Below are 72,089 nucleotides of genomic sequence, written 5' to 3'. Positions count from 1 at the left end.
TCATGGACTCTTCTCTGTTCTTCCTTATTAAATAATAGTAAAATGACTCTGCAGTTTTGATTCAAAATGCACCAGGTCTGCTCAGTCTGAATCACACCGTTAGAGCCAGACCAAATGATTGGAGCACCAATGTTAGCACTCAAAGAGTCTAAGCAGTACCACTACCGGCTTTGGCCAGTGCAGGAGTGAACATGTAGATCCATGTTCTACTGAGCAGACACTGAGCAGAGGCAACATGCAGCAAATGAATGAGTGGTCTCCACATGTTTGCACCCAAAGTTTCCCTGCTTTTGTGAGCTGAGCTGTTTTAATATTTTCCATGTATTAGATGATACTGTCCAATGCTTCCAGGACTGTGAAGATGGAAAAAATGATGTTGCAGTCGTTGCTGAAGTGTTGGTACCATTTGAAGGAAGTCATTAAAGCGCCAGAGCGAGCAGACAAGGCAAGCACTCAAAGAATGTGGAAGGCAGTCGGGGAAAGTTGCCATGGACGGACTTGATTCCTCCCAGCCCCAAACAGCTTTTATACTGTGGACAAAAATACATGAAAGTGTGTGTGTGTACCTGTTTAGATGTCTCTGTGGGGACCAAGAATTGGAATGTTACTATACTTGTGGGGACCAACAGTCATTTATGAGGACAAAAGTGCCTCACGAGTTTGAGACTCACAATGTGGTTCTAGTGTCAGGGTTACAGTTAGGTTATGGTTAGGTTTAGGTTGAGCGTTAACCATCCATTATTGATGGTTACAGTGAGCGGCTAGGAAAAGGATCATGTCAACTAGGTGTCCTCACTAAGATATCAAAACTAGAATGTGTGTGTGTGTGTTAGTGAAAGGAACTGTAACTGGTCCCAGTAGCAGCAGGATACAAACGCCATAATGACACAGCTGCCTCTCGTCTGCCTTCCTCCCCTGAGTGAAATAAGACATTTGGGACCTTTGAATAGTTTTTTGAAAATATTTTTTTGTTTAAAGAAAGGAAAGAGAAGTTTAATCCTTTAACTATTTAACTGTTAGGTGTCAATCCCTGGGAGGGTTTCCCCCTTTTATTTGGCGTGGAGTCAGAATTATGGCTTCTCCACACTGTGGAAGTAGCTCTTTGACACAGTCGAGCAGTCATTGGTCATAACAGGATCATTTAAGACTCGATGATGAATAAGACTGTTGAAGTGCATGAGAAGGATCTCATATAAAACAGTCTGTGTCTGCTCCTCAATTCAATTTAATTCAGAAGACCCCTATGAGTGCAAGATCAAGGAAACAGTTCACCCTGCCTGGGATAGTGTTACCAGGGCCCTGCCCTGGAGCCAGGCCCGGGGAGGGTGCCAGAAGCTGTACATCTGGTGGCCGGGCACTGGTCCATGGGGCCTGGCTGGGCACAACCCGAAAAAGGGACATGGGCCCATTCTTATGCAGGCCCACCACCTGCAGTGGGCGCCATAGGGGTCGCATGCAATGTGTGCCACGTGGCAGCCAGGATCAGAGGCCATGGCGGACGGATCCCCGGCTACCAAGACCAAGACTAGACTTAGTGTCTCATAGTCATTGAAGAACTCTGACTTGCTTCCTGTTCTAGTTGTTCTCTGGAAAAAAAATCTGCAGGTCAAACAGGTGCACATACAAAGAGCACATTATTGATTAAAGCCTGGAAAACAACTGAGGCATTTGTCAGCCCGGCACGCTTGAAATGTCCAAGTGTTGAAAACAGTTTTCCATTCGTCACCTCCCCAATGTCCACCAGATGGAACGTGTTTCTAAGATCAAGCTTAGTGAAGATTATTGCTCTATGTAGTGGCTAAAAGCTCCAGCTGAAGCTGTTCTACAGTGGCTGGATGCAAAGCCCATTCACCATATAACACAACGCCTCGCAGATTCATTCCCCATTCTGACTCTGGGATGTGTTGCACTCAGAGAGAGGAAATGTTTGCTGCTATTAGCGTGAATGCATCCCTCCCCGATGGCTAATATAAGCCCCCATGGTGGTATTGTCAATCCTCACAAGAACAGTAGGAAGCGCCTGAAGAAACCACCCAGCGCTGAAACCCTCTTAAACAGCCAAGCCAGACCACCAGGATGGCTGAGCCATCATACCCAGTAGCCGAAGGTATAATCTAAAGGGGACTGTTTTGTGCAGGCGAAAAAGAGTCAGGAATGCTGTGAGCAGGGCTGTGGAAGCTCTGCCATAGCCACCACCAAACAACTGAGTTATTTTTACACATCGTCCAGCATCTAGCCAATCCACCACCTTTCATTGCTCATGCCGTTACAAAACAAACAAACAAAACAAAACCCATCAACCCATAAATACGAAGAATCACTGTCGGCCCACCAGGCAAATGCCCAGTATGCCCGATTGAAGGCACTCACAGCTATGGCCTCTGACAGAGTGATGTAAAAGAGATGGAGTCCAGAGATAAACCCAGAATTGTTATATGTTGTACTAGAGACAACACACTCGTTTTGCAGGATCCACCTGTGTTATCGCACAGGGAGAATTGATGTGGCCATTCTTCAGTCCTTCTAGATCACTCCTCCTGAGTAAGTCTGCTCAGCTGCACTGACTTCTCACGATGTTCTTGATGAGGAAGCTGATCGTGACTTGTAGTTTCTTTCAGTATTCAGTTATGGCAGTGGTGTCCAAACCCAGGCCACGAGTGTCCTGCAGGTGTTAGACGTGTCCAGCTGATTTAAATGGCTCAACATGCCTTGAAGTTCTCCAGACACCTGGTAATGAACTAATCATTTGATTCAGGTGTGTAGACCCAGGGTGAGATCTAAAACCTGCAGGACACCGGCCCTCGAGGCCTGGAGCTGGCCAAGTTATGAAGCTAACTATTCTCAAGGCTAATGTAACAAGTTCTTCAAATGATTTCGTTTGCAGTACGTATTTTTCAGACCATAAGCTGCAGGGGATTATAAGGCACATTAAGCGAAACAAAGCAGTCAGATAAATCAAACTTTATTAAACTCATTCTTCTTGCTTCCTCCACTTCTCTACCATTGATTCATTAATGTTGAATTCTCTGGCAGCGGCTCTATTCCCATGTTGTTGCAGTATATTAATGACTAACCTCGTATTGTGGATGGATTATCTCAGTTGTTCTCCTGACTGAAGTTTGGTCCGTTTACAGCAGTGGTGTCAAACTCAAATACACAGTGGGCCAAAATTCAAAACTGGAACAAAGTCGCGGGCTAACGTTAATATTTATTTATTCCTCCAGATATAAGAATGAATCTTTTCTTATGGACTCAAACACGTTTTGCTGAAAAACTGAATATGGAACAAGCAAAGCTTAATACTAAACAATATATATATTAGCTGTATAATACCAGTAGGCCAGCTCTGATAGTAATTTGGTATGGCTTCGCGGGCCAAATGTAATTAGGTTGCGGGCCAAATTTGGCCCACGGGCCAGAGTAAGACACCTATGGTTTACAGCAGGGGTGTCAAACTCCAGGCCTCGAGGGCCGGTGTCCTGCAGGTTTTAGAGCTCACACTGGGTCAACACACCTGAATCAAATGATCAGTTGATTACCAGGCCTCTGGAGAACTTCAAGAGATGTTGAGGAGGTCATTTAGCCATTTGAATCAGCTGTGTTGGATCAAGGACACATTTAAAACCTGCAGGACACCGGCCCTCGAGGTCTGGAGTTCGACACCTGTGGTTTACAGCATCCTGCCATGCGATTGCATTTGTCTCTAACCATCAGGAACCCTCACGTTAACTTTTATCGAGTGGAAAAGTGTTAGTGTTCGTCCTCCAGCTTCACTGTGTTTATGCTAACATAGCTGTGTCGCTAGCGATCACGTAGCACATCATTATATAGCAGCTAGCCCAACTTCAGTAACCCTACAAACGTCACTGCTGTTTAGTTTTCTGTCTTCATTTATGTTGGAAGTGACAGCAGAGCTGTACGTTTTAATTTGTTCAGAAATCTCTCAGTCAGAACATGCTATATCATGCTTAGGCACTAGCAAAACCAGTGAGCTACCTTCCGCTAACTTCCTGCTAACTTCCTGTTAACTTCTAAGTCCGTTAAATGTAATAACTTTTGTTTTCATGGATGCCTGGATGTTAAACTTCATAGTTACACCTGGTAAAGCAGCAACACTGATCGTTTTATTAAAGATGAAAGAATTTAGACCGTTTTTAACTCTCAGTGATGTCGCAGTGTTCGTTTGACTTTGGGTCCTGAAGGACGGAGTTTAGGACCCAGATTACTCCCAGATTTAAGAGCACCTTAGTCCGAAAAATATGGCAATAACGACGGCCGCTTGCATGTTCTACAAAAAAATGGTGCTTTGTTGTGTATCTGACGGACAAACACCAAACCAGTTCCACACCACTGAAGTTGCAGCATTTTTACAAACCAATTCTGGTTCATGTGTTTCACTCAACGATCCGCTTTCCCCCTTCTCATTCTCTATCGCCACCATGTGGGTATGAAAACAAAGGCACTGCGCATGCGCACTTTACCCATATTCTATCGCGATATTTTATTTTTTTATCGTTGCCCAACATTAAACCAGTATTACCGTGAACAGTATAATGTGGCACAGCCATAGGTGGGCTGGTAGGAATGCTGCGGAGGGAGGAGAGAATGGGTTAGCCAGAGTCTAGAGTGAGATGTACACTTACAGAGAGAGTCGAAACCATCCTACCGGGCGATGTGGTGACAAGAAGCAGGTAGTAAGCGACGTAACAGGCGTGTCTTTTCCTCTGTAGAGCTAACACTCCTGCTGTTTTACTTCTGTACTCCTGTGCATACGTCAAGGATGTCACAATCACATTTTACAGCATCCATGTTATATTAGAGATACTTTAGTCCCAGCAAAGTAGTGTACTGTTGTTGTTTGCTCCATTGCAACAAAACATGCAATGATATTATACTGAATTGCACCAGTTTTTAGGACGTCTATCTTTTACTTTCTGTGGGTTTTTCACTGCTTCTCTGCGATCAGATGAATTGTGCACACTATTTGCTCTTCCACAGCTTTATTTTTTAGTCTTTGAATGTTCCCATCACTTCTGTGATGACAAAAGTCATGATTATGCCATAGTCAGTCTATTTATATAGACCAAAGGCTCATCAGCAGATCCAAACCGACAGAAAGAAACAGGAAAGTACCGCCGTGTAATCCATTTATTTCAACAAAGTAACTGTATTCTAAATACCACCTGTTTAAACGGTAACTGTAACAGAATACAGTTACTCGTACGTGTATTCTGTTACTCCCCAACACTGGATATTTGTCATATAATTGAAATATCATTAAACTCACTACTCGTACTCATAAATATGGTCCGTGCACAAACCATCGTCATCTCTTTCTAACCATCCCTGCTCCAACAAACACGAGGTTGTTTCCATCGCTGCTGCTGTTCCATGTTGTTCAGCTCTTATTGTTACTGTAAGTCTCGTAGTTCTTATTTGTGTGAGGCTTTGCTCCTGCCCGTCACTCTGCTGCTGTTCCATGTTGTTCAGCTCTTATTGTTACTGTAAGTCTCGTAGTTCTTATTTGTGTGAGGCTTTGCTCCTGCCCGTCACTCTGCTGCTGTTCCATGTTGTTCAGCTCTTATTGTTACTGTAAGTCTCGTAGTTCTTATTTGTGTGAGGCTTTGCTCCTGCCCGTCACTCTGCTGCTGGAGCACCGGGATTTCCCCAATCAGGACAATAACGGATGTTTCTGTTCGTTTCTGTTGTGTACATGTTTTATATCAGAGCATCTCCCAGAATCTGAACTGATCAAAAAGTGCCGACATGTCCGGAGGGATTTTGGCCCACTCCTCTTTACAGCTGCTTCCACAGATTTAGTAAAGGAGGCTCTGGAGGCTGGCTAGCCCACTTCTTCTTCAGCCCCTGCTTTGTTTGCACCCATCCACGGCCACCACTGTGTGTTTGACTGTGGGGATGTTGGTGTGTCACACTCAGCATTTCTCAGCCTTCAGCCAATCATCCAGACGGTCAAACCTCAGACGGGCTTGTACATGCTAAACCGCGTGGGTGCTGCAGTAGTTCAATCCTCTACCAGTGTTACCAGTATGTGGTGACTGTCATCCACCTGCCTTCTCACCATTAACCAGCTCCTCCTGTGTGAGTTTGGGCCCACCCAGCACCTTTCCTATGATCATCCTCCGCCCATGAGGCTGACTGATCACATCATGGTCAGAACTGCTGCACCCACAGTCACCGAGCTTCATGCTGACGCCCTTTGCATCTATATGCTGAGAGTCCCACAGCCAGTCTGTGGGATCCAGGGTTGTAGAGGATCACACACTTCATTCAGGGACATGCAGATCTGTTCATAACTGATATGTTTTTTGTTCGATGTTTCTAAACTCAGGTAAAAATCAGAGACTGTTCATTTCTCTGTAAGTGAGCAAACTTATAAATTCAGCAGGGAGGATAATTGTTTCCCCGTCGTAGTTCAGTGTAGCTAGTCTCTTAACCCCCAACCAACCCGCTGCACCTCCTCCCTCCCCTCCCTCTCATAAAATATTGAGAGAGCCTGGCACTAGGCCAGACGCCCCCCTCCCTCTCTGCCAGGCAGACTGACGGAGCATGTGGCTGTGGGAGGGGCACGAAGGGCGGCTCGGCTGAGGAGATACAGTAACCATGAACATATTCGTTCTCTAAATGAACGCCACGAGTTGTTCCCACATCGAGCTGCTCTACTCTGAACTCATTCACACGAGCACTTTCTGCTCGAGTGCTTCCTCTGTTCACAGCCACACTCACGGATGCGCTGGAGAACAGCTCGGGTAAGAAGTGTGAACAACATGCTGGCATTTCATTCTACCTGCAGTGGTCAAATCAAGGCAGTGGTCAAATCTAGCTTCTTTCAGCTCAGGCAGCTGCAAAAACAAAGCCAATTCTTTCACGGCAGCACTTTGAGACAGTGATCCAGGCCTTTGTCAGCACTCGGCTGCATTACTGTGATGACCTTCATGTTGGGGTCAGCGCATCATATATTAGTCAAAATGCTGCAGCTCGTCTTTTAACTGGCACTCGAAAGTTTGAGCACATTTCCCCTGTTTTAGCTTCACGTCACTGGCTGCCCATTTCTTTTAGGATTCATTTTAAAATTCTTTTATTTACTTTTAAAGCTCTCCATGGCCTCGCCCCATCTCATCTCTCTGAGCTGCGACAGCCTCATACAGGCCAGCTGATCAGCTGCTCCTGCATGTACCCAGGACTGGGCGTAAACTTAGAGGAGATCCTGCTTTTGCTGTAGCAGCTGCAAACTGTGGAGCGAGCTTCCTTTGGAGATCAGACAGGCCTCTTCTTTACCTGTTTTTAAGTCTTGAAAACCCGCCTCTTTACCCTGAGCTTTGACACCACGTGAGATGTTGGTTTTTATTTCAGTTGTTTTTAGGTGATTCGATGCTGTTTTATCTTGTTTTGTTTTCATTTGATGTTTTATGTGTTTTATTTATTTATTTTGCTGTTTTCTGTTGTTCTATTGTTTTAACTTATTTTCCGTGCAGCACTTTGTTCCTGTGCTGGCTATTTTAAAGTGCTTTATAAATAAGATTGGATTGGATTGGACTGCCACCAACAGCTCTGTAACACACTGTGCACACAATGCTATCATTGTCTTTTCTTTTTAGCTGCTTTTACATTTTAGTTGCTGACTTCTGATAAACTGAATAAAACAGGAGAACACACAACCTGGAAATCTTCAACCACACACAAAATACATACGTTTCCCTGGTAAAGTACACAACCTCTGCAGTACCGCTGAGTTTTCTACAAGCGCACAAAGCTGCTACCAGCTCTGCTGCTGTGACCTGTGTTACCTGTGTTAGGCTCTTACATCCATACGATGGTTGAAGGACCGGCCGTGTCCCGTCTTCCTTCTGTGCATAATCATGGCCCCTGCTGGAAGCTGACCCCGTTCTCCCACAGTGTTGCTGAAATGGTGAAACTGGAGCACGAATCGATCTGGGAGCTTTGATGAGAGATCAGCTGAAGTTTGACTGCAGCCTGATTCACTTTAGGACAACCAGTTTGCTTTTAATGTTTTTCTGCCTGATTCATTCTGATACACAAACACAGGCTGAACGGTGTCTGTGCTCCCACATCCTCAGTGTCTCAGCACCTCTGCATCCTTCACTCACTTCTTAGCATGCAGGACGTGTGTGTGTGTGTGTGTGTGTGTGTGTGTGTGTGTGTGTGTGTGTGTGTGTGTGTGTGTGTGTGTGTGTGTGTCTGTGTGTGTCTGTGTGGGGTCAGTGTTAACAACATGGTGCAGAAAGGAAACACAAGCGTGGAGTCGGTGGGATTGTGCAAACGGTGGCTCGTGCATCAATCAGCTCCAGCTGTGATGCATCTCTTTGATTAGTGGGAGCAGCAAACTCCATCCAGACAGCTTCCTTTCTTTTTTTCACTTGACTGATCGATCAGCGCACAGCTCCGTTTAGCACACACGCCATCTTTAACGACGGCGTGGAGTCTGTGCCCTGTTCCTCCCACACACGAGTGTTCGTTCATGTTCGGCCTTGTGTCTGAGCGTTTCCTCTCGGTGTGTCTGTAACGAGGAAGCCACGGGCAGGTCGCACACAAACATGTGGCTGCCGAGTGTGCGAGTGTGGCAACGTGTGGCAACTATTCTGGTTTGCCAGCGACGTTTCCAGATAAACACTGGTGGCAGCTGCTGCCATGGCAACACCATTGTGCTCCCTCCCTCCCTCGCTCGTCTCCCCTCCCTCTCCCCAACCACTCCTCTCTCTCATGCTCCGCCGGCTCAGAGAGCGAGGACCAGAGAGGAGAGAGGTCAGCTCGATTCAGAGGACAGAAAGAAGAAAGGAATAACCCGGAGTGGACGGGGACAGGATGAGCGAGGACAGCCACTCCCACTACAGGCTGGACCCCAGCGATCGGCTCAACGGGCTGGGACAGAGGAGGAAGAGACCCAAGAAGGTAAACGAATAGATGGAGAGCCACGTGGTGCAAAGTGTGTAAGGATGGAGCACCCCACCCTGCAAAAAGAGAAAGGAGGTGGGGTTAGGTGAGGTTTGTTTATGTGCAGACGAGCGTCCACATGATGTTAGGAGCACCGAACCATCTCTCACCCCGTCGTCTCCTGTGGAGTGTGTGGCTGCTCCCCCACAGCAGCTGTATCCTCTCTCATATCCTCCGTCTCCTGGTGTTGTGTTGCTCCACAGTGAGTCGTAGTAGGAGGCTCACATGCTGTCAGGGTGGGTCCCTGCTCCGCTCTTTGTGTGCCTGTCGTTGGGGGTTTTGGTGTTTGCAGCTATCAGGAGGTTTGTGTTGTAGCCTGATGTGAGAAGTGTTGTTATTATCATCATTTTTAACATTTCTGCACCGCTACAATAAACAGACACACACCCATCAGCCTGTTTACAGATCTATACGCCCATAAAGACGTGAAATACGCCATACACATGTGTTCATATGTGTTATAAAATAAAGAGGTAAAGTATTTGCTGTTTGCTGTTCAGATTGATTCATAAATATGACCTCAGCACGTGAAATCCTTTTGTTGACGTCCCTAAAAGCTCGTCTTAATATCACGTCAGACTAACGAAACCGTACAACACAAATAATCAGACCAAACCAGGGTTGTGCGTCTGTTGTTGAGAACATTGTCAGTAAACCACAGTGACGTCCTACAGAGGCTAACGCTGGTCAGTCTCGATGTAATGATTCCTGACAGCGCGTCTTTGTGTGCCACCTGCTCGCTCAGCAGCTACACAACCCAGGAGCTCAGTTTTGAAACAAACCTTAGCACAGTGTTTGTGTGTCCGCCGGGAGTGATGTCTCACTCCGTTTCCATCCTTTTCTCGTGAACAGCGATCTGGTGTTTCTGAGGACACAGAAGCATCCAGCGTCATTATTTTTGTGTATGTCGTGTGAGCTGAGAGTGGAGCACTGCAACCAAAGGTAGTGAGCGCGTCAGCCTTTAATGTCGCGGCTGGTTGTGCGATCGTGTCGCCGCTGAACTCGTGTGGCCTGAAACTGAGAGTTTGTCTCAGGGATCTTTACATTTGAAGTCAGGTGAACATCCAGTGAACTAACCGAACATTCAGGAGCATTTACTCTCATGAATGTCAGACAAACTGAGGTTTGTGTGTCAGTTAGATTCTTTAAGTCGTTAAAGTGTCTCTGTTAGGAAAAGCATCTGTTTCCTCCACCTCTGCAGAACTGCGTGACCTGTAGCATCATTGCAGGAAGTATCCTGTGACAATGAGTGACTGCACATCATCATTATCAACACATAAACCTGTGGTCTGGACCTGCACTTCTTATTTTTACTGTCTGGTTTTGTGTAAAGCAGCACTTCAGTAAGCACCTGTGAAGCACACAGTCATAGTCGAGTAATGAAGCGATCCATATGTGAAACATATTCCACGTCTACAGGATAGTGGAGGTTACATGGGTCAACCTGGCAAACTGTACCAGCACATGTGATCACACTGATAGCAGAACACAGGTATGTGAGTCTCTACGACGAGGTCAGAAACCAGTAACAAATGTTTCATGTGATTCGTTTTTCTCCAGTTTGTCTGCAGTGAACCTTAAATACTCACTGAACCAGCTGTTTCCTGATGTGGTGACGTGTGTCGGTGATGAAGCCAACACTCTGTCCAGTGTTGGGCAAGTTACTTGAAAAAAGTAATCAGTAACTAATTACTGATTACTTCCCCCAAAAAGTAATCCCGTTACTTTACTGATTACTTATTTTCAAAAGTAATTAGTTACTTAGTTACTTTTTAAAAACACGATTTCCAACCTGAGTAGGTGATAAAGTGATAGATCTCTCAGCCCAATTCTACTTTTTCTGCATAATCCATCATACAAAATGTAATCAAATGGAAAAGTCTCTTTTTAAAACTTGTTTTATTAGATTTAATCTTTTAACTTTATGCATCAAGCAAACATTTAATTATCTGCAACATTCTCTGACTGGAAGAAATTAGTTTAACATTTAAACCTATTTTCTGCACATTCCAGCACATTAAATAAAATATTTTGTGTGTTTACACTCAGTCTTTCAAATAGATGCAAGTAAAACACAGCAGAAAATAAATAAAGTCAAAGACTCAGCGGTCCTGTTGCTCTATTTTCACCTGTAAAGCAGGAGCAGGGTAGGCGGAGGTTTACCCTGGTGCAGGTGTGCCGCGGTCAGTGGAAGAATCCGCGAGTTTCTCTGTGAGTTTCCCATTACGTCGTAGCTACTCGGTGCTTGTTGGAAGTTTAGGGGTTTTTTCGCTGTAAAAAGAAGTTTTCTTCCCACGCACAGCAGACACTAATGTTTTTGTCACTTTTTATGGAATCAAACTCAAAGTAAGGTCAGTACTTCCACGCTTTAAACGCTGCACGCTCATACTCTCTCTGCACTCGATATGTGATCCATTGTTGATCTGCACACAGCTGTTGTCACTAACGGCGCACTCGCTTACGTCACTGTCGTGAGACATTCTCGCAAAAAATCACTGTTTTAGTAACGCAGTAACGCAGCGTTCCTACGGGAAAGTAACGGTAATCTAATTACTGTTTTTGCAATAGTAATCCCTTACTTTACTCGTTACTTCAAAAAAGTAATCGGATTACGCGTTACTGGAGCGTTGTTCTCCTCTGTAACAAAGCAGTGATAAAGGAATAGATGCTGATTTTATTAACTTGTGTCTTTGTGCTGCTGGATTCAGTCTGAAGCAGGCAGCAGTGCTGAACCTACCAGTGTAAATGTGATGGTGGAAGCAGAGGCCAGCACTTGGCAGTGCTAAACACAATAAAAGACTCACAAGTTCCTGCTCAAAGGTCAGCTGCCTTCAGATCAATCATTAACCTGCAGCAGGTTGTGGCCTGATGTGTTTGTAAGAGTTTCACTTTCAGGAGGAGAAGATTTAAACGAGTCACACAAATGTGAACTACAAAGTCTGTGACACACAATTTATGCAAACTGCATGAAATCTGACCTGAAGAAATCCAGTCTTCTGCCTGTTGTGGTTGTGACAGCTGCTCGTAGGAGAGTTTGTTTGTAGGAGGTGGAGATGTTCTCAGATCAAGTGCGTAATCGTCTCTTTGTGTAGACGCTAAAAGCTGTGAGCCAAAACTCTCTGCTCTGAAACTCTTCACTCAGTTCTCACGCTGAGAGTTTAGAGGCTGAACTTCTTGTTCCTCCATAACACTTTTCATGAAACAGCAGAAATGAGCTTGTGTTTCTCAGCAGTGCGCACACAGAGAACCGATCCTCTCTGCTCAGTCTGAACAAATCAAAGTGAAACATCAGTGAAAACACAGCTGCTGATCAAACTGTGTCAGATTAATGCCTCAATGTTTCACTGTGACGTTAAAAAATACATAAAAATGATTTAAAGAAGTAGGAGGCAGATTTTCACAATAAGAGCACTTTGTTTTTAATTCAGTTAATGTCAAACTGTCATCAACACCTCTGTGTTGTCTCTGAGCAGATTCAGGCATTACTCAAATAATAAAGGCTTTTTTTCACTATTATACTTTTCATTAGTCTCCAGGTTGATGATTATAAACAGAATTATTAAAGTTTTTATCATTTCAGGCTGAAAATCAACATGAATTTGGTTCTAATCAAAGAAGCTCCTTTAATGTGTGTCATTAAAATCCTCACACAGACTTAAAAAGGCGACATTAACATTAAAATAAATGAAAGAAGCTTCAGCTGAGAGCTTCATGCAGTCATCATCAGCAGCTCATAGCAGTCACAGCTCTTTATTACGCAGCTTTGCAGGAATTAAAGTGGCTGAAGTGTCAGAGTTTGTGTGAGAAGCTGCTTCATGGACAGCTGTACACACGTCTTTATTATTTCTTCATAAATCAAACACACAGGTTTGTCTGCAGATGATTTAAAGTGTGTCGTTGTGCAGTTAAAGCTGTTTGTGTGACGCCCTGACCTCCTGTGAATGAAACAGCCAATCAGATCCATCAGAGAGAGAGCAGGAAGTGTTGTGTGTTTGTGACAGAACAAGGAAACAGTGATGATGATGAACATAAAGGTCCTCTGATGTTTCCTGTTACAGTAACGCTTGTTCATCTGTTGCTCTCCTACACTTTCCTATAAATAAAGGAGAAAAAGTCCGTTTAGTTTCATTTCCTACAGCTCAGAGTTACACTTCACATTCCTGCTGTCACATCAAAAAGCTTCACTTTGGTCCAACATCTACATGTTAACATGAAACACAGACAGACTCAGAACATCTGGAACATCTGCACTTTGACCCAAACTGTTATAGCAGGATATTTTCTGCATATTTCTTATGTTGGACCTGTTTGAACTGTAAACGACCTGTAATCATCTGTAAATGGTGTAAGACACACTGAGGCCACCTACAGGGCAGCTGGGGAACAGCAGGGATCTGAAATCATATGAGACGTTAGTGAGTGAGAAGAACAAACGGACTTAAGATGGCTCGAAGTGATCAAAGTTGATCTAAAACAGAAGATAAATCCACTGATTCTTTGTAAAGTTCATCTGCTGCTCACATGAATCCATGAAAGATTTATTTCACTGAATGTTTCTTCAAAGCTCATTTCAACCTGTTGAAGTCATGAATGAAAGTGCAGACTGAGAGTGGATCACATGATGTTTGAGGTGTGTCATGTGACATGTTCAGTATTGTCACACATGTCTAGATTGTCCCTGATATCATAACTGCTCAAACACTGATGATTATATTTGAAGAATTATTCCTGATGGCAGCAAAGTTTGAATGGAGCTCTCTGTCTGTGCTGATTTGTCGCCCTCTGGAGGTCAAAGCACAAACCTACAGGGCAGCTGGGGAACAGCAGGGATCTGAAATCATACGAGATGTTAGTGAGAAGAACAAACGGACTTAAGATGGCTCGAAGTGATCAAAGTTGGTCTAAAACAGAAGATAAATCCAAAGCAGCATCAGATGAATGTTACCATTTCCAGTTACGGTGCCCTTCATCTAATATGGAAATGTGTTGTTTTTTTTTTGCCGTGTTGTTGTTCTTCCTATTGTGTTTAGGCCAGAGATGCTCTTCAAACAGCGGACAGACATGACCACATTACAAGAACATGGTGTGAGTCCGATTTGATATTCCAGTCAACGCTGAGAGACCTTAACCAGGAAGTCAGAGGTCAGCTGATGCTGCGAGCAGGAAGTGAACCAAGGGAAAGGTTCACTCTACTCAATCTCAAAGAAAATATGCTGGTATTTGTTGATGTTGATGGTACAATAAAAATATATAATATAATAAATAATAAAATATCATGTGATAATGAGATGTGTTGTTGGTGTTTGTATTTTCTGTAAATGTCTTTTTTAATGTAAATGCTTTGTTCCAGACGGACAGGGAATCAGTTGCTGTACGATGACATCATCTTGATGTTGACGAGGAGGGCGAGAAAAACTAGTTTTGTCCTGCAGATGGCGATCTTGCACCGTGTTCAGAGAGCCGACACTTTGATGGTGCTGCTCTACTCAGCTTACTTTAGCCTGGGTTGGACTCTATATGAGCAGCTTCCACTCTGGTTTCACTCTTAAACACACTTGTTTGATTTCACTTGTAAAAGTTGAAGAATAAATATTTTATTACAAAATTATTTGTTGATGCATTTTTTAGGGTCAAATATCTTGTTTGATTTGAGGAATGAACTGTTAGGGTGGAAAAAGTGAATCAGGTTAAAATAGTGGTGCTTTATATCAGTGAAGATGTATAATGTAATTTAAAATGTTGATGATGGGTTGTAGTGGGCTTGTACTTACAAAACTGCCTCATTTTATTGGAACGATCCACAGTTGCATCCATTCACGGATGACATCTGACATCATTTGACATCTGGTCTGAACACGTTTGTACACAAGATGCCTCAGTTCTGGATGTTCCCACAGACTCCTCTGTGCACCTAAAGAAAAGGTCAAGGGTCAGCAGCACATGTAGTTGGGACAAGTCTTCAGTCGCACAAACTACATAATCATTTTCCTCCAATGACGACTTTTCACTTGCAGAAATGGTCCTGTGTGATTTCCAGGCTGTGATATAAAAACTAGTTCCTAATGGCAGCGACTCACTCAGTAAACATGTGTTTCCTTCACCAACCTCACACACAGATCCAATAAGATCAGGAAGTGGGCAGTATAGTACAATATGTGTTATTCTGTGCTGCACTGCCCAAACTAAAGATCTGCTGAAGTGTTGGAAATGATCCAGATGTTTATTTTGGACGATACAGCAGAAGATCAGACATGAAAGTGGAGATAACACAGAAGACCTGCAGCAAAGGTCAGAGGTCAGACTGGGCCCTGGATTCAACAATGAGCCAATGATCATCAAGCAGTGACTAAAGCAGAGCCCTGACGTTCTGACATTCATCACACAGTCAGAACAAATGTCTGCTGATGACTTCATCTCATGAAACGACTGATAGATGTCAGTTCATTGATCAGCTGAGCTGCTGATCTTCATCGTCACAGAAACATTCAGCTTGTTTCAATCAGTAAATAACTCCCACTACTCCCAGTTTGAACTGTTCCCACTCAAAATGCTGTGAGAACAATGATCATTGTAGAACTTCACAAACATCACGTGTTGTTTTCCACATGTAAGATCAGCAAACACACAGAAACTTCCTGTTGCCACACACGGCCTCTAAAATCTCTTCCACGCTTTCTGTCTGAAGTCCACTCTCTGTGTCGGATCCACAGGAAACAACAAGATCTTATTAACATGGTTTTCAATGTGTCTCCTTCCAAAAAGTCCAACCAATGAACAAATGTGTGTATTTGTGGAGGCCGAACAAAAGCATGACACATTTCTCTGTTTCTATAAACTGGAGTCAAACACAAACATGAAGAGTTTCACTGACAGACTCCAAAATGCCCCCACAGTGGATCAAAGGGAAATCCTACAGTGTGGCCAGAGACTCTTAATGGCTCCAACATCAACACATCCACAATGTTGGATCCAGTTCTGCCTCACAGAGTTACTAAGACACACCCTCTGCCAGCATCACAACAGCTCCACCTGCTTCACCTGCCTCCTCAGCATCTGTACACCTGAAGAGAAAAGAAAGGCTCCAACAGCTCAAATCTACAAAGGATTCATGAAGTTTCATCCAACAATAACATGTTTGCCTTCCACAGTGTGCTGTTAGACACCACTGTACCTCTGCCATTTCAAAAAGAGCAGCTTGGGAACATTTTGGCTCCAAACACTTTGTGTTTAAGTTCTTTGTTTTCTTTGTGAAGCCGACAACATCTGGAGCTTTGTGACTCATAGAAACATCATTTTGTTCTTTAGATGACAGCAGATTGGGACTGAATAATCAATCACTATCAAACCAATAAAGACAAACATGCTGATTTTACAGGAACTTTGTTGGAGAAGCTGCAAAGACATGAAACTGGTGGAGATCCCAAACCAGTTGATAGTGCTGGTTATTCCAAATAAAGCTGTTTCCCTTTGAGATGAAATGACTTTGTGTCCTGATATATAATAAAGATGTTGTTGTTTTTGAGCCCCTGTATTAAAAGTAGTTTAAAGTCAGCTTGAGTTTGATGTCTTTATGTCAAAGCTGCTCATGATGTTGAGCTGCTGATGGAATGAAAACAATATAAAAGCATGTAGTCCAGACTTAAATGCAGCCTGTTGTTAGCTGAGGTCCACACACAGTGTTTGACAGTGTAAAGTGTGTGAAAGGGCTGCTGGTGGAGCTCACTAGGATGAGCAGGTGACCACGAGGTGGAGAGCAGCTGGCCTGGCTTTGACCCCGGCCACGCCCCCTTTCTCTCTGCTTTGCTGTCACTTATCTTCACTGCTCTGTCCAATAAAGCTGAAAAAGGCCCCGAATCAAAGAAATCTGCTGCAGCCTCTGAAATGTCTTCTGTTTCCTTCCCGACGGCTTTTTCACCGTCAGCCCATCAGACAGTCCAGCAGCATTTATGATGATGTCATGATGTTGAAGAGGCTGCTACGGTGGCCTCCCATGACCCCCAGCCTCATCACAGCTGAGATGCAGACATTTGAAAACATTCAGCAGACAACTGAATAACAGTCCAACACAACAGTCTGTGTGCAGACACACACTGACCTTTCATATAGTCAAACACAGCTGGTTGAGTCATTTCTCTGTGAGTCTAAAGTGAATCTAGTATTTGAAAGTCCACTTCCTGTATTTGTTGTTGAAGACTTCTTCAGCTTCTTCTCAAGGACATCAGCTGCTTGTTTGGCAGCAGAGGCAGTTAAGAAGCTTCCTGAAAAACACTGAACAGTGAGTTCACTGTGGCATATGACAGATTCAGCTTTCTGTGTGCAAACGTGTCTGTGTCGACCTTTCAAATGCTGTTGAATCCAAAACATCAGCGGCTCCTCGGCTGCTCACTTCATGCACTTCTGTCTGTGTGACAGTCCAATGACATCACAGCTGTTTCCAGCCCCAGTGTCTCAGGACTGGACACCTTTAAACATGTCGAGGATCAAACAGCGTCCAGCTAAACACACATGAAACTATCAGAGCTGACAATCATTCCAATAACATCTAATGGTTCATGTATGTAGACACAGGACTACAAGGAAATGGCTCTCAGCATCTGGCTGTGGGAACACATGAGTCCCTGTTTGTGTTCAGATTGTGTGCATGTTTTAGACGTGTGTCACATGTAGAAACACAACAATCCCACAATGACACACAGATGTGTTTGACACAGCTGTGCAGCTGTAAGTTGTTTCTAATGATTCATTGAAGCTCTTCTAACATTCTGGAGACGATCAGTACATGAATCTGTTCAACACGACAACAATTTGACTTCAGTGTGAACGTTTGCATTAAATAACCTTCTTCATCCAGCTGACAGCATCTTCATCCTATGATGTGAACAGTTCCTCCTGTTGATGACAAACCTCTGACAGGATCTGCTTGAGGAGCTTTTTCATGTGCAGCTCTCTGAGCTCAGGGCTGAGCTGCTGTTTCATCTTTAAGAGCTGCTGCCTCCTCGCCGGACTTGTTCTCCTCTTCTTCTCCTAATGACACCATTTCTGCTTCATATAAAATTCAATAAAGATGCTGACATGTATCTGTAGCAACAACATCATTGAATCTAGAACAACTGGAGCCAAACCAGTGGCTCTGCTGGGATCACTGGTGAGCCAACACTTCCTTGTTGATGCAGATTTCAGGGCTTCCTTTTGCTCCTCCGTTATAACTGTTCTCTCTTCTCAACACATGATGACACAAAGGAATCAGCAGTGACAAAGATGATGCTGAAGAGAAGCACACACTTCACACATATAACAGAGCAGTGCAGTTACACACACCTCTGCTCGACATCAGGCCTCAAACAAAGACACAAAACACTAACTTGACTCTAAACAGAAGAAACGAGCAGCTGTTTCTGTTCTGTGCTTATTTATATTTGACACACATGCTTCTCTTTGTGCAAACACACATCGCACTATAAGGGTAACCTCGCACACAATGATTGGACAGCACAGTGATGATGCTGGGAGATCCTATACGCAGCAACACAGAAACACTGAGAACTTTAAACAATGATGGAAAGTGTTATAAATGACTTGTTGGCCTCTGATCTGTCACAAACAGCTGAAACGTGTCTCTCATGAGTCACATGAAGGTTTTTGACAGAAAGGACAAAAAGTAGCTGCAGTCAGTTTGTGTCATTTTTATATTTATTCATCTGGGAGAAAAATCTGAGGGACATTAAAATGTGTTTTCAACAGAGACAAGAACATGAATATAACAGAACAGGTAAATGAACATGTTTCAAGTAAACAGCTGGACTGATCAGGTCCAAACACAGAGTGATAAACTTGTCAAACAGCTGTCATATCTTTATATAGAAGCTCTTTATAAATGCTGCTCACTGCAGTCTGTTTACTAATAATGTCAAAGTGTTAGAAACACAGAAACATCAGAATGGTCTTTGTTCACAGAAACCTGTCTGGGATCCTTTGTTGTTCTTTTGATGCAGAGTTACATTATAAATATAAAGAGTTATTTCAGAGTCTCATCAGTTTTCCTGCATGTCTTTATTTAACACATCAGCAGGGCTGAAGCTCTCATGTTAAACACACACTGATCTATGGACACGTTCATGTGTTTCTAACAGAACCAGGCTGTTATCAGCCTGCACTAACATTATGTCACACACACTGAATGTAACAGTGACAGTTTACATCATCACACAATCAGCTGTGATTGTTTCACTGTCATCAAACGAGTCAACAGGAAGTAGAATCAATAGAAACCAATCATTTACTGACAGCATGTCTGATGGAAATAAGTGCAGATTATGTATGAAGTCTAACTGCACACAGTAACTGTGTTACAATAAGGACTTAACAGCGCCCTCTGCTGGAGTGTTTCAGTACTGCGTTAACTAGAATACACCACCTCCTCCTCACACCACCTGCTACAGCTCTACTCTTCTATGACTACAGTCATCCACAGCACTGATGTGAGGTCACATGGTTCATATGTAAGGAGCACAGCTGACCTCAGGTCAGTTTAATGACTGTGAGCAGCAGCTGTGTTATTGTCACTGTGACAGGGAGACACTCTCAGACACAGCGCTCATGTCAGCTTGTTCTCATGCAGGAGGATCAGGAGCTCCATGTTTGTCTTTCTGTTTGAATCATGATGTGTTTGTGCCATCAGAGTCTGTCATGAGTACTCAGGGTTTCACAGCAGCTCTTCTGGATGCTGACGAGGACTCCAACCTCATGTTTCACCTCTCTGAGCTTCTGATGTCTGTGAACACTCGTGTTTCTTCTCTGGGCTCATCTGGACAAAAACACCTTTCTGTGTTTGGCTGCAGCCTCATTCTGACTGACAGGAAGTGTGTTATCCATGAGCTGCACTTCTGTGAGGAAGTTTCCTGCTGTGTTTCCTGTCTGTGGACAAACACGAGTGTTCCAGCTGAGGACTTGCTTCCTTCCACCTGTCCATACAGGACATCACGCTGTCTGCAGCTCTGTAAATGCAGCTCCAGGTCCTTCCACGTGCTGCTCTGTATTTGTGCAGTTTGTAGTGTGTCCTGGGAAACGTAGCACACATGGTGTTCTTCTGCTGTTTCCTCCTTTCACTGAGTGTGAAACACTGACGCTGTGCTGTTGTTCACAGAGGGGAGCTGATTCTAGCTGCAGCTGGACTCTGTCATCTAACTGAATGTGTTGGTGCTGATCACGGGGCTCTGAGGGGGGAGCAGCAGGAGGACTCTGGATGCTGACGTCAGTGTATCTGTGGAAGCTCCCACAGCGTGTCTGTCATTCAATATTGTGCTGTATATTGTATCTATGCAAAGATGAACAGACTGTGTGTTCACTGGTCTCTGTGCTGCAGCTCTGATGTCATCATCACTCCCTCCTCCACCCTCAGCAGTCCCAGCATGCTGCTGTGGTGCACCCCACCCTCACTCTACACCTGAGCCACAGACCACACCCTCCACCTCAATATACACCACAGTTTTCTCTGCTGTGGAAATGAGATCAGGAGGAAATCATCATTATTATTATTTAATAAACGCTCACATTAATGTGGGCTTATTTGTTTCATATTAGAAACATTAGTTGAGTGTTTTTAGTATAAAATGGTCAAAGTCCCTCTTTTTGCTCCTCCCCTCACCTGTGGATGGGCGGTGCTGTTACCGTGGTGACAGCTTGGATGTGTTTCAGTCCTGCCTGGTTATCACTGCAGGAATCTTTCACATTTATTACAGGTAATAACTCTGATTTTTCTGTGTATTATGAACCAAATGTATCCTGATACACACAGAGATGGATGAGCAGAGGTTGTTTTTGCAGTTTATGTAGTTACTATGGACTTAATGCATACATATTATTAAAATTAGGGCTATAACAGTTGTATTGATGTATAGCAACTTGAAATGCTCCCACAAATGGCTCCACAGCATGTAAAAATATAACAAAAGCTCTGGCGGACTTGGTTCTGTGGTCAGTCTTAAAGGGTGAAGTTAAACTCTGTAATCTTCACTGTGTCACAGAGTTCAGTGAGTCCCGTTATTCACAGTATCAATCAGATCATCAGAGAACAGCTGATCAGCAATCAGTGGTGCCAACAGCGCCTCCTGTGGTGAGAGGATGCAATAATGCAATGTAGCATTTTTCCACTCAACACTTGCAGTCATGGAAACTGTCTGTTGGATCTGTGTGATGTTGCTTTCTTGGTTAGAGTTCCTCACAAATGTCCAGATGATTCTTCTAATGAGGCGTCGACCATGTTTGCAGCTCTTTGGAAGAAAACGTCGCCCTTTGCCATCCTTACTTTTCTTTGACTTCTTCAAATGCAGCTGAACTCCAGCTGGTATTTTCTTGGACTTTGCAGCTGTTTCTGGTCATCAGTTCATTCCTGCAAACCTCTGAAGCTGAACAACAATGATGCTGCATTGCTGGCTGATCCCAAAAGGTTGATTCTGTTCATCTGGACGTTTTCAGAAACGTTTGCTCACTGATCAGGTGACTTCTTCAGTCTCAGCTGACTGCAGCTTTACAAGCTTACAAACAGCACATTTGCACAATGACTGAAAGCAGCAGCACCTGATATATATGATACTAATATAATACATATACATATATAATCCATACTAATGATGAAGGAACTGAGCTCACAGTCCATTGTTCATTCAGTGAACTACTCAGTTTATTTTGGGCCTCAGAAATGCTCACTCTGTTTGTACATCACTGTCAGCAATAGACTCATTCTGCTGTGTGGACAGGAACACATGTGACATCACTTCCTGTTTGTTTGTGACTGAAGAAGTTTACAAGGAATCATTTAGAAGAGTTTCAAACATCAACTGATTGAATCCATGAATCTGAAAACGTGTTTGTGAGTGAAAGAGACAGACATGTACAGACTGAACTATCTGTTCAACAGTCAGAGTGTTTCTGTAACAGGAGACACTCTTTACACTCCACTCAGCACAGGGACACTGAGGAACCACGAGACCAGACCATAAACCCAGGATAAAGAGTTTGAGTGAATGTGGTGTTGAAGGTGTGGAGGTGGATCAGAGTGTCAGAGGAGACTCTGTAGAAGGACAGAGTGCCAGCAGGACAGTCCACATACACTGCTGCTCTGTTAGAGACAGAGGAGGAGGAGGAGGAGGAGATGGGTGTTTGTCTTCCATTGTGCCAGACAGAATCAGGACCATCATCAGAGCAGACCAGACTCCAGGACTGATCATTGTATCCAAACACACAGTCAACACTGCGTCCTTTCCTTCTGATGCTTCTGTAACTCACTGATATATAAACGCCTCCTCTCCACTCGACCTCCCAGTAACAACGACCAGTCAGACCATTTCTACACAGCAGCTGTTCATAAACATCAAATCTGTCTGGATGATCAGGATATGACTGAACCTCCTCCACACGTGTCACCTTCCTGTTGTTGTCAGACAGTTGGAGGTTTGTGTTCACTGTGTTTGTGTCGATTGTGAGTTGACAGGAATCTGATGGAGAGAACAAACACAATCCAGCTGCAGTTATTGATCCATCATCTGTTCATTGATTGACACTTTGATGATGACTCCTGACATGATGAAGATGGTTGAATGTGTGCTGCTTTGTTTTCATGAATCCCATTAAAAACACACTTACACTTCCTCAGACCTGGTCTCAACCATCGGACTCCAGCAGGCTCCACCCTGAAAGGAGGAGGGGGGTCAGAGCAGCACAGTCAGCATGCACACATGGACATTACATGGCTCTCACACACACACTGTTACACACTGAGCTCAAAGCTCGGCTCCACTGTTTTATTCAAAGAAATCTACATTTATTTATCAGCACATTTAAAAACAGCTTGAGCCAAAGTGCTGCACAGAGTAGAGAGAAAATAGGAAACATACACAGTAATGACTATAAAGACTGGTCAGGATTGAAAGCTACAGAGTACAAATGTGTTTCCAACCGGCTTTTAAAAATGTCCAGTGTTGGTGACGACCTGATGTGAAGGGCGACTGTTCCAGAGTTTGGCTGCAGCCATCGATAAAGCTCACCTCTGTTTTTACGTCTAGTTCTGGTCAGAAGCTGCTTATCTGCAGACCTGAGGGCTCCACTTGGATTCTTTTGTTAAAGAGAGATAAGATGGAGCCAATCCATTCACAGATTTAAAGACAACCAGATCTGGAAGTGGATTCTACCACGTACTGGTAACCAGTGGAAAAAGCTGGTGATGGGTCGTCTAGCACAGACCCACCGCTGGAACCAGACAATTGATGAGGGAGAGAACTGTGACAGCGCCGTTCCTTCACTTGACCTCAGTCGCTCTCGTCTGCTCCCTCGTAACACTGCTCTTTATTGAGCTTACATGAATATGCACAAGTTCATTATGACGTCTTACACAGGTATGAACAAAGAGTACCAGTCTGTGCATAGTGTGTGTGTGTGTGTGTGTCTGTCTGTGTGTGTGTGTCTGTCTGTGTGTGTGTGTCTGTGTGTCTGTCTGTGTGTGTGTGTGTCTGTCTGTGTGTGTGTGTGTGTCTGTGTGTCTGTCTGTGTGTGTGTGTGTCTGTCTGTGTGTGTGTGTGTCTGTGTGTCTGTCTGTGTGTGTGTGTGTCTGTGTGTCTGTGTGTCTGTGTGTCTGTCTGTGTGTGTGTGTCTGTCTGTGTGTGTGTGTCTGTGTGTCTGTCTGTGTGTGTGTGTGTCTGTCTGTGTGTGTGTGTGTCTGTGTGTCTGTCTGTGTGTGTGTGTGTCTGTCTGTGTGTCTGTCTGTGTGTGTGTGTCTGTCTGTGTGTCTGTCTGTGTGTGTGTGTCTGTGTGTCTGTCTGTGTGTGTGTGTGTGTCTGTGTGTGTGAGTCTGTGTGTGTGTGTGTGTGTGTCTGTGTGTGTTCCAGATGTGACCCTGTGACCCCAAAGCTGGTGCTAAGAGTCCAGCGGTCCCCCTAACAAAGGGCTCTTATACTTAACCAGACACAGAGTAGGTGTCCTCCTACACCAGGGGTCTCAAACTCGCGGCCCGCGGGCCAATTGCGGCCCGCAGGACGATAGTTTTTGGCCCCACCTTAATATGAAAATGTAATGTTAGTTTGATAATGTATGACACTTTACAGTGTTGTGGGCGGAGCTGAATTAACCCACCAATCAGGGTGGGATATGGATCTCAGGGGACACCAGCCGGGCTTGATGCAAGCAGGGAAACATTTCTCAATGAGTCAAAGTTCCAGCAGCGTTGCCCTGGAGTGTTTCTTTCTTTCTGTGCCTGGCTGGCTTCCTCCTTTCTATTGGGCAAACGCCGACATTCGCCCCAGCGCGCTGCGTTCACAACACTTCAAAAAAAGTTGTTTTTTAAGTTGCTGCCCAGCGGGACATTATACGTATATAGATTTATACACACGTCAGTGGGATTTAAAGTTATTTTCCACAGAGAGAGATCTCATATTAACTCTCACAGTGATGCGTAGGCGGCGGGATAAAAGAAAAGTCATGAACTCAATGCAGCCCAATTTAGTCTGCAGTCACATAGCGACACCTGTTCATCGGCAACAACAGTCCCCGGTAACCCGGACTAATTATAGGGTCGCACCGTAATTTGTGGCTCCATGTTTTTATTTGCATCACTGCGTTTGCATTGCAGCAAACATGAACATTACATATATTTCAATATAATGTAAAAGCAGTCAAAACAACTAACATCAGAAACAGCTGATGTTATTTGTTATATGTCACGGTGTCATTTCCGCTTCTTTCTCCTGTAACAACAGCCCGGCGCCGTGAGCAGTCGCCTTTTTTGCGCTCGCTATCCCTGCACTTTCTACCATCTGCAAACGCCACGGTGTTCGTGTCGTCATGAAAGACATGAACATCGAGCGTAAAAACAAAGGAGACTGCTACCGGCTTTTTATCTGCCGATCGCCGTGCTACGGTTGCAAGAAAAAGAAGCAGAAATGACGTTCTCTACGCGTTGAGACGTTCCCCGTCCGTCGGCTAAACGCTTGATTGAAACTTCAATGCGACAGTGACACCAAGTAGAATTATAAATGTCACATAGCCCCAAACATGTCTTTTTCAAAGCCTGCGGTGAAGAGAAAGGTTGGTGATGAGCACCGACAATTTCAGGAAAAGTGGGAAATGCAATATTTCTTTGTTGAGCACAGGGGCACCCCGACCTGTCTTATTTGCACAGAGAAAGTTGCGCTGCACAAGGAATACAATTTGAAACGTCATTACACAACTAGACATGCTGAGCTGGATGCAGAATACCAGGGAGACGAGAGAGCGAACCGGGTTGCCAGTCTTAAAACAGATCTACTGAGGCAGCAAGATTTCTCCAAGAAAGCAACCAAAGAGAATAATTTTTAGAGGAAATGGAGTCAGAATATGGGGATGTGCTCGACTTCACTGAGGTACGTTGGCTCAGCAGGGGAAATGTATTAAAGAGACTTTTTGAGTTGAGAGCAGAAGTGAAGCCTTCATGGAGAAGGATGGAGTTAGTGTTCCTGTGCTAACTGATCCCAAATGGCTCATGGACTCAGCTTTTCTTGTTGATATGACACATGAGCTTAATGTACTGAACAAGACGTTACAAGGCCAGGGGCAACTTGTCAGTGCTGCCTATGACAACGTGAGAGCATTCTCCACAAAACTGGCGCTCTGGAAAGCTCAGCTCTCTCAGACAAACCTTTGCCATTTCCCAGCATGCAAGGCACTCGTGGATGCAGGCACACCATTCAGTGCTGACGAGTATGTTGATGTCATTTTGAGGCTACAGGAGGAATTTGATCACAGATTTGCTGACTTCAAGACACACAGAGCCACCTTTCACATTTTTGCGGACCCCTTCTCCTTTGATGTGCAAGATGCCCCTTCTGTGCTTCAAATGGAGCTCATTGAGCTGCAGTGCAACTCTGAACTCAAAGCAAAGTTCAGGGAGGTGAGTGGAAAAGCAGACAAGCTTGGACAATTTTTGAGAGACTTGAGCCCTAGTTTCCCTCGGCTTTCCCGAATGTTCAAGCGGACCATGTGCCTTTTTGGTAGCACATACTTGTGCCAAAAGCTCTTCTCCACTTTGAACTTCAATAAGTCCAAGTACAGGTCCAGACTTACGGATGATCATCTTCAAGACATACTGAGGGTCGCAACTGCTTCCTCCCTCAGGCCAAATCTGGCTCGGCTATGCGAGAGGAAACGCTGCCAGGTCTCTAGCAGCAAGGAGTAGGCAAGAGAAGCCATGTTCAGAAGAACAGTTCATTTTCTACAGTGTTCCATTCATGTTCAGAAGAAGGTTATAGAACTGTTAATACAGACATTTCAATCTAAACACAGCAGATATAGAAGACTGAAAAAAACACACAAGTTCACTGACTAAAAATATCTTATTATTGTTTTATTTATGTATTACAGATTGATTTATTTTCTTATTAATTCTTAATTTGTTTATTTATTTTTCATATTTTGTGTTAAAAAATAAAAATAAAGAGATTTGAGAAGATTGGAATTTTTTAACCATGCCTTTCTTGTGGAAAACCTAATGCGGCCCAGCCTCACCCAGACTCTGCCTGCAGCGGCCCCCAGCTAAATTGAGTTTGAGACCCCTGTCCTACACCATAAATCAGTAAGAGAGGGTACGACCTCTCTCATGGCCCCAAGTGGTGTGTGCATGCCAGAGCACTCTGGAAGGCACACAGAGTCTTTACAGACTACTAAGGATCAAACCTCTATCATTATGCAATCGATTATAAAACTCTAAGCATATATGAGTAAATATTTCTAAGCATAAATGACAATCAACAATATAAACCTTACAGCTGGTTTTAATAACAGAATTCATTTGTTTCTCAAATGAGAAAGAGCTATCGAGAAACACTCCTAAATCTTTAGTTCTTAACTTTTCCAGTGGGCCAAGGTCAACATTATTAGATAATGCTAATTCTTTTCCCTTACATTATAACAATGTGAGGAGTTAATGCTAAGTATACTGCCATTAGCGGCTAATTCTAATTAGGGGTGAATAATTATTAGTAGCTAATGCTAATATCGTTTTCTCTTCCCTTTTAACAATGTGAACAACTAGTGCTAGGTAGGCTGATGCTAGCAGCTAATGCTAATTTGACGTGAATTAGCATTATATTAGTGAGGAGTTAATGCTAAGTAGGCTGCCATTAGTGGCTAATGCTAATTTTAGATGAAAAAGCATTAGCAGCTAATGCTCATATTGTTTTCCTTTGCTTTGTAAGAATGACAGCAGCTAATGATACGAAGTCTACCATTATTAACTATTGTTAATTTGATGTAAATTAGCATTATCTGATAATGGTAACCCTTTTCCCCTGCATTATAACTATGTCAGGAGTTAATGCTAACTAGGCTTCCATTAGGGGCTAACTCTAATTAGGTGAATAATTATTAGCAGCTAATGCTAATATTGTTTTCCCTTCCCTTTTAACAATGTGAGCAGCTAATTCTAATTTGATGTGAATTAGCATTATATTAGTGAGCAGTTAATGCTAAGTAGGCTGCCATTATTAACTAATGCTACTTTGACGTGAATTAGCATTATGTGCTAATACTAATACTGTTTTCCCTTACTTTTTAACAATGTGAGCGGCTAATTCTAAGTACGCTCTTGTAAATAGCTAATTCTAATTTAGTGTGAATTAGCATTATTCAATAATGCTAACACTGTTTTCTCTTACTTATTAAAAATGATAGTAGCTAATACTAATACTCTTTTCCGTTGGGTAACAACGATGTGAGGAGTTAATGCTAAGTAGGCTGCTTTTAGAGGCTTATTCTAATTAGGGCTGAATAATTATTAGTAGCTAATGCTAATACCGTTTTCTCTTTCCTTATAACAATATGAGCAGCTAATGCTAATTTGATGTGAATTAGCATTATATTAGTGAGGAGTTAATGCTAAGTAGGCTACCATTAGCAGCTAAAGCTAATTTGAGGTGAATAAGCATTAGTAGCTAACGCTAATACCCTTTTCCCTTGTGTTATAATGATGTGAGACGTTAATGCTAAATAGGCTTCCATGAGTGACTCCTTTCCCTTGCATTATAAAGATGTGAAGAGTTTATGCTAAGTAAGCTGCCATTAGCAGCTAATGCTAATACTGTTTTCCCTTTCTTTATACAACTTGAGCAGCTATTGCTAAGTAGGCCACTTTTCTCTGCTAAGGATTTGTGTGACCATGATGGAAACTCTGATAAGCTAATGCTACTAAGCTAATGCTGTTTATGGGCCCTGTTAGAATCAATATTTCATTCTCATTCTGTTGTTTGAGAACAATAACAGAAAAATGTGCACTTGAGAACAAATTTATTGTGACTTCAGCTGTGAATGTACAGTTTGTCATTATTTAAGCTTCCATTTCCAAATGTTAGCTGACACTTTATTAGGTACACTGGTATCTATATCAGGTACACCTGTGACCTAAATGTTCCTGCAAACAGACTCCTTGGAGACCCCTACATAAATATCCATGAACTATCCAGCTAGACTAGTGTGTCTGTCAAACAAACAGGAAGTGAGTGAAAGACACGGGAAATGTTTCCAGCTCTTCCTCCTCTATCAGATTTTCTCTCCATACCTGAGAGTGTCCAGTCTCCAGCCTGGATCCTTCAGTCCAGCCGAGAGCAGCTTCATTCCTGAGGGACCTGGATGATTGTAGCTCAGGTCCAGCTCTCTCAGATGGGAGGGGTTGGAGCTCAGAGCTGAGGCCAGAGAAGTACAGCCTTCCTCTGTGATCAGACATCCTGACAGACTGCAAACACACAAAACAACAATCTATCTGTCAACAGTTGTTTTCTCTTTGTCACAATAACATCTATCCATTTACATCCATTCAATGTAACTTTATTTATAAGTGACAATACCCAACAGACAACAACAGTCATCTGAAGCTGTTTAACAGTGTAAGGTGACCGCCTCCACTGTGAGCAGCACTTGGTGATGGTGGGAAGAAGAACTCCCTTTGACACAAAGATCCTCCCAGTGAAAACAGGCTCCAGGAGGAGCATCTACCATGACTGGTTGCAGGGTGAGGGGAAAGAGAAGAGATGAGCTCAGAGAGACAAGAACAAAACAGAGAGACAAAAGTTAAGGACATGCAGTAGTGACATATAAAAGCATCAGGAGTGAAAAGAGGGGAGAAGAAAGTAGAGCATCATGGGAAGTCCACCAACAGCCTGAGCCTATAGCAGCATAACTAAGGGATGGTTCAGGGTCACCTGATCCAGCTCGAACTATAAGCTTTATCAAAAAGGAAAGTTTGAAGCTGATCTTCAAAGTAGAGAGGGTGTCTGTCTCCTGAACTCAAACTGGGAGCTGCTGCCACACCCAGTCCAACATAGCCAGGCTTTCTTTGCTGCTTTGACAAAACCTCAAATCCCAGTCAGAGATGATGAGCATCATCACAGTGATGATCATTTCTCTGTTAACCCAGGCTTTCTGCTTCAGGATCTGTGCACGCTCACAGAACAAGGAGACCTTTAAACATCATTTCACTAAATGGATGGACTGAGCTCAGCCTACAGATGAACTGGTGCCAGAGATCATAAAGAACATCAAACAGTCAAATTCAACACTTTTAATGGAAATATGAGATTAATGCTGCAGACAATCATGAAGCTGCTGAATTCATGAACATCAAGAATGCAGCGAGTGGTAAAATAAAGATTTGACCTCAGTGTGCTCAGTGTTCCTGTCTATTCCTAACATATTCCTAACATGATAGCTGCACGTTAGAGCTCTAAAACTGGAACTGACACATGTTTAAACTCCACATGTTACTCAGTACATTCAGTTCTGACACTCGCCCACAGTCCAACAAAGGAAACATGGAGATCACATCAGTTTGTCACCAAAGTCTAATTATTAGGGCAACTTAACCTGTTATTATCTCGTTAACTCATTAACTGATTAACGTCAGCAATTATTTTAATCACAGTTTTTAAAATCATGATTATTGTGAAAGTGCTCACTGGCTCTGAATATAAAAGCCATGGGTCACAGGAGGGATGTTGATCAGTGCTGGCTTGAAATGGGCGTCATTATGCGTCTCAGCCAATGGGAGCATTGAGGGTGGGCCTAATACTACTGCAGCGCTCACATGACCCAGGACAGAAAGAAAGGGGCGGGGACAGAAACATGGAGACAGGTACAGATCTTTGACATGTTCATTTTAAACTGTTCCAGGAGGCAGTGTTGATACAACTAAAGTTATCTGTTGTTGAAGAAGTCGGTCTGAGGAACGTTCTTAGGATCAACAAATGACGGCATGTATGAGCCTCAAGACGCAGCATCACAAGAAGAACACATGAGCTGTAGAAAAAGGAGAGACTACGAAAGCCACGGCGTTACAACATGAACATGCTTGATCAGAGTGTGATTGTGAACAGGAGGAAGACTCAGCTGAGAACAGTGTGGTGGATACAGAGCAGAGCCCACCATCAGTACAGAGGCCTGTCCATTAGAGTGCTGCTCCAACATGCAGCACATGTACTTGGCCACAGCTGCAACATCTGTACCTGTGAAAGCTTCTTCTCTGTTGCTGCTCATATTGTGCAGAAGAAGAGAGTTTCTTTATCATCAGAAAATGTCAATGAGCTTGTGAGTCTTAGCAGCTGGCTCGGTGCAGAGGAGGAAGAACATGTCAAGTCAGAGGAAGATAAATGCAGTTCATGTTGTCAACTCAACCTGGACTGTTGAAAGAGTTTTTCTTTGTCTGGTTTCTGACTGAGATTCTCCAAAGGAAATCCAGCACAAACACACACTTCACACACTCAAAGTCCTGCACAGTAAATGAGCTGATGAGCGTTTGTGCTGCTGCCTGATAACAGAACAATAGTTCTGCTGCTTCCTGTTCTGGAAACACACATTTATAAATGTTCACTTGTTGTTGATCAAAGGTATGTTGGTGGCTCTGGACGCTGAGGGAACTTTGTAAAAAACTAGATCAAATGTTAACGTCCTGGCAGAGGCAAAGAACTTTGATTTGATATTTGATTAGATTCATGTTTCAGCTCAGACTGACAGAAATATTTGAACTGCTGCTGTGTTAAAGGGAACACTGCTGTTAGAAAGCACCTGATCTGTTTCTGCACACTGAATGTTGCACTTCTCACACTGCAGTACTATTAAAATAAGTACACAATGCACTACTTTTGAACTCATGATTGAATGTTGCTGTAACAAAGCCATTAATGTGATTCAAAGTGTTCATGGTTTCCCAGCACAACAAATGATTGCACAAGTGTGACTGATCCACTTTCTAATGTGTGTGTAGCCCACACTGTGTGTCACTGTGTCACAGGTGAGTCTGTGTGTCCAGGTTCTATGAGGACAACAGGATATAGTGACTGAGTCCAGCAGCTTAAAGTCTGACTCCATCCTCCATTTAAATAACTCACAGCAACAACTGAATAGCTTTGCCTTTGTGTAGCTGACACTTCATTTTAATGTCCTTCTATTCTGGTTCATCTGGTCTCAGTTTCTATAAGCACACAGGTTTCATCAGGGACTCTATGACCTCAGTAATCTTTGCTGGGCCTTAATGCTCTGAACAAAGCTGCACATCACAAGACCAAATAGAAATGAATCAGTCTTTCATTCTCACTGCTGTTTGACTTCAGCTCTCAATGTCCCACCATAACCCATGGAAAGAATTACTGTCCATCCAGGCTCCTGAACATGAGCCCTTGACATAATTTCATATGTCAAATATTGATGAATTTTCAGGCTTGCTGATAATCAATGTGAGCATGGCTGAGATGTTATTCTGATGAGCAAACCATGTGGCCAAACACTTTAAGAGACAGACTGGGATCATACCATTATGTGAAAGAAGACGGAAATGTCCCATAGACAGCAAGGGTAGTGGTAGAGACCAGTACACAGAGAAATGGGAGCTGTACTGAAATGCAAGCGTGTCAGGAAAGAGTGAAAAGGCAAAATGAGCAGCATCTGGCTGCATTTCAGTGATATTGGAGACCACAAAGCTGAGTGCAACATTTATACAGGAGATATACAGGAGACGCTGAGAGTAGAACTGATAAAATTAGGAGCTGGCTAAAGTGAGACCCATTTTTATTTCCACCCATTTTCCACTGTGGAGGACAAAAGGTTTCAAACTGGTCCAGGTCTTAAACCTCACGTGTTCTTCCTAATAGCAGTAAATGGATAAAAATAAGGCTTTTATGAAAACACTGAATAAAACTTGCTGCCTTTAAAAAGACTAAATGTACAGTTCAGTATTGAATACTACATAAAATAAACTATATATAAAGTGTGTCTGAATGGCAGAGATGCAGAAATATGTGCATGTAGCACAGAGCCACGGCTCAGTGTCTGAATGAGTCTCACAGACCTGAATGTGCTGTTGAAGCCATTTATAATTATAACGTAATTCTTTACTCGTTTGATCTGCTCCTTACCACAAGCCACCAGACGTAGAAGGTTTTGGACTTTTAACTATATTTTCTGAAGTTTTACAACTTTTCTTACTGTTAAAAACCTCGTTATGGCCATTCATGCTGTACAAAGTAATTAGACATGTGTGGTATCTACAGAAATGTCAGAATCTCAGCTAAAAGTTCACAAAACCATCTCAACAACCACCAAACAGCTGAAACAGCAGGTGAACAGATCACACAAAAAAGATGTAAACACAAATCCCCCTGATCATCTGTTTTTTAAACATGAAGCGTAGTTTTGGACGTTCATTTACTGCTGGTTCAGTGAATTTTGGTTGGACAGTGATGAAACCTGCAGCCTCAGAATCTGTGAGAAGTCTGCTTTCAGCACGCAACAGCATTGTTGTGTTGTGTGCTGTGGATCCACCTCTGCAAACTCATCACTGTTTCACCATCATGTTTCTACTTAGACAATAACAAAGGAAGCAGTTCCCAGGAACTACTTCCTGTCTTGTTAACATAAGAGTACGTTGCCCTTCAAAACACCTCCACTTCTCCTCTTATTAGAGGACTGCCTTATTATTAATCTGCTAATTCTGTCAGTTGATGAAAGAAAAATGCTTGATCTCACCTGAGAGTTTCCAGTGTACAGCGTGGACTCTTCAGTCCTTCAGACAGAAGCTTCACGCCTGAATCCTTCAGGTTGATGTTACTCAGGTCCAGCTGTCTCAGATTAGAGGTCTGAGAGCTGAGACCTGAGGCCAGAGCTTCACAGCTTCTCTCTGACAGGTCACAGTGACTCAGTCTGAAAAATAACAGATAAACAATTACAAAAATAAAACACTTCTGTTGAAGTGTAATGAGATACTATTATATTTAGCAATATTTCATCTTGTTTTGTCAGGAAACTGAGCACTGATGCAGAGCAACATGTGGAGAGAATCAGAGGAGAAGAAGTGAAGAGAGAACAGCAGTAAAACAACACTGAATTGTTCAGTGTGCTTTTGATATCAACAGAATGTGTCAAACTTCTTTATTTTGTATTTGTTTTAGTAGAATTGATGATTATCACTTAGATAACAACCACAGGCCAGGTCTAAATTGCACTTTGGTGACAGTTACACCCAGAAATATTTCAGAAACGTGGACAATTTGTGCTCCATTGTATTCAGTATTGAACAAACTGAGTACCGATGACCACTTAATATTTTTGATATTTTATTTGAGTTGTTCCACCTGATCTGTGTTAACTAGAATAAACATTTAAAAGCTAAAGCTATGATCACATATGTACTTACAGAGCTTTGTTGGAGGCTTTGACCACTGGCAGCAGCCTCAGAAGAGCCTTTTTAAAGGCTCATGTTCTCACTTAGATCACTTTATAGCTGTATATCTCAAATTTCTGTAAAGTTATTTATTTCATATTCTGTATAGTTTTTCATATTTATATCCTGTTCATAGCCTGTACATACTTAGTTATAGAATATTCACAACATACTTCATACCGTGTACATTATAACATACCATAATAGACCCATTTCTGTAATATACTTACATATCTATACTATTGCTAATATATATTGTAATATATCTATATCACTAAAGCACTTCTGGATGGATGCAAACTGCATTTCGTTGCCCTGTACCTGTGCATGTGCAATGACAATAAAGTTGAATTCTATTCTAATTCTATTCTATTTATTTCTACTTACATTTCATTCTGGGAAAAATGGGGATTACTTTGAAAATGGGAACTATTTTCCCCAAAAATCAGCCCTGGATTAGTAAATCACTCCAACATGTTCTCAGGCAGAAGAAGCTGTCTTGTTATGAGGGAGAGAAGAAAAGCAGCTAAAATCAGGTGTAAAAGTAAAGCAGAGGATGAGCTGAATAAAGGACACTCAAGGCTGGCTTGGAAAGGAATGAAGTCCATGGTGGGGATGCAGAACAAGGAGCAAAGATGAATGTGATGCTGAATCAGCAGAAGACTTGGACTCATTTGATTCCAGCTTTTTTTTTTATTGACATTTTAGAATCACTATACAATACCATCAACTTCAGCTATCTTTCAGTACATATATTTTTTTTAATTTTTTTTCTATATTTAAACAACTAAAATATCCATACAATAAGAATGAAAGAAGAAGAAGAAAAGAAAAAGAAGCAAAACAGGAAACAACATAAATAAAAAATACATAAGGAAAAAGAAAAAGGAAAGAAAAAGAAATAAATAAATATAGGGAGTGTGTTTTTGTTTCCATTAATGTAACTAATTTTTCCTCTAGTCTTCTAGTAGTTAACAAAGTCAAAATCTAATGCAAAAGCAAAAACTAATTAGTCTGCCTTCCTCCATTACCACACATAAAGCTGTTAATCCTTTATATGTCCAATCTTTGAATCTGGTGTCCAATTTATTTGGAGCAAAATGTGTGTCATATGCACACCACTTAAGAACTGCTATATCCTCTTCTAGTTTATATTCTTTTATTACTGTTTCCCAAATTTTAAAAGTCAACTTGATCCATGGATTTTCAATAGTTTTTATTAAATTTTGCAAGCTTCTGTCTGCTATAATAGCTTATATGGGGATGGAGGTCAGACTCTCCTCAATAACTTTCCATTGAGCGTCATATGAAGGATTACATCAGCATATCATAGGCCTTAATTGTGCTGCCCAATAATATTCCCTAAGAGAAGGTAAGCCCCACCCCCTTTTCCTTTGTTAAGTTGTAGGGTTTTAAATCTAATTCGGGGCCTTTTTCCTTGCCATATGTATCTTGACAAAATTTTATCCCATTCATTAAACTGTTTCTGGTTAATTTCTATTGGTAATGTTTGAAATAAATATAATAATTTAGGAAGAATATTAATTTTAATTGAGTCTATTCTCGAATATAAACTTAAATATGGAATTAGATTCCATCTCGCTATAGCTTCCTTAATTTTTTTCTGTATTGGTAAATAATTTTGTTCTAATAGTTCTGTAAGATCCTTAGGTATTATGACTCCTAGATATTTAAAGTACTCTGTTTGCCATGCTAATTGATACTTATTTTTAATTTCTTCTGATGGAATATAGTTGTACTTAAGCAATTGTGTTTTACTCATATTAACCCTATATCCAGATAGTCGACCAAAGTATTCAAATGATTGCATTAATTTAGGTAAAGAGTTTGATGGTTGACCCAAAAATATTAAAATATCATCTGCATAGCAGGCTAATTTATGCTCCTTTTCATGGATATTAATACCTTCTACTTCTTTATTTTGTCTTATATATTGAGCCAATGGTTCCAGATATAACGCAAATAATAATGGTGAGCACGCACAGCCCTGCCTTGTTCCTCTTTGCAGCTTAATACTATTTGATAGGTAGCCATTAATTTTAATCCTTGCCGTAGGGTTATCATAAAGTGCCTGTATTGTCTTAATTATATATTCGTGAAAGCCAAATGTATGCAAGACTCGGTAAAGAAAATTCCAATTAACTGAATCGAATGATTTTTCTGCATCGATACTGATTACCATTGCTTCTATTTTATTCTTTTGAATATGATTAATAATTTGTAATGTCCGTCGTACATTATCTTGTATTTGGCGCTCTCGAATAAAACCTGTTTGATCATTATGAATTAGATTAGGTAAGAACTTTTCTAATCGTCGAGCCATGATAGATGTAAACAGCTTGTAATCTGTATTAAGAACAGATATTGGTCTATATGACGCACATTCTAATTTATCCTTGTTTTCTTTTGGGATGGCAGAGATAATTGCTTCTTTGCAGCTAGAAGGTACTTGAGCCTTCTTTAGGATCCAATTCATTGTTAGAAGCATCACTGGTATTAATTCTTCTTTTAGCTCCTTGTACCATTCTGCCGTATATCCATCTGATCCTGGAGATTTATTTATTTTAACTTTACTTATTGCTATTCTTAGTTCCTTTTCTGTTATATCTTCAATCAAAGTTTTATTCTGTTCTTCATTCAGTACTGGTAAATCAAGAGAATCTAAAAAACTGTTAATTTCAACTATACTACTCTCTGTGTTATTAGCATACAGAGTCTTATAAAATGTTTCAAATGCACTCTGAACTTCTATTGGTTTATTTTTTATTAGTTTTGTCACTGGATGTTTAATTTTGTGAACTGTATTATCTGCTATTTTCTTTTTTAGTTTCCAGGCTAATACATTCTTTGCTTTTGATCCTCCCTCATAATACCTTTGTTTAAGAAACATTAATTTTTTTTAAATTTCATATGTGGTCAAATCATTTATTTCATTTCTTGTTTTCCTAATTTCCTCCAATATATCCTGAGATGTTTTTCTTTCATGCCTTTTCTCTAATTCTTATTTTGTAGCTCTTCTAATTTCTTATTTCTCATCTTTTTCTTATAAGAGGATATTGCTATAATTTTCCCTCTCAGGACAGCTTTTAAGGCATCCCACAGTATAGGACGAGACACCTCACCATTGTCATTAGTTTCCATATAGAAGTGAATCTCTTTCTTAATTTGTCCTTTAAAGTGAGGATCATTCAGTAAGCTTGAATTTAATTTCCAATTATTGAGTTTTGGTTGCACGTTTAAATCAACAGACAGGTATACTGGTGCATGATCGCTTAACTCTATTGTTCCAATTGCACAAGTGCTTATTTTATCTTTATTTTTCCCAAAAGTTATGAAATAATCTATTTGTTCTGTCCTCACTAAGCGTTGTCCTCGTGAACGTAGACTCAGCTATACAGACAGCTAAACACTCTCCTAATCAAAATCCAGGGAACAGGCCAATGTGTTGAGTTGGATGATTTAATAAGGAAAAAGTGTGAAACTGTTGACAAAACCAGAAATAAACCAATAAAAATGTTGCATCAATATACAGTATAACAAACACATATTCAAAAATATGAACGCAATATTTATCTGCTTAGTGAGTGCCCGAATAAAACATCAAATGAAATCACACTCATGATCAAAACGTTAAAGAAACCACATGGCAAGTGAGCTAGCTTAACCTTACTAGCTTAGGTTATATACATATTCAAATTAAATTCTAACTACAAACTATATCACGCCTTCACAACAAATAATAATGCACACAAGTTGTCTCAGTGATAACAAACAATATTACTCACAGATGATGCCGTTTATCAACTTGTGAAGGCATGGATGGCAACAGATTAACGGAGGTGAAACTGCCTCTGGCTAGATCTTACAGAGTAAAAAAAATACACAAAAACAACCACAAGAGGGCAAACTGCTGCAGAACAGAAAATGCCTAATGCCAGCACACTATTCTTGTGTATAACGAGTGCGGTGAGGAAAAATAAGTATAATCCCTTTGGTAGGGATGCAAGTCTCTCCATATATCAATTAGTCCCACCTCCTTCATCAATGTATTTATATTCTTAATTAATGTTTTAGTATTCTGTGCTTTTCTATTGGAAATATCTAGCTTTGGTTGTAGATGTATATTTAAATCTCCTCCGCAAATTAGGAAACCTACTGTCTCTGTTACCATCACATCTATAATTTTCTTAAAGAAATAAATATCGCTTCCAGGGGGTGCATATATATTTAACAACGTGACTGGGTTCCCCTCAATGTTTCCCCTTACCAAAATATAACGTCCCTCTTTATCACTTATCTCAGATATTTTTTCAAAGAGTAATTTGCTTGATAACAGGATAGCCACTCCTCTCCTTCGTCCAGTTTTATAGGAAGAGGAGAAACTGTTGTATAACCCATTCTTTTCAGTTTTTCATGCTCCTTACAGTCTAGATGGGTTTCCTGTAGATACACTATTTGTACTTGTTCTTTCTTCATTTTAGTTAAAATTTTATTACGTTTAATTGGATTCGACAGGCCATTTACATTTTATGATATGATTTTTACCTTATCTTTAAGCATACCCTTACTATTTGAATATTATTAATGTAACAACGACATGTACCATCAGACCACTCCCTAAACATACATAAGCAAACATTAATATTAACATTAAAGCTGTATAAAACAACAGCTACAGAAATAAGCTTTATTTGGTCAAAGAAAAATAAAAGAAAAAAAAAAGACTTCCAACTGTGGGGTCCCCGATATGACCCTAAGTAAGCCCCGATAAAAGAGGGGGCTTCGAGGGGGGCCTCTCTCACCTCTATGTGAGACAGGGCCTTCCTTAGCCAGCAGGCCAATGTCCATTCTACTAATAGCATAGGTAGCACGTCCGCCTATTTTCAATTTCTGCATTGCCACTTCAGTATATTATTTCGAGATAAGAAGTCTTTACCAGTGTATATGGCTATAGCTTGATTCCAGCTTTGATATCATTGATTTCAATGAAGAGCTTTGTGATTGTAGCAAAGGGCTGGTAGCTCTGAGAGTCCCACTGATGAGGCGTTTGTGAAGGTTCGCAGTTATCTAAAGAGCTTAGGAAAAAAAGGCATCTGGACTTCTTTAAGTTTTTTGAAGACGTTTCGCCTTTCACCTCTCATCCAAGAAGCTTCTTTATTTCTAGGGTCAAATGGTGGAGAGTCCCAGATTAGCCTGTGTACAAACAGACTTCAGCCATATGAGAGTGAGTGTGAGTGAATGAGAGCACACACAGGACACTCTGATCTCTGAATGTGTGTGACGCAGTGAAAAAGAGGATTGTACTGGATATACTGGGACTGACAAACAGAGTTTAAAGAGAAAGGTGTTTGGATTAAAATGGATTATGCTAAAGTGAACGTGCTAATGAAATCTGAACTGACTGAAATGTGAAGTGAAGATTATTCAGATGTAAAAGAGAGAGAAACTGATAATAAGGTGGGGCTGGAGATCAGTGAAGGGCATGTAAACACCTGATTGGTTGAGTAGATATCAGATCGACAGTTTCACAGTTTTCCCTGTGGATTATAACTTTAAGAAGATGTGACATTCATCAAGGAATCCTGCTCTCCGGATTATTTCCATGAACACACCTCTAATAGGTTGGTTTAGTCTTTCCAAGTCATATCTTCCCTTAGATCTGTGGTCCAGGCTCCTAAAATCATCCTAGTTTTACAAGCACTACAATCTAGAGGAGAACTGCACTAACAGGTGTGACTGATGAGATCTGACCTGCAAGGATACTCATGTTTATGTGTATCAGGACAAGCAGGGAAGACCTGGACATCAACTCTGTCAGGCTGCCTGAGTCCTCTCACCCACATCAGCTCAGAACTCTGCATTATCTACTGAGTCAGACTCAGAGGATCAGGGATCAGAAGTTCTACAAAGAGTAGAACCAGACTTCCTGTATAGAGGTGTGTGGGCCTACTGATCCACAGTGTCAACACAACTTTCACATCATATTCATCTCAGCACAACTAAACCATGAGACTGACCTCAGAGTTTCAAATCGACATCGTGGATTCTCCAGAAGAACACACAGCTGCTTCACTCCTGAATCCTGCAGGTTGTTGCAGTCTACACTCAGGTCCAGCACTCTGGGATACGAGGGGTTGGACTTCAGCGCTGCTGCCAGATAATCACAGCTGATCTCTGACAAATCACAGTCCTTCAATCTGAATAAAAAATGAAAGATGTAAGTTTATTAGACAAAGTGTGAGCTTGAAATCATTCAGTGTTTCATCATCTGTTCAGAGCTGAAGAAGGTTCAGAATGTAGAAGTTTAGAAAATGGAAACTCCAAACAGCTGAAGCCAACAGGAAGCAGCTTCAAACAAACAAGAGAAAAAAATGAATTTTTCACATTGAAGTCGTACATTTATCATAAAGTTGTCAAGTTTTGCCGTGTGAAATAAAAAAAACTGAACAGGAATCCTCAGAGTTGAACCCTCTGCACAGAGGTTCAGGTTCCTCTTCAGGTCCCAAAGTGCAGAACAACAAGGTTTCAAACAGCTTCGTTCCAGCAGCATCAGCCACAGAAATGCAGAGATAATTCTTTGGATCTCTTGGTTGTGTTGTATGATGCTGTGTTTGCATATCTGGTGTCTGTGTTGCTTTGTGAGGACGGATCATTTACTGCAGCTCCAGATAAACAGAGCTGGACCTGAACCTGGTAGCTTCACTTAGAAGACACTTGTGACGGGAACGTCAGGTCAAAAAAGTGCCCCTCCGACAGCCAAACCCATCTGTTCTCTGATTGGATAGTTACATTTGTGATTGACATGACATTGACCAATCAGATGAAAGGAAGAAAAATAGGGTCAAAATTCGTACTTGTAACTTGCAGGTTTTTTCTTTGGCTAAGTCCACACACAAATCTTTTTTACACACACACAAATCTTTTTTTACACACACACACAAATCTTTTTTACACATACAAAGTTTTTTTTACACACACACAAATCTTTTTTACACACACACAAATTCTTTTTACACATACAAATCCTGATTTACAAGTTCAAAATATTTATGACCACATTTTGAGCCCATACAAATGTTCTGCAGACGAGTCCATGCGCTCACAACAAAGCTCAGTGTGGACGACGCTGTGCACGCTCCAATGCTGATTGGTTAGAAAGTGGGCGGGAACAGGGAAGAGAGCGACAGCAGTGTTCAGCACAAACACGAAGGATCAAAGAAGAAGAACATGACAAGCTCAGATGGAGGCTGCAGTGGACACTTTTCATTGTTTTAACATTCGCTTTCACTTCAGCTTCACCAACAACAGCACAAGCAGAGCAGCCCACTGACTGCGTGGCCGTGACGGCGCCCCCTGGTGACTCTAAACCACTACAACATGTAGACGGCCGTCTGCTGCTCATTTCTTTGCCACCATCACAGGAGCTCTTTATCCTGTTCTACACTCTCATTGGTTCTTTGTGTGCTTGTTTTTTACAACAGTAGTCATTGTGATTGTTCAAAGAAGACAGTCAGCTGTGACTAAATGTAGCTCCTACAGCAGTGATTGGAATAACTACTGAAGCTAATCCAGTATCAAAGCTCAGGAATCAGCAGCTCCCACCTCGTTTTCTTTGAACAACTATTTTTAGCTGCTGTGTTTTTGTGTTTCTGCGGACCTCAGACATCCTGCTGCTCTGGAGAACTGAAGCTCTAAAGGCTTCAGCCTTTATCTCCAAGAAACAAAGCTGATCATGGAGACCCAGCAGGTCAGCTGATCTGTGGACAGCACCAGCATCTTTAAGTAAGTCTGAGAGGTGAGCAGTCTTTGGAAGCCTTTACTGTCTGATAGTCTCAGAGCAGGATTTGGATCATTATTTGGCTTTTCTTCTATTATTATGTTTAGTTTCTGCTTCACAGATATTCTCTGAGATGTTCTCTGAAATGTTTCCCACTGTTGGACAAACTTTCACAGTTTCTTCATAAAGGAGATCTCCTGTGCAGTCATTCTGTGATAATATGTTAAACACTGAATTATGATTCATATCTGAATGTACTGACTGTTAATTACTGATGAGAACATAATCAGTAAATATAAATATGTTTGAGTTTGGCTTTGATGAATCAGAATAAAAGTAATAAAATAATGATTTTAGAGACAGGCCTAACTCAGGCCAGCTGACAGCCTGTGTACAAACAGACTTCAGCCATATGAGAGTGAGTGTGAGTGAATGAGAGCACACACAGGACACTCTGATCTCTGAATGTGTGTGACGCAGTGAAAAAGAGGATTGTACTGGATATACTGTGACTGACAAACAGAGTTTAAAGAGAAAGGTGTTTGGATTAAAATGGATTATGCTAAAGTGAACGTGCTAATGAAATCTGAACTGACTGAAATGTGAAGTGAAGATAATTCAGATGTAAAAGAGAGAGAAACTGATAATAAGGTGGGGCTGGAGATCAGTGAAGGGCATGTAAACACCTGATTGGCTGACTAGATATCAGATCGACAGTTTCACAGTTTTCCCTGTGGATTATAACTTTAAGAAGATGTGACATTCATCAAGGAATCCTGCTCTCCGGATTATTTCCATGAACACTGATCTGGATCACATCTACAGTGCTGGAAGTGCCCGTCTCACCACCAACCTCTCTGTGCACATTCACTTTTCAACCCTTTGTGAGACACTAAAGGTGTAAATCTGAGTATTTATCTATGTTAGTCCGAACACCTCTAATAGGTTTGTTTAGTCTTTCCAAGTCATATCTTCCCTTAGATCTGCGGTCCAGGCTCCTAAAATCATCCTAGTTTAACAAACACTACAATCTAGAGGAGAGCTGCACTAACAGGTGTGACAGATGAGATCTGACCTGCAAGGATACTCATGTTTATGTGTATCAGGACAAGCAGGGAAGACCTGGACATCATCTCTGTCAGGCTGCCTGAGTCCTCTCACCCACATCAGCTCATCAACCCTAAACAGGAACGAGCAGCTCATTTCAAAATAAAAGGTTGGAATTGTAAAGAAAACAAACAGAGCTCATAAACTGAAACTGATTTCATTTTTTCAGCTGGAACATTTTAGTTGTTCCTTTTTCAATACATACATAATTATATTTACAGTAAGTCTTATCAATCCCCTTTTCCCTGCCAGTCACCGCCAATGTTCCCTCTAATGTTTCATGTGTCTGAGCGAACACACAAACTCCCTGAGCGTCCCTTGGACCTCTGTGAGCAACAGCAGACGTGTGCACTGTGGTCACGCCAGCATCTTATCCATCCAAGTTACATGGTTTATTAAAGTAATCAAATTACAGCATTTACATTTATGTTAGACTACTTTTAATTAACTGCTTTAGCCCACTTACAATGAAAATTAAAAACAACCTTGTTCATGACCTGTAGCATGTTAACACTATTGGAAGTAAAAATAACTTGAACTCCAATTTTGAAAACACAACTTTATTTTTTCTATTTTTATAAAGCTCTGACTTGTATTATGAGTCTGTGGTCTGGGAGAGAGTCTGTAACTCTGTCTGCAACATACAGGATATAATGACCAATGTTGGGCAATTAATTATATAGTTACTTCTTCAAAAAAGTAACTGAGTTTTGCAAACAACAAAGTTTGTTGCAATAAATACTGAATACTATCGTTGTTATAAACAACAATACTATTCAGGAAGAAAACCAAACATTGCAGATATTTTATCATAGCTCAGGTTTTACGCGGCCGATCAACACAATTTAAAAACTGGTATAAAGTCCACACTTTTTCCCTCAGTTGCTCCGTCTGTCCTGCTCACATCTCCAATGGTTGTACACGTTGTCATTAACGTGGCTTCACCTCATCATCAGCCACTTTGCTCGCTATAACACCGGTGTCGGCACATAAGGACGCTGTCATAGCCTGTCAGCGACGTTGATTAGCTGCGTATATACGAATGTGAATCGCGTGATTGGCTGGACTATCGGATAAGGTGGCATCGTTCTAATCCCATATGGGAGCAGCCAGTCACTGACTAACACTGCAAAACAGAATTGTTGAAGATTTAATTTTTATTTCAATTGAGATTTGATTTTTTTGTGTGCAACACAGATTTTCTGTGTGCAGAGACGTGCCAGCAGCGCGCAGTTGCACGAGCGCAGCTTATTGGGAACATTGGGCACCACCACAGTTCACTTCAACAAGACTTTACTTCAGATTTGTTTTCATGTTTTGATCCAGTGATGAGAGCCGTTTCCCCCATGTCCAGTCCTTGTACTAAGCTAGGCTAAACATGTCCAGGGCCTGTCTCTGTGCAGCTTTTAATCTGATGTTAATAAGGTAGAAAATGACTTCATCAATCAACATGCAGCTACCAACCCAAATGGTGAGGTGGTGGTTAGTTATTACTGTTGTTTATGATCCCCTACATTATCCTACATTCAAATATATTCTCCAGCTACAATAGTGTTTGTGTTCCTAAAAGGATTTCATGAATGTGTTATTGTTCATGTCACATCTGTATGAAACAAAGTGGAAGTGAGGTTTATCCTTCATGATCACAAACTGTTCCAGCATGTAAACCTGAGATCTGTGTGGAGCAGCTGACCTGTACGATGTGCTCAACACAAACATTATTTACCATCAGTTACTGTGTGACTGAACCACGTGGGTGTATGAAACATCGCTTTCAGTTTTAATAGCACATGGCAACATTCAGACGTGAATCTATACAGTAACACTTTGATTTGTTACAGTGAGGAGACTGTTGAAGGGAACAATGAGGGGAAACTGTAACAGCAGCAACAGAAACCAGGAGACAAAGCTGAGGTCTGGGTTCCTCTATGCTACACACAGCCTCCTGCTCCTGGACTTTAGTAAACACATAAATGTCTGCAAGTACACTTACTTCAGAAACTCTATTAAACTCATTACAAGTTTACTTCAGCTTTAAATTACTCACAACATCAGCACACATGAGTAAACAAAGTAACTCACAGCTACTGTTCACGTTTAGTCATCTTTAATACAAATATACCTCATTATTATGAATCTCACAGCTACCTGCTCATTGAACTGAACAATAATTCTGTTTGACCATTAAAACAAAATATGTGACTGTAAAAAATCTTCAGACAGTAATTAAGAATCTCCTAAGCAATCCAAAGATAAAGAAAAGTTCACCTGCCAATTCTATAAAGCTTGGTTGTTTGTACAATAATATCATTTAATGATATGTTTGGATCCTGACCTGAGAGTTTCCAGTGTACAATGTGGACTCTGCAGTGCAGCAGACAGAAGCTTTACTCCTGAATCCCGCAGGTCATTGTTACTCAGGTCCAGCTCTTTCAGACTAGAGGACTGGGAGTTGAGAACTGAGGACAGAGCATCACAGCTTCTCTCTGAGAGGTTACAGCCACTCAGTCTGGAAGAAAACAAACAAACAATTAAATCAGTCAAATGAAACATTTTTAATGCCAGCATGCAATACAATTATTGGTTAACTAAATAGCTTCATTAAAACACAACTCTTCTTCTATAGCAGCACTTACTCCTTGTAAGCTCCACCTGCTCCACCTTCTGAGTCAGAAGACATGAAAACAAACTGTAAATCTAGTAGAAACATGATTGGAAATCTTCTCAGATCCATTTGTACATTTAGAGCCTGATCCTGAAATATAGCAGCACGGACATTCACAGCAGCAAAGGGTTCTTGCTGATCTGAGCTGGCTTGGCCCTGGCTTATTGAAGATTAAAGAAAGCGGAATCAGCTGTTCAAACCCCCACAAGGCTGCCAGCTGTGACTGAAACAATGGGACGGGTCGTGACTTCTCAAAATGGGCTCATTGAACGCAGCACGGATAAGATCTTGAAGAAGCTCATGGCGGTCGTGAGTTCTCAGACTTTGCTCTTTGAGCGCAAAACTGATAACCTCTCGGAGAAGCTCGTGGCTCTCCAACGGGAGATTGAGAGACGAGTGACGGACTGTTAGATCAGCTGTGAAATTGACATGCAGTTGTTCGCACCAAAGAAAGCCACCATCATTTCATGCGGCTAACATACCGGCGCCAGCTGTGGTCTCAAGGCTGGAGCTGAACAAATCTCACCCTGATAACAGACGGTGTTTAGACTGTTTCTTCCCATCCTAAGCATGCTTATCCCCTCCCGGTGCAGACGGTGGGTCGAGGGGACCAGCGCAAATGCTGCAGGCCCGGGTGCGCTGTCTACACCGGCTGTCTCTCACCTTTTACCCATCCCTGTTGCTTGTCATGTGTTTCTATGGTGCATTAAGAGTTTTCATGTGCTCTGCGCTAAGGTCATTTTTTTTGTCTGTTCTCAAACTGATCTCCCTGTTGGAGCTCAGTCTGGGAGGAGTTCTTTTTTCTCCTCATCTTTCCTGATGTTGTGCATTTTCTGCAGTTCGGTTCCGAGTCGCTGCTCTAGCGGCTGACCGGCCAGCTACCTAGCCTGACCCGTCTCCCCAATGTGATGTTTGTGTATTGTATGTATGGTTGGAAAGCTCAGTATCCTAATTGCCCCTTGAAAATAAATACAGTGTTCTGAATCTGAATCTGAAAAGATTACAGAAGACGACTCTGTTCAGTAAATATTACACTCATGCTGTCACGAAATACCAAAGGTAGGTAAAACTCTGGTTGTTGCAGCCATCCAGTATGACATGCTTTGTACTGTCCTGCTGCAGTTTGTGACACCTGGTTGATGAGTTGTGAAGGACGATGAAACAAACACTTCACTCAATGTTTTTCTTCTAAACTGGATGTAATTTGGGCAGCCGATAGTTTTTATTAATCTATCCCAGCTGCAAATAGGAACACAACAAATAAATAACTTTACCCACTTGGATCCTTATCATTCAAGATTGTGAAAAGATTCTCTACTCAGAGAATACTGGAGATTTTAGATGAGAGAGATGGAAGATGATGAAGGGGAAGAGTTTTCAGAACTTGAGGCCTTTTGTCTTCACTGTACAGGACAAAGAAGACAGGAAGGGAGGGAGAAGTGAGGAGAATAACACACAGGAAATGGTGTTGGGCAGACTCAAACCAGGCCCTGGAGTCATGACTCTAACCTTCAGTACATGGGTCACCTGCTCAGCCAGGTAAGCTACAGCAGTCAGCAGTGTGTGAGTTAATTTGAAGACAATGATGACTATAAGTCAGGTAAAAAAAATACTATCATCAACCAACAAGGGGAAAACAGTGAGCTTGAATGGCCAAGCTTTGACCAAGGGTGGCTCACTCCTCGGTCTTCTTGCACAAGGAGTGAACCACCCTGCATGGCTATCAATGTGGTGCAACCAAGGCCATCATACAGTACAGGCCATCCAAGCTGATTTTAACTTTTCGTCCCAGATACCACCTTAGAAATCATCTAGATTAGGATATGTTGGCTGTTCTAGATCCAATCACAACAAACAGAGAGCTGTTGTGTGTCCAAGGTGAACAGGAAGAATATATACATGCATAAAGTCAATAAAGTCAGAAGGTTTGCTTTAGACTGTGCTGCAGTTTATCATCAAAGACAAACAGGCACCATGCTGCCAACAAATGGCATCAAGTCTGACTTGAAGTTTTTTGTTCTTTTTTTTTAAAATCAAGATTAAATTTTATAGCAACCACAGCAGAGATGACCAGGGAAGGTGTGCTTGAGGGGATATAGCTACAACAGCTGGTTTCAGACTGAAGATGAACTGAGGTGCTGCACCCAAGTCTGCAGGTTCAGGGAGGGACAAACATCTGCTGCAACCAGATTGGAGTGAGAGGAGAGAGCAGGCCAACAACAACAAAGAAACAACAAACACACTGTGGAAGACCGAGGCTGAGTTTAGTTTAAAGTGGAACTAAGGATGTTTCTCTGGCTGCCAGGATTCACTGAGTAATTCAAATGCTTTCTTTAATGCAGGACCCACCATGCATGTAAAAGCAAGTGTTTCACCAACATTTGTGACTAAAATAGACCTGCAGTAGAAATGTATCTAGGAGCATGCATGTGAATATGAAGTCAACATCAGGCACATGCAGCCTAAGTGTTTAAACAAAGACTGATAACATAACAGCAGCAGTGATGATCAGAGTTTATGGTGAATCCAGTGTCTCGAGTTCTGGAGGCATCAAAGAGGTCACAGTTGTATTGGAGAAATCCCAAAACTTTAGGATACAAATTCATACAGAGACAGAAAACCTGGTGAAATAAATTACTGACACAGTTGGATGTTAAAAGTAAAGACATGAGTACAAATGTACTCACAGAGCTTTGTTGGAGGCTTTGACCACTGGCAGCAGCCTCAGAAGAGCCTCCTCTGAAGCAGAGTATTTCTTCAGGTCAAACACATCCAGATCTTCTTCTGATGACAGTAAGATGAAGACCAGAGCTGACCACTGAGCAGGAGACAGTTTACCTGTGGAGAGACTTCCTGATCTCAGGGACTGTTGGATCTCCTCCACTAGAGAACGATCATTCAGTTCATTCAGACAGTGGAACAGATTGATGCTTTTCTCTGCAGACAGATTCTCACTGAGCTTCTCCTTGATGTACTGGACTGTTTCCTGATTGGTCTGTGAGCTACTTCCTGTCTGTGTCAGCAGACCTCGTAGGAGAGTCTGATTGGTCTGCAGGGAAAGACCCAGGAGGAAGCGGAGGAACAAGTCCAGGTGTCCATTTGGACTCTGTAAGGCCTTGTTCACAGCACTCTGGTGAAGAGATGGTTTAAACCACCAGGAGGTTGTTTGTTGTTGTTCCAGCAGATTGAGTCCAGAGTTGATGAAGGTCAGATGGACATGAAGAGCAGCCAGAAACTCCTGAACACTCAGATGGATGAAGCAGAACACCTTGTCCTGGTACAGTCCTCTCTCCTCTTTAAAGATCTGTGTGAACACTCCTGAGTACACTGAGGCTGCTCTGATATCGATGCCACACTCTGTCAGGTCTGATTCATAGAAGATCAGGTTTCCTTTCTGCAGCTGATCAAAAGCCAGTTTTCCCAGAGACTCCATCATCGTCCTGCTCTCTGGACTCCAGTGTGGATCTGTCTCAGCTCCTCCATCATACTTGACCTTCTTCACTTTGGCCTGAACCACCAGGAAGTGGATGTACATCTCAGTCAGGGTGTTGGGCAGCTGTCCTCCCTCTCTGGTTTCCAGCACATCCTCCAGAACTGTAGCAGTGATCCAGCAGAAGACTGGGATGTGGCACATGATGTGGAGGCTTCGTGATGTCTTGATGTGGGAGATGATCCTGCTGGCCTGCTCCTCATCTCTGAATCTCTTCCTGAAGTACTCCTCCTTCTGTGGGTCAGTGAACCCTCTGACCTCTGTCACCATGCCAACACAGTCAGGAGGGATCTGATTGGCTGCTGCAGGTCGTGTGGTTATCCAGAGGCGAGCAGAGGGAAGCAGTTTCCCCCTGATGAGGTTTATCAGCAGCACATCCACTGAGGTGGACTTTCTAGGGTCAGTTAGGATTGTAGTTTTGTGGAAGTCCAGAGGAAGTCGACACTCATCCAGACCATCAAAGATGAACACAACCTGGAAGTCTTCAAAGCTGCAGATTCCTGCTTCTTTGGTTTCAGTAAAGAAGTGATGAACAAGTCCCACCAAGCTGAACTTTTCCTCTTTCAGCACATTCAGCTCTCTGAAAGTGAATGGAAATATGAACTGGATGTCCTGGTTGGCTTTGTCTTCAGCCCAGTCCAGGCTGTATTTCTGTGTTAAGACTGTTTTCCCAATGCCAGCCACTCCCTTTGTCAGCACTGTTCTGATTGGTTCATCTCTTCCAGGTGAGGCTTTAAAGATGTCTTCTTGTCTGATGGTTGTTTCTGGTCTGTCTGGTTTCCTGGATGCTGTTTCAATCTGTCTGACCTCATGTTCATCATTGACCTCTGCAGTCCCTCCCTCTGTGATGTAGAGCTCTGTGTAGATCTGATTCAGGAGGGTTGGGTTTCCTGCTTTAGCGATGCCCTCAAACACACACTGGAACTTCTTCTTCAGGGTGGATTTAAGGTTACGATGACAAACTGCAGCTTGAAGTTCTGAATGAGAAGAAAAACAAACACTCAATTCCAAAAAGAACTAATCTTTAAAACATGTTGCTCCATCTTCCATCTCTGGAAAATGTTCATTTATCCAGCAGCTTAAATCTTTAGATAAATCCTCTTACTGCTCTGCAGACGGTCAGCCAGCTCCTCCTGCTTCATTCTCCTCAGGAAGTCCACTGTGATCTTCACAAACGCCTCTCTGCTGCTGCTCCTCTGACTCTCAAAGCATTCTGGGTAATCTGGACTCAGAACCTTCTGGATCTTCTTCAGCTCGTTCTTCACAAAAGTGATGATGTTGTCCTCCAGCAGCTGGAACAGAATATTTATGAATGAGCCAATCAGACTGAAATCATGGAGCCAAACATCAGATCCATGTTGGACACACTGACGATCCACTGGTCTACAAAGAGCAGCATGGAGATGACTGTGAACAGAACAGATGTAACAGTAGTTGTTGTACATGTACAGACCATAAATATGGAGTCCAGCTGTGTTTGATGCTGCTGGGCAGACTGACCACTGGGACCCTCTGAGCTCTGCTGCTCCACTCTGTGGAGGAACCATGAAGGATTAGATCAACACAGGATAAAGATCCAGGAGTTTCTGCTCAAATAACTTCATCTGAATCAAGTCTGTCAAGTTTTAAACTCTCAGATTGTGAACATATCAGTAATTTTCAGTCTGTTTTCATGGACGTCCTTTCAGTGGTGATGTCAGGGATGATTTTGAAGAAGCTCATCAAACTGAACCATCAGCAGATCACTGCTCCAAAACCAGAACATGATCCGAGTCTCCCTCCACCACCAGAACACCAGCTTTACTAACGTGGTAGATCAGTGTAGTACAGATCAATAACTGATGAGTCATTTGATCAAAATCACTGAGTGCTTCACGTCTGACCCTCTGATGCTTCTGTAGACATTTTGCATATTTAATGAATGTCTGACAGTTTTACATTCATTCTATGAACACAGTGGAAATGTTGTGTTATAGTCTCCATGTTGTTTCCAGCATCATAAATTCTTAAGTTCAGAAAATTAGATTCTTTCTTCACAGCTGAAAAACAACAACATTTATTCTCTATTGAAATCTGCATCGTCCACTCCAAAGGTCACAATCTGAAGGTAACATCTGGTTTTGTTCCCTGTGGTTAACTCTGAGCATCAGTATGGTGGGATTTATCCACTACATCCACACCACTGTGGTTCAGTGTTGTCCTGATGGAGTAACAGCAGCCAGTATGATCCAGGCTTTAGCTGCTGGGTCTCTGTGTGACCTCTCAGACTGTTTAACAGATCAGACACAAAGAGAATCAGAGCAGCTCTGTTCTTTAAAGACAAACATGAACCCACTCAGGTCACACTTTCCCCACAGATATGAGCATCACTGTCCTCAAACAGCAAATGACCAAGTCGAACATTTGGATCTTTTCTCTTTCATTGTTTTCTTTTTAATGAATCTTTGTAACAATCTGAGGATGTTTCAGGTCATATTTATCCAGGAAACACAAACATGTAAAGGAGTCATCACAGCTCTCTGACCTCGTTGCGCCAGGTTCACCACTGAAGAGTGGATTATGATCTTTGGACCGGTCACTCCTCACAGACGGACAGCTGGACCCTGCAGACTGTGACCTCTGACCTCTGCAGACACAAACATGATTGAAGCAGCTGTGATCACACAGACTGCAGATAATGCAGCTGTTTCCTGTCAGTAACATCCTCTTAGATTAGAGTTCAGCTTTTTACAGGAAAACTGGACAAAACTGATTTTTGTTACAAACTCATTTTCATTTCCTCTCAGCTCACAAACACAGTCAGACAATCAACCAGAGTCAACACTGATTATAATGTCAGTGCAGAATTATTTCTGTTACTCAGTGAGTTCAGCTCTCTGACCTCGTTGCTCCAGGTTCACCACTGAAGTTTGGAGGTTGATATTTGGACCCGTCACTCCTCACAGACGGACAGCTGGACCCTGCAGACTCTGCTCTGTCCTCCTCTTCCTCCATCATCATCTTCAGTCAGTCTGAGAGGTAAACCACAAACACTCAGTGAGTTCACATTAACAGGAGGAACTGAGTTACAGTCGCTGACCTCTGACCTGTCATGTGACCATGAAACCAGGTCAATATGTCTGTAGGTTCAGTCATCCAGGTCATGTGATCTAAGGAGCTTGGAGAGAAAAGAGACGTCTTTAAGTTTCTGGAAGACGTTTCATCTGAGAAGCTTCTTCAGCTCTAAAACCAAACGGTGGAGAGTCCCAGATATTTAAACCTGAGAGGGAAAGAAAGCATGTCGCTGACCCACCACTGATGTTATTTCAAGGAGGAAACTGAGAGCCTTTGCACCAGGAGCACAAACATCAGCTCCAGCAATGATCCACTGATGTGTTTTTATTCCATGTATGAATGTTGTTATTGACAGAGATGACGTTTGTGTGTCAGTGATGCAGTGACTGTTGTTGTTACCTGTACAGGCTGGTTAGACTCTATGAAACAGATCATACAGATCTCTGCATGTTAGAAGAGACTATTAAAGGTCATGAATGAGACAAAGGCAGGGAGGCGTCCTTTACAGCTAAACAGCAGAGTGAGAGAACAGCCAGCACCTCTACATTTATCACATTATACAGCACATGTATGATACTGACAGGGATGAGAAGAATTTAGTGATTCTGATCCCATCATTGATATTACTTATTGATTCTCAGTAGCTCTGCTCTGACAGTCACCACCATCACTGAGCAGCATATCAAAGACATTTGTGCACATTAACTGCATGTTGTGGCTCAAATGTTTGTGCATGTTGGAGGCATTTCCTCTTTGTTGTGATCAGTGTTGGTCATTACTCAAAACAGTCATTATTACACATATTACACAGAACACTTTAATTAAAAGTAATGGAGTACGTTACTTCATTACTCCTCATAACATTACTTTGATGTTAAAATGAACAAATGAGCATGTAACAACATAAAGCTGAGGTACAGCCCCACACACCAACACAGATCCTGATGAGGTCACGTGATGTTTCTCTGAGTGTTTATGAACACAAATCAAAGATGAAACAGCACAAAGACACTTCAAAGTGATTCTACTGTAGAAACATGAACAGGTAGAAACCTGCAGCCTGACTGCTCATCACTTTGTTACCTGTTCAAGTTCAGCAGCAGCAGCTCACTTTATCACGGTGCTGGTCTGGGGTCAGTGTTTACTCAGCTTTAACCTCACTCTGGCTTCTTGGCTAGCTTAGCGTTAGCTTAGTGTTAGCTTAGCATTAACATGCTGTCAGGTGTCTCGTGTGTAAATATTAATCACAGTGACAGTAAAGGAGGTAAAGGGCTGTGACGTCATCACGTACGCTGCGTCCTCTGTGGGCTCTGAGTGAACTCAAAGTACAAACTACAAGTACACAAACACGAACGTAGCTCAGAGTGGCGGACACACTCGGCCTCGTTGGTCCAGCTGTGAGTCCGTTACCGTGAACTATGGAGCGGCAGATTTGTGCTGAACTAAGCTGCACACAGCTGATGTTAGCCAGGAAACATTACACACTGACTTTAATGGAGAGACCGGAAATACAAACACACACAGTTTGTTGTGTGAAGAAATCAAACACGAGCTGAACAAACAGTAAAGTTCCTAAAGACAAACTGTTAAAGGAGGAAACAAAGCAAACTTACAGTTTCTTCACACACCAACAACAAGCTCCACTCCACGAAGTTCAGGAAGTGAAATTAAACTTTGAGCAGGAAGGAAACACCCAAAGAGACGTTTGAGGACAATCAGGAGCATTGGAACACTGTGCTGCGTTCAGTTGCACCTCGGAAACTCCAAACCTCTGGCAGGCTGTGATTTATTTCTGCTGGTTTTCCTGTTTGAAGCACAAACATCCGTCATCACTTTGTTGTTGTTCTTCCTGCAGCGTTTAAATATTTCAGCACTGAACTGATGTTTCTTCAAAGCTCATTTCAACCTGTTGAAGTCATGAATGAAAGTGCAGACTGAGAGTGGATCACATGATGTTTGAGGTGTGTCATGTGACATGTTCAGTGTTGTCACACATGTCTAGATTGTCCCTGATATCATAACTGCTCAAACACTGATGATTATATTTGAAGAATTATTCCTGATGGCAGCAAAGTTTGAATGGAGCTCTCTGTCTGTGCTGATTTGTCGCCCTCTGGAGGTCAAAGCACAAACTGCATGATGTCACTGTAACCACCACAGTGACAGGAAGTGTTTTTATGACTGAAACACTGAAATGATGCTAACGGCTGTCGTTAGGCTCACTGACAGCAGTGCTGATGTGTTCATGTCAAACACTGGCTCAGGTCAGACTCCTTCATCCTTCTCCAGCGTGAGGCCGCCCTCAGACCCACAGGAGCTCTGACCTTTGACCTCCTGACCCTAACCATTTTAGTCTTGTTGCATCTTTAAATGCAAATCCTGTGAAATGGTCAGGGGCGGCTCTAGAGAAATTTTCTTAGGGTGGCAAAATCAAAGCCTTTTTCCCCCAAACACATATGCAGGTGGTTACATGTGGTTAAAATGATTCAAATGCAGTAAGTATGCACGTTTTTCATATAAATATAGTCTATAACTTAATTATTGTCTGTACCCACATGATTACACACTTTAGTTACATGAAACATGTGAGTTTTGATGTTATGTACTGTACAGCCTGTATATTAAATACATATGTAGCCCAATAAGTATAAACTCCAGAAAGCTACACAACATGGGGCGCTTCATTTACAAACACAAGTCTAACTTAAGTTTCACTGTTTTTGTTAGAAAACAGTCACATTGTTGCAGCTTAAATGACACAAAATGTCAGAAATCTGCACTGTCATGAACAAACATGTAAACCTCATTTTTCATGATTTGTTGGATTCACCCTCTGAGGTCTGAAATACAACCGGACATTTGTGACTCCTTTGAGTTTACGTTTGTATTTCACCCTCAGATTGTTTCATTTTATTTTTTCCTCCTCTTGCTTTGTTTGGTATCTTTTCAGCTCAACTGAATTTAGTTGTTTTTTCACTGACATACTGCATTAGTATTACTATTACTATTAATGTAACTATTACTGATCTGAAATCACACAAAGAACCTAAAATCCTAGCAGTATTTTTTACTGTAAAAAAACCACAGACGTGTTGGGTAAATGTTTATAACTTGAAATGCAAATATAAATTGTACATTTTGTAAACAGATACAACTATTTATCTAAAAATGCAGCCAATACACCTGCTGTTTTTTCATTTTCTACAACCATTTAAAATAGCACTCACCTTCCTTCATTTCCACAGTGTAACATCCACCCACCTGTGTAAAATCAGAAATTCCCATGGTGTTGTTCAAAATGTGCTCTGGCACAATCATAAGCATCGCTTGCTACTGAAAACAAGAAGAAAGCCGTCCTGCTATGAGCTGAACCATTTGTTAATGTGGAGGGGGGGACACTATGGAATATATCCAGTTCTAGCATTTATATTCACTGCTGACTGTAACTACGCTCAAACTGTTAAACTTATTTTAATAAACAACACTGTCATATGCAAAACTGGGGTGGCACTTGGGGTGGCAAGGGATCATTTTAGGGTGGCACTTGCCACCCCATGCCACCCTTCTAGATCCGCCCCTGCTGATGAAGCCAACAGGTTCGCTTCATTTGCAAAAAGCAGATATGAGTTTCTGAGGCCACAGTCTTCTGTGGCAGAAGGGGAATCAGGGGAAGCCCTGGAGGAGTCCACCACCCACCAGAAACAGGTCTGAGCTCTCACTGCAGTTGTAAAGGGGCTACACAGCCCACATGAGGCTGAGGGATGCAGCCTTCTGTCAGACTGTCACTAACACAGAGAAACACCCGTGTACACTCATACTCATGGGCACATACACCAATCAACCTAACCCCACTAACTGCTCGTCTTTGGACTGTGGGAGCCAGAGAACCCAGAGAGGACCCAGACATGGGGAGAGCATGCAAACAGCTTAGATGTTGGATTTGAACCCAGAACCTTCTTGCTGTCAGGAAACAGTGCCAACCACTTTTCCACTGTGCTGCCTGTTTGACTCTGATACACCCATTTTTGAGCTCTTAAAAACAGCCCTCCACACAACAGAGACAAACCATAAAGGACTTTGTGGCTTGTAGCAACCGAAGAAAGTTTAAGGTGCAAAATAAAGAGGTTGAAAGGAAAGTAATAAAGGAAACATGTAATTATAACAGTAATGTTGGCTGTGTATCACGTGTGGCATGTCATTGTGGGGCTGGCCTCTGCTGGGATTGAGAATATGTGATGGCGGGGGCAGGGTTGGTTACTGGGGTTTATCCTGATCTCCTGTTTAGTGGAACTGTGCTCCTTTGAATCCACAGCACTAACCTGGCACACACACATAAAATGCATCATTGCTACAGAGCACAGCAGGACTCATTATGAGTGGTGGGGCAGGCTGGATGGTGTTGAGGAGTCGTATCGCAGTGACATTGGCTCCCCTGCTTCACTCTCTCCTGCCCCACTAATGCAACTCACTAATCCCTCTGTCCCCTTTAGGTGGGGCTCACGCTGACAAGATAAAATAAGCTGCACGACTGGTGGGTGGGGGCTGTGCTGTCAGCCCCCCTGGGTCTGCTCCTCTGTGATCCTCAGTGGGCCAGTATGCCTCTCCTGGTAGCTCCATGGGGGATGGTGTGGTGGGTTGGTGGGTGCCATGGCGACTATGTGCGGACTTCACATTTTTGTCTGCTGTGACAGCTCCTTGATCTGGGCGGGGCCAGTGGGGTGTGGGTAGGTCCTTTGTGGGGCTTTGGACGTTGCCTGAATATTGTCAGGCAGCTGGGTGCTGTGCCTCGACCCTTTCTTCCTTTGCATTTGTGGTTTGGTGCCATAAATGCACAACATAGAAGAGCCACCTCGACGGGACAACACTCAGCGGTTCATCTGTCTCTCTTCCACAGCATGTCTTTATCCTGTCTTCCTTCTCTCACCTCAACCAATCACAGCAGATGGCCCCGCCCCTCCCTGAGCCTGGTTCTGCTGGAGGTTTCTTCCTGTTAAAAGGGAGTTTTTCCTTCCCACTGTCGCCAAAGTGCTGCTCACAGGGGGTCATATGATTGATGGGTTTTTCTCTGTATGTATTATTGTACGAGCTACCTTACAGTATAAAGCACCTTGAGACGACTGCTGTTGTGATTTGGTGCTGTGTAAATAAAACTGAATTGAATTAAGAAACAACTCTTAGATTCCTCACATGATTCTCCTGTATTCCTACGGGACGCCAAGGTAATATAACATGGAAGTGTGTCGCAGTGCCTGGTGGCCACATGTTACCCATAAACTGTCAACCTGACCGTACTGTAGCTACGTCCAAAGACTAGTTAAAGATTAAAGCTTTTTGGGGGGTTAAATCTGACATAAATAAAGAAAGAATAACATTAAAGTCGATTCTTTTGATCACTGTAGTTCTACTTTGAGGATATGATGTGTAAAAACCCTCAGTTGTGGCTGGTGGATCTCACATTCCTGGTCTTTGTAATTCCAGTTCAATGAAGCCTCATTTTCACCTTTTTCCAGGTAAATTTTCCCAACTGTTCTAATGTCCATGCTGTGGCATTGTCCCATCATTTGTATTTCCTGTTAATGGATTTTTAATATGGTCTGGGAAATTACTATATATGAGTAACTTCCTGTTGTATTGCAGCTTAAGGCCATTGTCACTGAAATAAAGCCCAAGTTGTAATAGTTTGCATCCAGAACGAGGAAAAGGAAGAAACCCAAACACTGCTCAGTGGATGAGTCCGTCCTGGAATAAATACCAGGACAAAACTAAAAAGAAGAGCTTGTTTCCTCGAAGCAACAACAGAAAGCTCTTTGTCTCTACAGATGTTTCTGGGAAACACGTTAACAATATTTAAACATTTGTTCTTAATAAACGTTTTTACTTAATGATGCTTTATGATATTTCTATCTGACCTAATGCAGCAGCGTATCCACATGAACTCTGCAGTGTTTCTACCCAGAGGCCACCGTGGTCCTTCTTTACTAATGCTGAGGGTTTTCTCCCAGCCGTGATAGCCTTTGACAGGTAAACTGAGTCATTCCAGCCCAGTGCAAAAATAACCTCCCTGTCTGCTCTTAACTTCACGCATCGATGCTAAAACGTTGCATAACTGAACCTGCAGACTGTGATCCTGTAGCTGTCGAGGAGAGGGCTTGATGCCGTCCATCTTCTGCTCAATTAACAACGCCTGCAACCTTTTGAGCCTTGGTCCTGCTACAGTCACAAATATAACATCATCACTCTTTATTTGATCCACTACACTGCTGTCATTTCTCTGTTATGGCCCCACAAGGTCACTGAATTCTGTCATTCTTCTCCAATCCATGGTTTTCAGTCACTGGTGGGCAACATTACTCTACCACGACTGCAAACAGTGGACAGTTGGTAGGTAGTCCTGCAGGACGCCTGTCTCGAGCCAAGGCTACTTGGAACATCTCTCCATGGAGGAACAATGAAGACATGAAGAGAAACTATAAATCTTTGGGACTTGTGCTCCAACAGCTTTGTTTAAAGGCCTGAAAGTGGCGACGTCTCTCCCAGAGCTCCAGCTCAGTGACATCTATGTGTGCCTTGTATGCTTCAGCTGACGCTGCTGCCAGGATGAAAGCTGTCAAACCGAGCACAGCTACATGTTCCACCTGGATGGGTAAATAATGTGTTTGAGGTGAGAACAATCAGGAAAGCTCGCCAGCGGCTTTACTTCCTGAGGAGGCTGAGGAAGTTTGGCATGAACGCCAACATCACCTCAAATTTCTACAGGTGTGCAGTCGAGAGCTTGCTGACGAGCTGCATCACAGTTTGGTACGAAGCTGCTCTGCCAGCAGCCGTAAATCACTACAGAGGGTGAAGGCAGCAGAGCACATCACTGGCACGAGGCTTCCTGCCATTCAGGACATTTATCTCCAGCGGTGCCTCCATAAAGCACACAGCATCATCAAGGACCACAGCCACCCAGCACATCAGCTGTTCTCCTTGTTACCATCGTTACAGGAGTCTGTCTGCTCGGACTACAAGACTCAAAAACTGTTTCTACCACCAAGCCGTACGACACCTCAACCACAACACTTAAACACACACAACACAGCACTCAGAAGCTACCTGCAGCTTCACAAGTACTCTGTTTAATCTGCACTGGTCACTCCACTTTATTGTCATTGATATTTATATTTAAAAGTGCAATACTGAAATTTTCTGCTGCTCATTCCTGTGCAATGTCCCATCTGCCCTCCCGTCATATTTCTCTTCAAGATTTTCTTATTTAATCACTAGTGTACATATATTTATAGATACAAATATATTTAGTCATCTTTTCTCTTTTACCATGTCTCTCTACTATTTTTCTATTTTCTTTATTATTTTATTTTATTATATTTTCTCCTACTGTATCAAGCTGCCGAGTGACTGCTGCTCGTCAAACACATTTCATTGCAATGTTGACCCTGTGCTAACTTGCATATGACAAATAAAACTGAAAACTGAAAAGAAGAAACTGGTCGTTGTTAAAGGAAAGGTAATCTCCACATAAGCAGCTTAGATGACCTTCCACGTGTAAATCTTACAATGTGTTGACTTGGACATGAACAGTGTAGGACCAGAAAAGTCCCAGCAGTGTTAATTTGTCACATTAATGTAAAATGAAGTATTTTTCTGATGTTGGGTTAATCGTTCCTACAGTTTAAATGAGCCGTCACTGATGTTCACATGTGGCAGCCATACTCTACGGCTTCTGTAAATAAACACTGATTACTGAATCCAGTTTTGGCTACATTAAACTCAAAGACGTTCAAAGGATGGCTGGAAAGCTACAGACTGCAGTACTGTTTGGCACCAGTAGCAAAGTATGTCTGTTGTGGAGTTGTAGACATGTAACTTGAACATGTTTGTAACTTTTTACTAGCATTTTGTTTACTATGTTTCAGATCTATGGCACTAAATGGGGGACTGACCACGTTTTTGACCTTGACTGGACTTACTGGGTCCAGTAAAGATATCATAGCCAAAGGTGGCTCTGCTTCCAGTTCTGGCTTATAGGAAGATCTCTGAAGGTTGGGTGTAATCCTCTCCTGACTTTGGATCACTCTCTTAGATCTAAACCTCCAGCTCTGGACTCGCCATCCTCAAAGACTGCTCCATAAGAACACAGGCATGTGTGAACAGCCCACTCCTCCTTTGGTCAATGGCACACACTTTTAGACGATGTGTATTCAGCATCTGGCAAGAGTGGAATCAACTGGGGCTCTTTCTAAATTGGCGTCACCATTGATTGTGGTGGTGGCAGCAGCTCATTCTGCTGGCTCTGTGTAACAGGGTCATAAATCACATTGTTATAATGTGTTCTAAACCCCCAAACTGCTCCTTTTATACCTGACTTTTAGGACCTCCAAGCCTGTAGTTGTGTTCATTATCAGTTAGAGCCCCTCCTCGTTCTTTTCTTCTTCTTCGGTGCAATCCTATAAATACAGTGTACCCCTTTTGCCTCTCCCCTTTTCTACAATCCCCCTGTGGGAGAGGTGGGTGTCATTTCTTTCCAACACTTTAAAACACACATATAATGCATATTTAGCCACCTGGATGTTTCTGGTTGCAATTTTAGTTCGATTATTGTCATTATTAAGCCTGTTTTTGTTAGATGTTATAAGTGTGTCGTATGTGTGTATCATAAATGTGTTTTAGGCGCCATAAATGCTAGCATGAATATATACTCCTTGCTAGCTTGGGAGCTGTGGTGGGTTGAACTAACCCTCTTCCCCACTGTTTGTATTTGGTCGTAGGAGCTGGAGTGGGCAAATTATTTACTGGGAGGTCTTTCTTTCTTTTACCTTTTTTATCAGACACAACGCAGAATCACACCGGTTACATCTGCAGCTCATCCATCACCTGTTCTTCCCATCACTTAATGTTTTTGCTGCAAGACGTTGGAGTGAGTGCCATCTATTTTGCTGTTGTTTGGAGGCATTTTAGTTCAGTGAGAGACAGGAGGTCACGCAACAAACTGCTCAAACGAGTGGAAGCCGCTGCCCTCTGCTCGTCAGCTGGGAAACCTGGATCTCCCTTGTTGTGTTAACAGACCTCTCTGCATTGAATCATACCTGTTATTAACCTCTGTCTCTCTTCCACAGCATGTCTTTATCCTGTTTTTCTTCTCTCACCCCAACCAATCACAGCAGATGGCCCCGCCCCTCCCTGAGCCTGGTTCTGTCGGAGGTTTCTTCCTGTTAAAAGGGAGTTTTTCCTTCCCACTGTCGCCAAAGTGCTTGCTCATAGGGGGTCATATGATTGTTGGGTTTTTCTCTGTATCTATGAAGCGCCTTGAGGCGACTTTTGTTGTGATTTGGCGCTATATAAATAAAATTGAATTGTCAGGGTCAAAGTTCAGAGGTAAGTTTGTTTAGCAAATGAATGACAATAAATCATACATGTTTGCTGATTCACAGATTGACAGCCCGGAGGAACAGGGCTGTGTCATTCCTGTGATGTGATTCAGCTTTATTTTAGTATTCATTTATTTTATTAGCTTTATTTCAGCCACTCAAACAAAACAACATTATATTAAAACAGAGTGCAGGTCTCATCCAACCATAGTTAAATATGTGCCAACTGAATCAGTACGTTTCATGTAGAAATATGTGTGGCAACCTTTTGTTGCAGCAATGATCTCAAAACACAAGGGGGGCTAAGATGAATGTCTGCTGTGAGGACAGGGGGTGTGCATGTGCTCAACTCACGTGACACGTCATTTACGCAACATTTGGTCGATTTAAAAGTTACAGTGAGATAAAATCATGTTATGGATTGCACTCAGTATATTGTGCCGACATGGTGAGATTGTGTCTGTCGAGCCGAGGAGAGCGTCGCAGTGCCAAAAGCTGTAAAATGAACTAACTCATTTAGACAGCTGTTAGCACAGGATTCTCCTTATGGGGACCTGATATGTTTAATATGCTGCTGAGAATATAGCCCAGAAGAAGCGTATAGTATAGCTTTTATTTTGAAAGAGACATTTCTCTGTAATAAACTCTCTTTTCCAAAGATGAGCGATTCCTCCATCAGATAGATTTTTTTATTATTATTTTGTTGTTTCAGCAACATTAAATTTAAAAACTGTACGTTTGAGTTAAAATATATATTTATAATTTTAATAAATGACAAATTAAAAAGGCATGAACATTTTTTTGGTATCGAAAAAATATCGAACCGTGACACCAAAGTATCGAACTGAACCGAACCGTGAATTTTGTTTGTCGTTGCACCCCTAATATATGTGTGTGTGTGTATTTATACATCAATCCATTTTCTTGCTTATGGAGTTCAGGGCCTGGGACCTACTCCATGTCAGCTTTCAGTGTTTATGAACATGAACATTATGAACTCATGACTCCCTTGGGAAGCCTATGGTTTTTCATAGGCAGGGGATATTTGTTTTATCACAGTTCATTACCAAACAGAGCAGGGTTCTAATTGATTTGTGGCTTTTAGGATATTATGTACAGGTGTGTAAAAGTGGAGTGAATATAATTACAAACAGCAATGCTAGTGGAGTGATGACAGACAGGGCGGTTGGGGGGTGGTGAACAGTTTGCCAACAGTTCTGCCCCTGTAGAGAAGGACATCTGCCATTTCTTTTTCCTTTTAGTCAAACAATTCAGGTAGTGATGAAAGAAAATCAGACTGTGGCAGTGCTTGCAGCAGGTAACGGAGTGATAATGCAGAGTTTTTACTGCAGTGGACAGTCCCTAGTGTGACCATCGCTGGAACCAACCAGCTGATTTACACCATGGCAGCAGTCATCAGTGAAGTTCTTGGCTGCAACATGAACAATCTCAAGTAGCAATGCTACTAAACTTGCTGGAGAACTTTTAGTTCAGGCCACTTGATGAGTTTCACACAGTACTGCATATTATTTTATTAGGTTGGCACAAATGTAGGATTGTGTTTGTGATATCACGATGTGTCTGTTTCCTTTTCATATTACACTAAAGAGATCATCGCCTACAAGCCTCCGTAAACGAACAGCATGTCTATAAAAGCCCATTCATCATCCAGCCCTCCTGCTCAAACACAACCATGTAGCGCTCATCCCTCCACCCGTCTCATTCAGCATCCACACACATGTTGCAGGGAACGGGAAATAGAGTAGAGCAGCAAAGCTTGATTTCCTTTAGGATTGGTTAAACTAAAAGACGTTGACAAGGAATTTTAAGGGTTTTAGGAAGCATAAAACCGAAATCAGTTGTATTGGATACGAGTATAAATGAGTGCTTAGGCTCATGCAAGAAAAAACATCTTAGACAGGATATGACAAAACGTACTGTGATACAATTCTTCATTACTACAGCTCATTGAGTGCTTTTGTAAAAAGTCAAATCTGTGTGCTCCATTAAACCCTGTAGAAGTTGTTTCGAATGCTGACAGTGGACAAACAAAGTTGTCATTTAGCTTAAACATTAACAGTAGAAAAGGCCCGATAGGAATCTAACATCCTTGGAATCAAGCTGTGGGAGTGAGTTTTGAAACCTTTCTGTAGGACTGCTTTAAACTTGCCTTCTTGGTGATGTGTTGTCTGATGTCTTGTTTGACTTGAGCAGATTCTTTACGTGCTTTAAGTTTCTAACACATTTGCTTTAACCAGTAATTGAAACTGCTGAGTAGGAAGTACTAAAGTGGGTGTTGAGCATGTTGGGTGTGTTCTTATTACCTGTTTCGATGTTTTCTTTTAATTGAAAGCGTTTCATGAATATGAAATGCTTCTGCGTAATGTTAAACGTTATAAAATATTCTTATGATTTAAACTCTGTATTCATGGCTTATTCTTTCCTGGCCTTTCCTGTAAGCACTTTTATGCTCGGTGGTAAAATATCACAGAACTAGCAGTTTGGCGAGTGTCATACCGCCTGGATTAGTGGCTCAGCTGGTAATTCAGAGATTTATGTAGCTGAGTTTGCTGTGTCATGCTGATTTGGGGAGACTGGACACAGACCTGAGTCATTCTCTTCTGGGTGATCACAGTGGTTACTCTCCTCCCTTCCTCATCTCACCCTGCAAAGAAATCTGCCTTGACCTCTTCCTCTGTGTTAGTTTGCTGTCCTTTCATTAGCTAGCATTAGGTCTGTCTCATTCTCCTCTCCTCCATGAATTTATCCCCACTGATCCCATTACATGCTTGTCCTGCAGACACACCAGCAGATGACAAACCATCCATTATCTTGGACGGAGGTACACGTAGCGATGAATTAGGCAGCAATAAAGCTTTTATTCAGCTGCAGTTATTTGTCTTTCACAGAGATACGTTGGGTTGAACACTGTTGCACTGCTGTAATAGAAACATGTACACACTAGTGATGGGTCGGTCGCGAACGAAATGGCTCTTAGAGCCGGATCTCTGACATGAACGACGCGAGTCGGCTCCTAATCTATTTAATTGTGTTGTGGTTTGCAGTGTTTTGTGTTGTTTTCACTTTAAATTTGTAAAAGGAAAAAGCTGAAAATTTAAATAGTTAAAAGTTGAAATGTGAATAGTTGATTTTTGTATTATATGATTTATTTATTACATTTTATGTGGAGTGAATAAATAAAAGTATATTTACGGTGGCCCCTACAGACAAAACACATAAAAACTCCAAAACACGTAAAAACTCCAAAACACGTAAAAAATCAGAAGGACATAAAAACTCAAAACACGTACAAAAGACAACAGACGTGCTCCAGGATGCTGGGCGCAGTGTTGAGCTTTTATTACCTCGTGGCTACACAAGCCAGCAAGTACCAACGACCGGATTTGGTGTGTGGTAGTAACAGGTAAATGAACTTTTTTTAAATTATTTGACTATATATGAGTGCTTGTGTATAAATACACAAACAATACACACATGCTTTCAATTGTGTAATTTAGGTGATCTAGTAGCTCTGCTTTGGAAGTTCAGTTCATGCTAGAAATGTGTTTTGGAGTTTGTACGTGTTTTGTCTCTAGGGGCCACCGCATATATTTATATATAAACATATATAAATAAAACCACTTTTTTTTTTTACATTAGTAATTCCTTTTGTGCATAATTTTATATTATTGTTAATAATAATGTAAATTATAACAACAAAACAACCTGAAGAGCCGGTTCTCTAACAAGAGCCAGAAATCCCATCACTAGTACACACTGACTATAACATCAAATGTGAAGTCGTGCAGGCCGTGGTCATTTTTTAACATGTCTCTTCCAGATTGGACGTGACCTCACATTTATCAAACATACTTTATAAAATCAAACAGTTAGAAATGACATTCATTACTTCATTATGTAACATGTGATCTAAACAGCCCTCACAGCACATTTGTTTCCAAAGCAAAGTAAATTGAAATAATTGTGCCAATAAATTAGATTTGAAAGCTCTTATTCTAATTTTCTGTTTTGATGATATTTGGGATATGCTGTTTATGTAGAACAGCTAAAACTAGTTCTTTATATTCCCATATAAATGATAAACACACATTATTTACAAAACACTGCCCGGTGGACGCCAAAGGACGGCCTGTTTTGATCACGCTGGGATCTTTTTGGAGCGCACATTTTTGGTCTACGATCAAAGCTGCCACACCACGCTGGATTAATCTCCCAGTAGCTGAGTTTATGAAGTCATAAGAAAGGAATGTCCCACACGTTCCTGGTGTTACACCATATTTGGACTGGGACACCTTTGCTAACCTCTGTTGCTCAATGACACACTGATTTGAATCTGAAGGCGCTGGCGACATATTTGCAGCAGTGTGGGTTCACAGAGGCTGTTTAGACTCTGAGCATGTGACACACCAGTAGCGTGCCACACTGGGCCTCTCGGGGTGGTGTACAGTGTCACTGTGTGTGTCTATTTAAGAGTTTGTCGTGTAAATGAGGACAACCAAGATATGTGAAGTATAGAGTGGTGTACCACAGTGACAGGTTAATGTCAGTGTGAGTGTGTAGCAGTTTGTGTGGCCAGAGAAGGTCAGCAGCCTCCAGAGGACAAAGCGCTTGTGTTCTTCCACAATCGCCCGTTTGATCAGACAGATCATTTGGCATCTGTCAGGCTAAAAACAACAACACAACATAAAACCAAGCATACGCTCTGCAGTCCTGCAGCTAACTCCTGACAGTCTGTCTGCTGTAGGCTGAAGAAATCAGGGGCTCATTCATCTGCACCTGTCAGCGTCTTTATGCTAACAATAGATCAAACAGTATGTGTCCACAGAATGTGTAATGTTGAAGGTTACCGTACATCCTTATCTCCAGCACTGAGAATCAGTTATCACTGATCGCTGTCTCTGCTTTGTTTTGACATATTTCATATTTATATATTTCATATTTATAAGGTAAATACCCTACAACATTACAGAGAAGAAGAAGTAACCCCAGGCTTGGTGAGGGGCAGCCATCTGCCGTCACCAGCTGGAGGTGATGAGTGGAAGACTCGATAGGCCACTCTTATTTTCATCCACTGCTTCGTTACCTCGACACGATGTTTTGGATCATCGTCATGCTTGAACATCCATCTTCATGGGACGAAGGTTCCTCGTCACAGTACGATACGCGGTCCTGTCTATTGGCCCCTCCATGCAGGGAGGTCATGTTGTGCTCTTAGCAGAAAAGTGACCCATGTTTCCACCGCTTTACTGTGGGGGTGGTGTTCTTTGGTTTTTAGTGATTGTGAGGAAGTTTTCACAGACAAACCGTCACAAAAAAACCCATTAAGTGCCAAAATAACATAAACCTGTAGTTTTAAATTTTTAAAAAACTTCTCAACAGAAAATCTGTTTAAACAAAAAGGTTTTGAAGTGCTTTTTAAAAGAATTGACAGAGTCAGCTGTAGACTGGTGCAGAGCCTTGGTGGTTTCTCTAATCCAGCACAGAGGCCAGTACATTAATCTAAATGCAATGATGGAAACACATTGATAATTTCTTCCAGTGCAGCAAAGGAGACCATGTTTAGAAATGTTAGGAGTGAGATAAAGATTTTACACAGTTGAAACTCAGAGAAGACTCAAACATTACACCAAGACTTTGAATGCTGAACTTAGCATGTGAACAAAAACAGAATAGAATGCATTTTATTGTCACTACACACATGCACAATAAGCTTCAGAGCATCTCCTATTCAGTGCAGACGTGGGAAAGAAAGGGGGGTGAGTTGCACAGTTCTGCAGCACTATCTACAAATATAGAAACAAAACATAGTGCTATATATTACAGTGTGGGTTACTGCACCTAAATTAAGTGTTGCACTGTGGTGATGATAGTTGTGTAGTCTGTGTATAGAGGTCCTACATTGGGGGGTGGAACTGTGTTTATCATGTGTGAGTTCAGGTTACGGGTGGAAAAAACTGTTGTGAGTCTGTGGGTCTCCTTGCTGATGCACCTGTAGCGCCTCCCTGAGGGAAGCAGGTTGAACAGGTTAGAACCGGACTGGAGCTGTCATGGATAATGCTTGCTGCTCTGCTGAGGCAGCGGGAGGAATAAATGTCCATCAGGGAGGGGAGAGGGCAGCCGATGATCTTCTGTGCTGTCTTGACCACACTCTGAAGCCTCTATCCGCCTTAGTGCAGCTGCCGTACCATACCGTGATGTCAGCAGCAGGTTGGAGTTCAGCTTGTACTTCCTGAAGACTCTCAGGAAGTGCAGCCGCTGTTGGGCCTTCTTGACGACCGCTGAGATGTTGTCTGTCCAGGAGGTGTCAGCAGAGATGAGGACACCAAGGAACCGGGAGGTGTGGACCCTCTCCACACGCTCCCCGTTGATGTAGAGGGGGGCCAAGTCAGTGCCTCCTGATGTTGACAATGACCTCTTTGGTTTTCTTAGTGTTCAGTCCCAGGCTGTTTTCTGAACACCATGCTGCCAACTTCAGGACTCTGTATGCTGATTCTTTCATCCGGGCTGGACTTCTTATTCTTGACTGAAACTTGGCTTTGCCCTGGTGAGTTCTTTTCTTTCTCAGAACCAACCCGATTCACCTTTCTGAGCTCACCCCAGTCTACTGACAGAGGTGGAGGGCCAGCTTCAGTTTTTAAAAACAAATTCACTGTGGTGTGCCTCAAGGATCTGTGCTCGGCCCAGTTCTTTTTCCTTGTACATGCTGCCTTTGGGAGTAATACTTAAAAAATATAACATTTCCTCTCACTGCTACGCCGACGACATAAAAATTTATTTCCCTTTGACATCAGATGTCTCTACGTCTCTGGAACCCCTATTTGCCCGCTTCTTTGCCCGCTTTGAGACCAGGGTACCGGAGGTATTGGAGCCACAGCAGCAACACGCCACCCATAGCAGCACCACCCTCACCCTGGAAGAGCACGAGGTGAGGCGCATGCTGCAGGCTGTTAACCCGAGGAAGGCGGTGGGTCCTGATGGTGTGCCAGGTCGAATATTGAGGGATTGTGCAGGACAGCTGGCTGGGATCTTCACCAGGATTTTCAACAAATCCCTCGCACAGGCGACTGTCCCACTCTGCCTGAAGTCCTCCACCATAGTCCCCTTGCCTAAGAAGCCCCACATCACCGGCCTGAATGACTACAGACCGGTGGCACTCACCCCAGTGGTAATGAAATGCTTTGAGAAGCTGGTCCGCAGACACATCACAGCAGCCCTGCCCCGCAGCCTGGATCCACACCAGTTTGCCTACAGAGCAAACCGATCCACGGAAGACGCTGTAGCCACAGCACTCCATGCTGCATTAACTCACCTGGAAGAGCATGGTAGCTATGTGCGGATGCTCTTCGTGGATTACTGCTCAGCTTTTAACACCATCCTTCCACACAAACTGGTGGCCAAGCTACAAGACCTGGGGCTTCCATACAGCACCTGCATGTGGATCAATAGCTTCCTCTCGGGCCGTAGACAGAGAGTCAGAGTTGGCCATCACACATCCTCAGCCCTGAGTCTCAGCACTGGCTCACCCCAGGGCTGTGTGCTCAGTCCACTGCTCTACTCTCTCTACACACACGACTGCACTCCTCGCCACCACAGCAACATCTTTGTGAAATTTGCAGATGACACCACAGTGGTGGGGCTCATTTCCAAGGGAGACGAGTCTACGTACAGAGACGAGGTGGAGCAGCTGACGTCATGGTGTAAGGCCAATAACCTCCTCCTCAACACTTCAAAAACCAAAGAACTCATAATAGACTTCAGAAGGAAAAAGGCAGAGATCCAACCACTATTCATAAATGGGGACTGTGTAGAAAGGGTGGCAAGCTTCCGCTTCCTGGGAGTCAATATAGAGGAGAACCTTTCCTGGAGTGTGAACACCTCCGAGCTGCTGAAAAAGGCCCAACAGAGACTGTACTTCCTGAGAATTCTCAGGAGGAATAACATCACACAGAGACTGCTGGTGTCCTTCTACAGAGCCACCATTGAGAGTGTTCTAACTTACTGCATATGCATCTGGTACACTAGCTGCACAGGGGCTCAGAGGAAAGCACTCCAAGGGATCATTAACACCGCCCAAAAGATCACTGGCTGCCCTCTCCCCACACTGGAAGTTCTACACAACGCCCACTGTTTTAAAAAGGCCCAAAACATCATAAAAGACACCTCACATCCTGGCCACTCCCTGTTCGAACTGTTGCCCTCAGGCAGACGGTACAGGGCAATCAGAGCAAGGACTAATAGACTCAAACACAGCTGTTATCCAACTGCAATAACACATCTGAATACTACAAAAAAATGTCCATCACGCCACTCTTGTGTTAATCTATGCACGGCCTGAAGCATGTGTGTGGGAATGTATGTGAATGTTTTACTGTTATATCTTATTAGTATTTTAAGTATTCTATCTATTTTATTTATTGAATTTTATTGTTTTATTTATATTTTGATATTGCTAGGGATGATGCAATGATCGGGGACCATTCTTAATTTCGTTGTTCTCATGACAATGACAATAAAGTTTCTGATTCTGATTCTGATTAAATGAGGTACAAACGTGGTCACGTCTCTCACACTGAAAGACAAAAGTTTTAGTTTTTGATAGTCACACCCCGCTGGAACAACTTACTGATGCCTTAGGGCCCCTTGGTAGCCATCTCTCACTCACTGTTAGAAACCTGATTTACGAATAAATTCTTTACAAATCCTACCATGTGAATTCATGGATTTTTTTTCACATTCTGTCTCTCACAGTTGAAGTGTACCTCTGGTGCAAATTACTGACCTCTGTCATCATTTTAAGTGGGGGAACTTGCACAATCGGTGGCTGACTAAATACTTTTTTGCCCCACTGTATGTCAGTGTTCTCCATTGAAACTGGTTATGAGTATTCACAAGATTTGTATCCAGGGATTATATCCCAGTCACCAGCACACTGTCATGTCTCATAAGCTGGTTTGGTATCTCGGTGCAGTCCCCTACTCACAGAATAGTCTGAGGCCAGGGGCCTTTATGAAGGGGGCCAGGGGATCCCATGTCCTTGAGTGATTACTCTGCCTTGGAAGCTCGTCTGTTCAGAGCATTTTATGGCATTTGATGTTTGTATATCTTCTTTTCATTCTATCATTATTTTAAAATTAGATTTTTTGTATGTGTGGGGGACATATGAAGAACACTGGAGTTAGAAAGCTTATGGCTTTTCCTTTTGTGCGGAGCCTAAGAATAGCTCGGCGGACTTCATTCACATGTTGCTGTTATTTATAGCTGCCAGTGACACAAACAACACGCCTGTGGGTGCTGCTGCCTGTGCTGGGATTGGTTTTTGTCGTAACATAAACAGAACTAAAGTGGATCCCAGTGTTAAAAACAATTTAAATATGTACATTGCAGCCACTGTCTGTGCATCGGGAACTGTTTCTGATGATCTGTGATGGTAGCAGGTACTTAGTTCACCAGATACTAAGAAATAATTCCTTTTGTTTTTTTAAGGTAACTACTTAATTTGTCTTTTCTCTTGCAGGTAAGTTGACATGGAGCTGTCCAAAGCCTGACTCCTGCTGACGGCCCCGTCGTTCTGTATGTGTTTGCTGTGGGGCTGGTGACAGAGAGGTAAATATGCCTCAAATAGTTGTTGACCTTTCTGTGTGGAGACACGAGGCAGAAGCAGCAGCCACTCTGGTTATTGGACGTCCTGCTGTGACAGTGGACAGTGATAGAAAGGCCAGCGCTGTCTTTACTGAGCATCTTAGCTTCGTTGTTTTGTGATTTCATGAATAAATAATTATAAATAAATGATCAATAATTAGCCATTTGTCAGTAGTAGATGTGTGGTTATTATAACAGAGGGCAGAGGTCCTCTAAGGGCCTGGTTTAGGTGTTCAGCAGCGTCCTGTGTGCAGCAGATTAATCACATCATGTTCGGTTTGGTAGCTTTTTGATGTGATTGTTCGGAGAAAGCTGCCAGGAAACGACTAATAACTGATCAATGACAGCTCAGACAGTTCAGTCCAGTCTAGCTGGCTTTCCTCACAAAGTGATTCATTCGTTACCGTCTGTGGTCTCTGACCTGAGGAGGCGTTACACTGATTTCATCTCCACAAAGCTTCTGCTGAATGTGAGCGAAGCGAGATCACTCCAAGCTGGTCAGTAATCTGTCCAGACCAGTATGTCATTACTGTCTGGGTTTATGCTGAGCTGGGCTACTGGTACATGACTGGTAATGAACTGGTAACAACCCAGAGTTCAGTAGAACCTCTGGCTCTCTGTGCGCAAAGAGAAAGCCAATCCATAAATAAATCATGAACAGCCAACATGCACACATGCTTAACATAGTGTGTGTGTGTGTGTGTGTGTGTGTGTGTGTGTGTGTGTGTGTGTGTGTGCTTCCTTTGAGTACAGCTGTTTAGCACATGCATTAATATTTCAGGAAGATGCCCTCAGAGAGACATTATATATGTTTGCATGCTGCATAATTAATATAATAATAAATACCTTTCTAGTGTGATAACAGCAGGGGGCGCTGTGACTGCAGAGTCCTTTTGATGTGCTGTTTTTACGTGACAAATTGCTGCTGACAGATCTATGTGATCACTTATATTAAGAGAGGATTCCTGATTCTCTGTTTAACTTTGTACTGTGACGCTAACTTAGTTTATAAATAAGTCTTTTAATCGTATTAGTTGTAATTAGAAAGACGAGCTCCTCTCTCCTGATTGTTGATTGGCTTTTTATGAATTAGGGTGAAAACTTCAAACCCACAAATACCCAAAGAAACCTGAAACGATGATTTAGCCATGAAGTGAAATCACACAGGGAAGCTGAGATTGTTTGTTGACCTGTGCTTCAGCATGTCTAACTGGGACCTTTACAGCAGTATTTCTGTGTTAGTTACTGTTCGA

At 42.3% G+C, this 72,089-nt stretch overlaps 1 protein-coding gene across 1 annotated transcript; it reads right to left on the bottom strand.

Annotated features, from left to right (window-relative positions):
• Window positions 1-26,855: 26,855 nt before the first annotated feature.
• Window positions 26,856-50,305, bottom strand: LOC143416092 (NACHT, LRR and PYD domains-containing protein 3-like). Its single transcript, XM_076881468.1, has 8 exons — window positions 50,208-50,305; window positions 49,860-50,046; window positions 49,359-49,731; window positions 47,952-49,244; window positions 44,935-45,108; window positions 39,733-39,912; window positions 33,001-33,174; window positions 26,856-28,720 (listed from the first exon to the last, which is right to left on the bottom strand). The coding sequence occupies exons 1-8, from the start codon at window positions 50,208-50,210 to the stop codon at window positions 28,528-28,530; spliced, it is 2,577 nt and encodes an 858-aa protein (XP_076737583.1). The 5' UTR covers window positions 50,211-50,305; the 3' UTR covers window positions 26,856-28,527.
• Between the last annotated feature and the right edge of the window lie 21,784 nt (window positions 50,306-72,089).

The sequence above is a fragment of the Maylandia zebra genome, unplaced genomic scaffold, assembly GCF_041146795.1.
Source record: "Maylandia zebra isolate NMK-2024a unplaced genomic scaffold, Mzebra_GT3a scaffold11, whole genome shotgun sequence".
Taxonomy (NCBI): Eukaryota; Metazoa; Chordata; class Actinopteri; order Cichliformes; family Cichlidae; genus Maylandia; species Maylandia zebra.
Note: the sequence above shows the minus strand (reverse complement) of the source record. Positions and strands in the feature narration are given on the sequence as shown.

Bases quoted from the DNA above. Each gene is read 5' to 3' on its own strand.
- LOC143416092 (XM_076881468.1), bottom strand. The intron at 33,175-39,732 runs GTCAGTCTCATG...GTTATTTTTCAG, and splicing joins TGTCGATTTGAAACTCTGAG to ACTGAGTCACTGTGACCTGT. The intron at 28,721-33,000 runs GTGAGATCAAGC...GTGTGTTTGCAG, and splicing joins TGTACACTGGAAACTCTCAG to TCTGTCAGGATGTCTGATCA.